Raw genomic sequence first — 72,089 nt, 5'->3', positions numbered from 1 at the left:
TAAATGTGAGTCAGGAAACCATCAGAATCCTCAGGTAAACACAGGCAGCACTTTTTCTACCTTAGGTGCAACCATTTCCAGACGTGTCTCCAGAGGCAAGGGGAAGAAAAGGAAAATGAAGTATGGGGACTTCATCAAGGAAAGAGCATTTTCACAGCAAAGAAATCACACAAAGTAATTAAAAGGCCACCTACAGAATGGAAGAAGATATTTGGAAATGTCTTATCAGATTAAAGGCTCGAATTCAAATCTACAATGAACTTATCAAGCTCAACACACACCAAAGATATTGGATAACTGAGGCAAATTACAAAATTACTAGTATTTTCAGTAAAATGAAACTGTTTCATGAAGAAATGAAAAATGAACAAAACAGAACAGGATAAAGAGACTGAAACCATTATCAAAAACTCTCCCTGTGGCAACCCTAGTGTCTCATGGGTTTAGCAGGAACGTCAGCCCAAGACTGATCCTGGAGACCTGGAATCAAGTCCCATGTCAGGCTCCCCACATGCAGCCTGCTACTTCCTCTGCCTGTGTCTCTGCTTCTCTCAGTGTGTCTCTCATAAATAAATGAATGAAATCTTTAAGACATATTCTGCGTTAAAGAAAACAATGAAAGTTAAAAAAAATTAAGTAATGAAAAGGCCAAATCAGATGGCTATATTTACAAATACTCAAAATATCTTAAAAATTAAGGCCAAAACATTTCAACGTCTTCCAAAACCTAAGGAGAATGGAACATGATCAAATTTATTTAAGGAGGACAGGATGAGTCTGACAGCAAACACACACCATGGACCCAAGAAGGGTCTCATGGAGAATATCTCAGATACACATAAATGCAAAAATCCTGGCATCCTGAATCCAACAGGACACGCACAGATCACACAGGATGACCTAGAGGAAATCATCCCTGGGATGATTTTATTTTATTTTTTATAATAAATATATTTTATTGGTGTTCAATTTGCCAACATACAGAATAACACCCAGTGATCATCCCGTCAAGTGCCCTTCTCAGTGCCCGTCACCCATTCACCCCCACCTCCCGCCCTACACCCCTTCCACCACCCTAGTTCCTTTCCCAAACTTAGGAGTCTTTATTTTCTGTCTCCCTTTCTGACATTTCCACACATTTCCTCTCCCTTCCCTTACATTCCCTTTCACTATTATTTATATTCCCCAAATGAATGAGAACATATACTGTTTGTCATTCTCTGATTGACCTATTTCACTCAGCATAATACCCTCCAGTTCCATCCACATTGAAGCAAATGGTGGGTATTTGTCATTTCTAATGGCTGGGTAATATTCCATTGTATACTAAACCACATCTTCCTTATCCATTCATCTTTCGATGGTTACCGAGGCTCCTTCCACAATTTGGCTATTGTGGACATTGCTGCTAGAAACATCTGGGTGCAGGTGTCCTGGCGTATCATTGCATCATCTGAATCTTTGTGATAAATCTCCAGCAGTGCAATTGCTGGGTCATAGGGTAGGTCTATTTTTAACTCTTTGATGAACCTCCACACAGTTTTCCAAAGTGGCTGCACCATTTCACATTGCCACCAACAGTGCAAGAGGGTTCCCTTTTCTCCACATCCTCTCCAACATTTGTGGTTTCCTGTCTTGTTAATTTTCCCCATTCTCCCAGGTGTGAAGTGGTATCTCATTGTGGTTTTGATTTGTATTTCCCTGATGGCAAGTGATGCAGAGCATTTTGTCATGTGCTTGCTGGCCATGTCGATGTCTTCCTCTGTGAGACTTCTCTTAATGGCTTTTGCCCATTTCATGATTGGATTGTTTGTTTCTTTGGTGTTGGAAACTAGCCCTTTATCTGATACGTCATTTCCAAATATCTTCTCCCATTCTGTAGGTTGTCTTTTAGTTTTGTTGACTGTATACTTTGCTGTGCAAAAGCTTCTTATCTTGATGAAGTCCCAATAGTTCATTTTTGCTTTTGTTTCTTTTGCCTTCGTGGATGTATCTTGCAAGAAGTTACTGTGGCTGAGTTCAAAAAGGGTGTTGCCTGATTTCTCCTTTAGGATTTTGATGGAATCTTGTCTCACATTTAGATCTTTCATCCATTTTGAGTTTATCTTTGTGTATGGTGAAAGAGAGTGGTCTAGTTTCATTCTTCTGCATGTGGATGTCCAATTTTCCCAGCACCATTTATTGAAGAGACTTTCTTTCTTCCAATGGACAGTCTTTCATCCTTTACCAAATATTAATTGACCATAAGCTTCAGGGTCTACTTCTGCGTTCTCTATTCTGCTCCATTGATCTATGTGTCTGTTTTTGTGCCAGTACCACACTGTCTTGATGACCACAGCTTTGTAGTACAACCAGAAATCTGGCATTGTGATGCCCCCAAATATGGTTTTCTTTTTTAAAATCCCCCTATCTCTTCAGGGTCTTTTCTGATTCCACACATAAAAGACAAGTTGATGGCAAAGAGGGAAACTGAGGAAAAAAGACAAACAATTAAAAGACCATGAGGATAGTTTAAGGGAAAAAAACGACAGCCCAAGGAAGAAAATCCTATGTTTAATCGGGGATCCCAAGGGCTCCAAAAGGGACAGAGGGACAGAATATGTATTTGAACAAATCATGGCTGAAAACTCTCCTAATCTGGGAAGGAAAACAGGCATTCACATCCAGGAAATAGAGAGATCCCCCCTAAAATCAACAAAAAACAGTTCGACACCTCGACATTTAATAGTTAAGCTTGCAAATTCCAAAGATAAAGAGAAAATCTTTAAAGCAGCAAGACACAAGAAATCCCTGACTTCTATCAGGAGGAGTATTAGGGTAACAGAAGACCTCTCCACAGAGACCTGGCAGGCCAGAAAGGGTTGACAGGATATATTCAGGGTCCTAAATTAGAAATCATGCAACCAAGAATACTTTATCCAGCAAGGCTCTCATTCAGAAAGGAAGGAGAGATAAAGAGCTTCCAAGACAGGCAGGAACTGAAAGAATATGTGACCTCCAAACCAGCTCTACAAGAAATTTTAAGGGGGACTCTTAAAATTCTGCATTAAGATGAAGTCAAGAGAAACAATTCATAAAAACAAGGACTGAATAGATATCATGATTTACTAAAGTCATATCTTTCAATAGTAACTCTGAACATGAAAAGGCTTAATGACCCCATCAAAAGGCGCAGGGTTCCAGACTGGATAAAAAAGCAGGACCCATCTATTTGCTGTCTACAAGAGACTCATTTGAGACAGAAGGACACCTATAGCCTGAAATTAAAAGTTTGGAGAACCATTTACCACTCAAATGGTCCTCAAAAGAAAGCAGGGGTAGCCATCCTTATATGAGATAAACTAAAATTTACGCGGAAGACTATAGTGAAAGATGCAAAAGCACACTATATCATACTTAAAGGATCTATCAAACAAGAGGACTTAACAATCCTCAATATATATGCCCCGAATGTGGGAGCTGACAAATATATCAATCAATTCATGCACAAAGTTAAGATATACTTAGATAATAATACACTTATATATATTTTTTAAAGATTTTATTCATTTATTCTTGACAGTCATAGAGAGAGAGAGAGAGGCAGATACAAAGGCAGAGGGAGAAGCAGGCTCCATTCATGGAGCCCAATGTGGGATTTGATCCCGGGTCTCCAAGATCGCACCCTGGGCCAAAGGCAGGCGCCAAACCACTGTGCCACCTAGGGATCCCATAGATAATAATACACTTATACTTGGTGACTTCAATCTAGCGCTTTCTACACTCAGTAGGTCTTCTAAACACAATATCTCCAAAGAAAAGAGCTTTAAATAATACACTGGACCAGATGGATTTCACAGATATCTACAGAACTTTACATCCAAACTAAACTCAATACACATTTTTCTCAAGTGCACATGGAACTTCCTCCAGAATAGACCACATACTGGGTCACAAATTGAGTCTGAACTGATACCAAAAGATGGGGATCGTCCCCTGAATATTCTAAGACCATAATGCCTTGAAATTAGAACAAAATCACAACAAGAAGTTTGGAAGGACTTCAAACATGTGGAGGTTAAGGACCATCATGCTAAAAGATGAAAGAGTCAACCAGGAAATTAAGGAAGAGTTAAAAAGATTCATGGAAACTAATGAGAATGAAGATACAACCGTTCAAAATCTTTGGGATGCAGCAAAAGCAGTCCTGAGGGGGAAATACATCGCAATACAAGCAACATTCAAAAACTGGAAAGAACTCAAATACAAAAGCTAAACTTACACCTAAAGGTGCTAGCAAAAAAACAGCAAATATATCCTACACCCAGAAGAAGAGAGTTAATAAAGATTTGAGCAGAACTCCACGAGATCGAGACCAGAAGAATGGTGGAACAGATCAAGAAAACCAAGAGTTTGTTCTTTGAAAGAATTAATAAGATAGATAAACCATTAGCGAGACTTATTTAAAAGAATAGAAAGAAGACTTAAATTAATAAAATCATGAATGAGAAAGGAGAGATCACTACCAACACCAAGGAAATACAAACTATTTTAAAAACATATTATGAACAGCTATATGCCAATAAATTAAGCAATCTAGAAGAAATGGATGCATTCCCAGAAAAACACAAAATACCAAAACTGGAACAGGAAGAAATAGAAAACCTGAAGAGGCCAAAAACCAGGAAGGAAATTGAGGCAGTCATCAAAAACCTCCCAAGACACAAAAGTCCAGGGCCAGATGGCTTCCCTGGGGAATTCTGTCGAACGTTTAAAGAAGAAACCATACCTATCCTACTAAAGTTGTTTGGAAAGATAGAAAGAGATGGAGTACTTCCAAATTCGTTCTATGAGGCCAGCATCACCTTAATTCCAAATCCAGAGAAAGACCCCACCAAAAAGGAGAATTACAGACCAATATCCCTGATGAACATGGATGCAAAAATTCTCAACAAGGTACTAGGCAATAGGATCCAACAGTACATTAGAAAATTATTTATCATGACCAAGTAGGATTCATTCCTGGGACACAAAGCTGGTTCAACACTCGTAAAACAATCAATGTGATTCATCATATCAGCAAGAGAAAAACCAAGAACCATATGATCCTCTCATTAGATGCAGAGAAAGCATTTGACAAAATACAGCACCCATTCCTGATCAAAACTCTTCAGAGTGTAGGGATTGAGGGAACTTTCCTCAACGTCTTCAAAGCCATCTATGAAAAGCCCACAGCAAATATCATTCTCAATGGGGAAGCACTGGGAGCCTTTCCCCGAAGATCAGGAACAAGACAGGGATGTCCACTCTCACCACTGCTATTCAACATAGTACTGTAAGTCCTAGCCTCAGCAATCAGACAACAAAAAGACATTAATGGCATTCAAATTGGCAAAGAAGGTATCAAACTCTCCCTCGTCGCCGATGACATGATACTCTACATAGAAAACCCAAAGCCTCCACTCCAAGATGGCTAGAAGTCATACAGCAATTTGATAGTGTGGCAGGATACAAAATCAATGCCCAGAAATCAGTGGCATTTCTGTACACTAACAATGAGACTGAAGAAAGAGAAATTAAGTATTCAATCCCATTAAATTGCACCCAAAAGCATAAGACACCTAGGAATAAACCTAACCAAAGAGGTAAAGGACTATAACCTAAAAACTATAGAACACTTTTGAAAGAAATTGAGGAAGACACAAAGAGATGGAAAAATATTCCATGCTCATGGATTGGCAGATTAATATTATAAAAGTGTCAATCTTACTCAGGGCAATTTACACGTTTAATGCAATCCCTATCAAAATACCATGGACTTTCTTCAGAGCGTTGGAACAAATTATTTTAAGATTCAACCAGGCCCACACCTCACCTTCAGCCTGTCCAGACACCCATCATCTCATGACATCCGTGTTTGAGGACTTCCTGTACTGATGGAAAAGGCCTGTTAATACTAGGTGCTATTGGATACTCAGAAAGCATGAACAAGTGTCTACTGGCATTAATCTGGAGCTACTATTCCTCTATAGGGAATAGGTCAGAGCTCGACGATTCATGTTTACTCTGTGCTGTTCCCCTTAATGTCACCACCTGACACCAATAACGGATGTCTGTTTCTAATTCAATATTTTGAATGTAATGTCTAGTTCTAGATATTATGAATCTCTCGACTTCCCCTGGAGATTTCCTACGACCCAACAATTGCACTAATGAGATATACTACAAAGATACACATACAGTGACAGACCACGACACCCACACCCCAATGTTTATAGCAGCAAGGTCCATAGTAGCCAAAGTGTGGAAGGAGACTCGGTGTCCATCGAACGATGAATGGATACTGAAGATGTGGCCTATATATACAATGGAATATTACTCAGCCATTAGAAATGAAGAACATGGGATCCCTGGGTGGCGCAGCGGTTTGGTGCCTGCCTTTGGCCCAGGGCGCGATCCTGGAGACCCGGGATCGAATCCCACGTCGGGCTCCCGGTGCATGGAGCCTGCTTCTCTCTCTGCCTCTCTCTCTCGCTCTCTCTCTGTGACTATCATAAATTAATAAAAAAAAATTAAAAAAAAAAAGAAATGAAGAACACCCACCATTTGCTTCGACGTGAATGGAACTGGAGGGTATTATGCTGAGTGAAGTAAGTCAGTCGCAGAAGAACGAATATATGGTCTCATTCATTTAGGGAATATAAAAAGTAGTGAAAAAGAGTAAAGGGGAAAGGAGATAAAATGAGTGGGAAATACCAGAGAGGTCGACAGAATATGAGAGACTCCTAACTCTGGGAAAGGAACTCTGGGAAGGGGTAGCGAGTGGAAAGGGAGGTCGCCGGAGGTAGGGGTGACTGGGTGACGGGCTATGAAGCATCACTTGACCTGATGAGCACTGAGTGTTATACCATATGTTGGCAAAGCGCACTGCAATGAAAAATAATGAAGAAATAAAATTTGAAAAAAAAAAAAAAAACTTCAGATAATGGGGAATAATCCTAACCAAAGAGGAAAGGACCTATAGTCTAAAAATTCTAAAATACATATGAAAGACATTAAAGAAGAAAGAAATATATGGAAAACAGTCTATTCCTTGTATTGGAAATATAAATATTCATATAATGTCTACGGGGATCCCTGGGTGGAGCAGCGGTTTGGCGCCTGCCTTTGGCCCAGGGCGCGATCCTGGAGACCCGGGATCGAATCCCACATCGGGCTCCCGGTGCATGGAGCCTGCTTCTCCTCTGCCTGTGTCTCTCCCTCTCTCATTCTCTCTCTCTCTCTGTGACTATCATAAATAAATAAAAAAATTATAATGTCTACGCCACCAACAGCAATCTATGCATCCAATATGAACCCTATCAAAACACCACCAACATTTTTCTAGGGAATGTAACAAGCCTAAATTTTAAACTAAACAGAAAAGATTCTGACTAGGCAAAAGAATGTTGAAACAAAAAACAAATCAGGGCAACCTGGGTGGCTCAGCGTTGTAGCACTGCCTTTTTGTTCAGGCCTGATCCTGGAGACCTGGGAATGAGTCCCATATCAGGCTCCCTGCATGGTGCCTGCTGCTCCCTCTGCCTGTGTCTCTGTCATTCTCTCTGTCTCTCTGTGTCTCTCATGAGTAAATAAATAAACCTTAAAAAAAAGCAAAAGCCATCACAATTCCGGATTTCAAAGTTGTGATCATCCAAACAGTATAATAGTGGCAGTAAAACAGGGACATGGTCAGTGGAATAGAATAAAGAACCCATAAATGGACACACAGCTCTATGGTCAACTTATCTTCAACAAAGTACAAAAAACTATCAACTGGAAAAAGGACAATCTCTACAACAAGTGGTGTTGGGAACATTGGACAGCTGCAAGTAGAAGAATGAACCTGGGCCATTCTTACATTCCACACAAAGATAAACTCAGAGTAGATGAAAGACCTAAATGTGAGGCAAGAAACCATCAAAATCAAGGAGATTTTGTGACCTCGGCCACAAACAGGTTCTTGGTACTCGCATCTCCAAAGGGATGGGAAACAAAAGTAAAAATGAACTCTATGGACTACACCAAGGAAGCAGCTGTCTTACAGCTGTGGAAACACTCAACATAATTTAAAGGCAACCTAACAAATTGGAAATATTGGGATCCCTGTGTAGCTTGAGCATCTGTCTTTGGCTCAGGGAGTCCTAGAGCTCTAGGATTGAGACCAGCATCAGGCTCCCTGTGGGGAGCCCACTTCTCCCTCTGCCTGTCTCTGCATCTCTCTCTCTCTCTCTCTGTCTCTCATGAATGAACAAATAACATCTTCCAAAAGAATGAAAACAATGGGAGAAGAGATTTGCAAATCTATCTCCAGATTATGGCAGGTTTCCAAAATCGAAAAACAAATTACCAAACTAAACAACCACAAAGTGAAAACTACAATCAGAAATGGGTGGAAGACATGAAGAGACACCCTGTCCTGATTTGAGTTGTCGACTCTCACTTTATATTAGGTAGGTCATCCACATGCAATATGAAATTTATTGTCTCCTCTAGGTCTGCCTTATATCAACTGCATGATTAGAACAGGCAATGCATCCTGAAGACAAGAGGAAAGTACTTTCTTCCCCAGACTGGAGGACCTCCCCGAAAACATAGCAAGAAAACTACTTTAAAAAAAAAAAGAAAACTTGGTAACCTGGAAAGAAAATAATGAGTTTTCCTATGACAATATCTTAATAGAGTCAATGAGTAAAAACCTTACATAAAAACTGGAAGAAATAACTCATGAGCTCAGAAAAAAAATCAGGATATAAAATCAGCAAATAAAATAAAGATATATTCCTACAAAATAACAACAAATTACATATACAAAATAAAATAATCCGATTTACACTGGCACGAAAAATAAATATTTAGGATTAAATTTTACTAATAAATTGAAATTTCTCCAGAAAATGACCTATATTGATGCGTGTCTTTGGAAATACACACAGAAACTCAAAAAGAACTGTGCCTAGAACTTCATATAGTCAGAAGGCCATCTACACAAATTGCTATAGAATTGTGGTGCCACACTTGTTCTGATTTTAAATACACGAATGTAAGTCTGGAGCTGGTTATATAGTCAGAGGACATGCAAATAGGGACCTCCCGCCACTGATTAAAGCCGCCCAGTCCTGACCCTGTAGCTGGGAGAGCAGTCCCAGCCTCAGGATCCCAAGGTGACTCTATTCATGAGTCAGGACACAACAGAGACAAACCATCATGGAGTGTGTGCTCGGCTGGGTTTTCCTTATCGCTATTTTAAAAGGTAATTCATAGAGAACCAGAGACCTTGAGTCTGTGAGTGGAGAGGAGAGAGAAACTGGGGATGTGGGACAGTTTCCTGACCAGGATGTCTTGTGTCTGCAAGTGTCCAGGGTGAAGTGCAGCTGGTGGAGTCTGGGGGAGATTTGGTGAAGCCTGGATGGTCTCTGAGACTCTCCTCTGTGGCCTCTGGATTCACCTTCAGTAGCAGTGAAATGAGCTGGGTCCGCCAGGCTCCAGGGAAGGGACTGCAGTGGGTCTCATGGATTAGGTATGATGGAAGTAGCACAAGGTATGCAGACACTGTGAAGGGCCGATTCACCATCTCCAGAGACAACGCCAAGAACACGCTGTATCTGCAGATGAACAGCCTGAGAGCCGAGGACATGGCCATATATTACTGTGCAGACACAGTCAGGGGAAATCATTGTGAGCCCAGACACAAACCTCCCTGTAGGTGGGGATCAGGACCACCAGGGGGTGCGCACTCCTCACCACTTCTATCTTGAAGTCCCAGGAGCAGGTGCAGAGGCTGGTTCTGGGCAGGTTTCCTGTCAGGGTCAGGGCTTCCTCTCTAAGGAGCAGTTTCCCCCAGGGAGCCCCTCTCAACACTTGATTATGTGTTTACCTATTCAGTCTCTTTCTAAGAGACTTAGAATTCAATGATATCACTTGCACTTACTTATACTTACCTTTTCCTGACCCAAAATTTTAACCAATTACAAATAACTCCATTGACATCATCTGAACCTTTTCATGAGTCCTAGTGGCACTCACTATGGATCACAGGACCCCAAGCTAACATACTGTCTTGCACATCTTGGTATATAGAAATCCCCAGTCAACACACGAGAAAAGAGACATAATACAAAAATGTTAATAACAGCCTGGGAGTGAGAGAGATTCCCAGCTGACATGGTAGGGAAGTGGACTCAGAGGTCATTCACACACACACACACAATAATGAGAGTATAACCTTTCATCACCTTCACCTTCATGTCTGATGAGAGCCAGGCCGGCCTCTCATCATGTCACAAATGCCTGTATGGTGCCAGGGAATGACACTGGCTCTTGGTGTGTGTTGTGGGCAAGTGGTGGGTATGGCGTCCTGCTCCAGGAAGGGCTTGTGTGGAGTTAGTGTCCCAACTGCATCAAAAGAGGGAACTCCTGGGTTATTGTTTGATTTCTTTTCCTTTGGGTGGAGGAGAAGAATGAGGAAGGAATTTCAGGAGCTCCCAGTTAATAAAGACTGGATATGGTGTGAGGAATTTCACTAAACCAGAGTAAAACCGGAAGGACAAAAGAGAAACATGGACATTCTCAGTAGACAAGTGTCTGAATCATATGTAAAGGAGATGAATAATATATGGAAGCGGCACAAAACTTTAAATAATAATACAAATAGTCCAAGATCCTATCCAGGTCTCAGATGGATGCTGTCCTCTTCCCAAGGAACCATCTGGTTCTGAAGGTCATGTGTACTTGGTGTGCTCAGCGACCAGAAGCTTCTACTGGACCATGAGGATCCTCAGGGTGAGGAGCTGGATTGAAGGACCTTCGACCTGCAGGGCAAAACTCATGGATGCTTCAGGTGCTTATGTCAGCTAACTGGTTGTGACCTTTACCATCCCTGTGGTGAAACCTAATGTCCATGATATGGGGGAGGAGATGGAGCCTTAGGGGACCATTTAGGTTTGGAAATGCAGCCTCATGATGGGATCAGGGCCCTTATACACCAGGATTGGGAAAGCTCCCTGCACCCTGGCCCGTTTTGAGGTGCCTGGGAAAGGACGGGGTAGGATGTGGGCGCTCTCCAGACACCACAGCTTCCTGTCCCTGGACCTCAGATGACTGAGACGCCAGATCTGTGAGAATGAGTGTCTGTTGTTTGATCTGCCCAGTTTATGTATAATTTTCCAACAGGGGGCAGAGGCTGAAGTCATTTTTTTCTTTATTTAAATTGAATTTACCAACATTCACTATACCCTCAGTGTTCATCACATCACGTAACCTCCTTAACTCCGATCACCCCGTGACCCCATTCCCCACCTCCTTCCTTCCAGTGACCCTCAGTTTTTTTCCCCAGACTTAAGTGTCTCTCATGATTTGTCTTCCTCTCTAGTCTTACCCCACTTTTTCACTCTTTCCCTTATGGTCTCTTTCAATATCACTGAGACCATATCATTGCCTTTCTGTAATGGATTTATTTCTCTCAATATAATGACTCCAGTTCCATCCATTTGACGGAAATATTATTTCATGATATTCATTGTGTCTGAAGGCTATGTAATATCCCATTGTATATATAAAGCACACCTTATTTTTGTATATTGTTTATTGGAGTGGGATTCGCCAACATATAGCATAACACCCAGTGTTCATCCCATCAAGTGTCCCCCTCAGTGCCCGTCACTCAGTCACCACCAACCCCCGCCCACCTCCCCATCCACTACCCCTTGTTCTTTTCCCAGAGTTAGGAGTCTCTCAACTTCTGTCACCCTCTCTTATATTTCCACTCATTTCCTTTCCATTCCCCTATAATCCCTTTCACTGTTTTTATATTCCCCAAGAATGAGATCATAAAATGTTTTTCCTTCTCCGATTGACATATTTCACTCAGCATAATATCCTCCAGTTCCATCCATGTCGAAGCAATTGGTGGGTCTTCATTTTTTCTAATGGCTGATTAATATCCCTTTGTATACATAGACCACAGCTTCTTTATCCATTCATCTGTCAATAGACACTGAGGCTCCTTCCACAGTTGGCTGTTGTGGACTTTGCTGCTGTGAACATTGAGGTGCAAGTGTCCCTTCATTTCATTAAATCTGTGTCTTTGGGGTAAATAGCCTGTAGTGCAATGGCTGGTTCCTGAGGTGGCTCTATTCTCATGTTTTAGGACATTCCATCCTGTTTTCGGTAGTGGCTCTACAAGCCTAATTCCCACCAGGAATGAAAGAGGGTTCTGCTTTCTCAATATTCTCCCTTACATTTATTGTTTCTGGCCTTGTTACTTTATCCATTCTGAGTTGTATAAGTGGGATCTTAGTGTGGTTTTCATTTGTATTTCCCTGATGACAACTCATGTGGATCATTTTCTCCTCTGCCAGTTGGCCATTTGTCAGTCTTCTTTGGAGAAAAGCCTGTTCATGTATTCTCCCCATTTCTTGACTGGATTGATTGTTTTGTTGGGAGCTGAATTTGTTAAGGAAATATCTTGTCCTATTCTGCAGGCTGCCTTTTGTTTTGTTGCCTGTTGCATTGTTGTACAGATTCTATCTTGATGAAGTCCTAACAGTTTATTTTTCCCTTTGTTTCTTATGCCTTTTGAGAGATGCCTTCTTAGCAGTCACTGAAACTGAGGACAAAAAGATGCTACCTGAATTCGCCTCTAGGATTTGGATGAACAGCTCTCAGATTTCAATATTTCATTATTTTGAGATTATCTTTGTGCTTTGTGTAGCAGAATGGTCCACTTTCATTTTTATGCAGGTGGCTGTCCAATATTTTTCAGATCCATTTTTGGATGTGTATTTCTTTCATTAGATATTTTTTTCTTGCTTTTTGAGGAGTAGTTGCCCATAGAGCTGAGGGTCCCTTTCTGCGTTCTCTGCTCTGTTTCATTGATCTATGTGTTGTTTTTGCCAGTACCAGGCTATCTTGATGATAAAGGCTTTATAATAGAACTTCTCTACAAACATTGTTATGCCCTCCTGCTGTAGTTTTGTTTCTGTTTTTTTTTTTTTTCCAAAATGATTCTACCTGTTTGGCAACTTAGGAAAGAAATTGAGGAAGACACAAAGAGATGGAAAACATTCTGTGCTTATAGATTACAACAACGAATATTGTCAGGGCACCTGTGTTGCTCAGAGGTTTAGTTTCTGCAATTGGCTAGGGTGGTGATCCTGGGGTCCTGGGGTGGAGTCCTGCATCAGGCTTTTGGAAGGGAGCCTGCTTCTCCCTCTGCCTATGTCTCTTCCTCTGTCTCTGTGACTCTCCTGAATAAATGAATAAATCTTTAAAACAAAAACAAAAATATTGGTGATCCCTTCTTGACTCAACGGTTTGGCGCCTCTCTTTGGCCCAGGGTGTGATCCTGGAGTCCTGGGATCAAGTCCCATTTGAGGCTCCCTGCATGGTCTTGCTTCTCCCTCAGCCTGTGTCTGCCTCTCTCTCTCTCTCTATCATAAATGCATAAATAAAATCTTAAAAAAAACAAAAATAAATACTGTGACAATCTCTATGTTGCCCAGAACCTTCTATATATTCAAAGCAATCCTTGAGAAAGCATCCTGGACATTTTTCACAGAGTATGGACATATAATCCTAAGATTTTTATGTCACACCCAGAGACATTAGGGACACATGGATGCACTGGCATGGCCCTGCTGTTTTTGTTGTGAGCAGTATCACGTAACCGCCCTCATCCAGTGAAGGGTGCATTTCTCACCTGGAACTAGGACTAATCTTTTGCAAACCATAGGTATCTGTCAAAAAGTCACAGTGGACACACTGAACAGAAAGAGAACAATGATACAAGAGAGTCAGAGATACTCAGACACTTTGGAACTTCAGTTTAAGGATGTTCTGTTATAACATTTCCAGAAGATGAGGATGTGATGACCCAGTGAGATTTGTGTCTCACCATCACCTTACAGGGTTGTGTTGTACTGATGGCTGTTAGGTGTGTCCCTTGTCACTGGATGAACATTTGGGGCCAGTATCCTCATTTCAACCATCTGTGACTCTCTCTCTGGACATGAGATCAGTTTCCCTTTAAGATTTCCTCAATGGAACCCCTCAAGGGACCTACACGACTTATTTACCTCTTATCATTTTATTTAAATTCAGTCATTTTGTCATGGAATTTGCAACAACCTGGTAACATGACCTGGTTATGTCAATGTCTAATAGCTCTACCATCCTATTCCATAGTCTACATGTGAACTTACATGACAGTGAAGCTATTTCAGGGAAGGTAAGTCCACTCATAGACAGAAAGGCAGGGGAGTAGCTCTGAATGCTCAGAAGCAGGGCATTGGTTGGCTGTGATGATTTTATCAACATTTATACAAATAGAAGCTGTCCCCAAACATGAACACTCAGAAAATAGATGTGAGATGATGGTGGAAGGGATGGAGCACACAGTTCCTCTTGCTGTGTGCAGCCCTCGACCTGAGCTGGGCTTACCTGGATGTCTAAATGCACAGTGCAATTGGTAATGGATTGTTATCATTTGCTGTTGGTATTGTTTCCTCTGTAGATGCTGACACCCCACCTTGTTGAGGCCTGTATTAGGGTTTTGTGACTCTTCCTGACTGCATCAGAGAGCCGTTATGAACATGGCCTCCTATCTCTAGCCTGAGATTGAATGTTTCCACCCCAGAGTCTTCAGGGAGCCCTCATAGGAGAGCCATCGAGCCCTATCTGTCCTCAGTTGACATCTGAATCATGTGTTCACCGTACCTGTCTCTGAGCTGGTTTATCTCAGGCACATGAATGGGTCTCTAAATGACAATATGAAAAGCTCCTGTAATGTGGACCTGGGCAGGTCCTCTGAGGGGGTGACATGAGAGTAAGTTTACTTCCTGACTGCTCGTCTCAGAATAGAGGTCCCATGACCACACAGTGTTCAGTTTATGGAAACAAAGCACAACGCCTGCACTCAGACCCAATGTTCACACGTCTTCAGGTTCCTGTCCTTCTTACCCATCCATCACATGGTGCCACTTTTTCTTCTTGGCACTTAGGGGGTCCTTACTTCCAGGAAATTTCCCCATTTTTCCATTTGAGCACCGTCATGTGAGGTTTGTCCACCTCAGGAGTAGAATTCTACAAGTTCATATGTTCCTCTCTTGTCCTTAAAATCCTTAACAGTAGCTTCTGCAAGCAACCTCCCTCCTGCTGTCATCCTTATGGTTGTATCTCCCCAATGTCAACATGCACAGCTCCAACACTCCAAAACCTGCTCAGTATTCTATTAGAAGTATTGCTGTTGTTGTTTTTTCAACTCTGATCAATTTTATGGATGTTCGAAATGATTCAATAACTATCCAGCTGCTCCAGGGATGTGACAAGGCCTGAGTCCCCCTAATCTTCTGACATGTTAACTTCTCTCTCCCATATTTTCTTATACTAAAGATGGTGTGGCGAATTTTTTCTGATTTATATGTTGGAGGTGAACTTTGGACACTGGTGTTTTGTTTCAGAGTGTCGTAAACATATTTTCGCCCCTACTCTGATTCTGGATCCTAAGGACTCATTTTCGTTTGTACAAGCCTACTGAGTATTGTACTAATATTATATTATGTTTCAAGAAGTAATTATAGACATATGTGGTCCATGCACATAAGGTCATCCAACAAGTGAGATAAGGAGCAATGCACCACCTAGCAGTGAGACTGGGGCTTCAAGGAGGGCACAGATGCTCCCAAAGGACCAGAATTGCAGGAATATTATTGGTAGGACCCCATGTCTCTGTGCAGGTGACACAGGTGCCATTTGGGTGGTGGGCCCTGCTTGCGGTCTTCCCGATGCATATGATCCATTCAAAGATGGAAAGGGGGGGTACCCGGGTGCTCAGCAGTTTCGTGCCACCTTCAGCCCAGGGCCTGATCCTGGCGATCAGGGATCGAGTCCCACATCAGGTCTATGCATGGAGTCTGCTTCTCCCTCTGCCTGTGTCTCTGCATCTCTCTCTCTGTATGTGTGTGTGTGTGTCTCATGGATAAATAAATAAAACATTAGAAATCAAAGAAGGAATGGGCTAGATTTGGAAACAGAACAGAAGGCCTGCATGCAGCCAGCAGGGTCAGGGGGACTGATCTAAGAAAACCAACACTACGGTTGATCAGAGACACAAATTAGAATTGGATTGAAACTGAAATTTCCTGCTGCATTTGTTATCAAAAATACCTGATAAATCCGTAGAAGTTCATGGTATATATTTTACTTCCCTTAGATGGAATATAGTATTTGAATAAAAAGGAATTCATGAAAAACTTACACTTGTAAGGCAGCACTATACTGTTAGTTTAGGAAGGATGAGAAAAATAGAAGTATAGGCTATACAATGGAAAATGTTCATTCTGACACGAGTTTATTATATCCAAAACTCTGCTTGAATGAGCTCATTCTGCATCAGGTAAGCTCTTCAAAGCGATTACAGAAGATCACAGAGTTAACTGCAGTGGAACACAGTGACTGAGTTGTTAGAGACTTACAAATAGAACTGCATTACTTGAAACCCTCTGAAATTCAGCTAAATTCTAAATTTAGAATTGCAGGAATATTATAGGCAAGACTCCGTGTCTTTGTGAAGTGGACACAGGCATCTTTTGGTTGGTGGGTTCTGCTGGCAGTCTTCCTGATGCATGTGATCCATTCAAAGTTGCAATGTGTTAGATTTGGAGACAGAAGACAAGTCCTGTACATAGCCCATAGGGTCAGGGGGAATTTCAAAATTACGGTTGTTTAAAGGCATAGATTGAAACTGAATTTTCCTGTCACATTTGTTATCAAAAATACCTGATCAATCTGTAGAAGGGTTCAAGGGTAGATATTTTTCTTCTCTTAGATGGAATATACTATTTGAATGTAAAAGGAATTCATCAAAAACTTACAGTGGAAAGGCAGCATTACACTGTTCATTTAGGAGAGATAACAAAAATAGAAATATAGGCTTTACAATGGAAAATGTTCATCCTGACACCAGTTTATTATATCCCAAACTCTGCATGGATGCAGCTCATTCTGCATCAGATAAGCTTATCAAAGCCATTACAGAAAATCACAGATTTGACTGGAGTGACACAGTGACTTGAGTTGATAGAGACAAATCAAACTTCATTACCTGAATCACTCTGAAATTCAGCTAAATTCTAAATTTAGCAAAGCCATGTCATCCTTGATACAGGAGGGGTCCACTTTTCTAAGGAACCCTGCCAGTCTGTCTATCAGGTGTTTCAAGAGGGCCAGTAACTCCTGTGGAGGGGAGCACAGGCCAAGATTCTGACTCACTGAAATGTGCACAAGGACATATGAGAAACCCTCTACAATTTAAGGGGTAGGATAAAATCACTCTATGGGGACACATGACACCTATAAACCAAGATTTACATGCAAAAAGCATTACAAAGTACCACGTGGACACAAAGTCTGAAGTCTGGAATATTACTTAATAAAAACATAGTTTCTCAAAGCAGTCAATATGAACACACAAAGGCAGTCACAGCAGTTTGACAAGTAGGGCAAGAGGAGAACAGGTAGGACTCGAGGTCAAGGAGTTATCAGGTAACATTCAAAAACATGGTGTGGGGATCCCTGGGTGGCATAGCGGTTTAGCGCCTGCCTTTGGCCCAGGGCGCGATCCTGGAGACCCAGGATCGAGTCCCACATCGGGCTCCCGGTGCATGGAGCCTGCTTCTCCCTCTGCCTGTGTCTCTGCCTCTCTCTCTCTCTCTGTATGACTATCATAAATAAATAAAAATTAAAAAAAAACATGGTGTGGTGAAAAAATGCCACTAAACAATTATGAATACTAAGGGAAAAAAGGTGGAGGAGGTGCTTTCATTGATCCTTCAGGTGTAGATATCAGCTCATTGTGTGTGACCTCTACCATCCCCATGTTGAAACCTAAGGCCCAAGAGATGGGAGGATGAGGTGGGGCCTTGGGGAGCACTTAGGTCAGCAGATGCATCCCCATGATGGGATCAGGAACCTTATTCACCATTACTAGGAAATCTCCCTGCCTCCTGACCCATGTGAGGTGACAGGGAAAGGACAGGCTAGGATGTGGGTGCTCTCCAGACACCAAATCTGTGTGCATCTGGACCTCAGACGTCGCAGACTCCAGAACTATGGGAAATGAAGGTCTTTCTTTTGATTTGCCAAATCCACTTATGTTACAGCAGCCAGCACAAGGCCAAAGTTTTATTATTATTTTTAGTAGTAGTAGTACTATTATTTAATTAAATTCAATTTTCCAAAATTTACTATACACCCAGTGCCTATCACAGATCGTACCTCCTTAATGCCCATCACCCAGTTACCCCATCCCCACAACAACTTCCCTTCCAGTGATCCTCAGTTTAATTACCAGAGTTAAGTGACTCTCATGGTTTACCTTCCTCTCTAGTATTACCCAAGTCAGTTCCACTCCTTCCCTTTTGGTCTCTTTCCATATTTCTTATATTCCACATATGACTGAGACCATATCATTGCCTATCAGTGATTGGTTTATTTTCTTCAATATAATACCTCAAATTCCAACCATGTTGATGTGAATATTCCTTCATGTTATACATAATTTCTAGCGGCTTAATTATACTTTAATTTATATACCAACCACATCTTCTATATCCTTTTTCCTGTAGAGGAACACCATGGTTCCTCCCAGTTTAATTATTGTGGACATTGCTGCTGGGAACATTGGGGTGCAGGTGACCGTTCGTTTAATAACATCTGTGTCTCTGAAGCTAATACCCAGAATAACAATGGCTGGGTCATAGCGTGGCTCTCTTCTCAGTTTTTGAATAAATTTGATTCTGTTATCTGAGGAGCCTGCACCAGCTTTCATTCCTACCAACAGTGCAAGAGTTCTCCCTTTCTCCACATCCTCAATACTTATTATTTCCAGCCGTGTTAGTATATCCATTCTGAGTTGTAGAAGTGGTATCTCCATGTGATTTTCATTTGTATTTCCCTGATGACAATTCATGTGGATCATTTTGCTTTTTTTAAATAATAAATTTATTTTTTATTGGTTTTCAATTTGGCAACATACTGAATAACACCCAGTGCTCATCCCGTATAGTGCCCCCCTCAGTGCCCGTTACCCATTCACCCCCGCTCCCCACCATCATCCCCTTCCACCACCCCTAGTTCATTTCCCAGAGTTAGGAGTCTTCTATGTTCTGTCTCCCTTTCTGATATTTCCCACACATTTCTTCTCCCTTCCCTTATATTCCCATTCATGAATATTTATATTCCCCAAATGAATGAGACCATATAATGTTTGTCCTTCTCTTGTTGACATATTTCACTCAACATAATACCATCCATTTCCATCCACATTGAAGCAAATGGTAGGTATTTATCATTTCTAATGGCTGAGTAATATTCCATTGTATACATATACCACATTTTCTTTTTTTTAATTTATTTTTTATTGGTGTTCAATTTATTAACATACAGAATAACCCCCAGTTCCCGTCACCCATTCACTCCCAACCCCCACCCCCCTCCCCTTCTACCACCCCTAGTTCGTTTCCCAGAGTTAGCAGTCTTTACGTTCTGTCTCCCTTTCTGATATTTCTCACACATTTCTTCTCCCTTCCCTTATATTCCCTTTCACTATTATTTATATTCCCCAAATGAATGAGAACATATAATGTTTGTCCTTCTCCGACTGACTTACTTCACTCAGCATAATACCCTCCAGTTCCATCCACGTTAAAGCAAATGGTGGGTATTTGTCATTTCTAATAACTGAGTAATATTCCATTGTATACATAAACCACATCTTCTTTATGCATTCATCTTTCGTTGGACACCGAGGCTCCTTCCACAGTTTGGCTATCATGGCCATTGCTGCTAGAAACATCGGGGTGCAGGTGTCCCGGCGTTTCATTGCATTTGTATCTTTGGGGGTAAATCCCCAGCAGTGCAATTGCTGGGTCGTAGGGCAGGTCTATTTTTAACTGTTTGAGGAACCTCCACACAGTTTTCCAGAGTGGCTGCACCAGTTCACATTCCCACCAACAGTGTAAGAGGGTTCCCTTTTCTCCGCATCCTCTCCAACATTTGTGGTTTCCTGCCTTGTTAATTTGCCCCATTCTCACTGGTGTGAGGTGGTATCTCATTGTAGTTTTGATTTGTATTTCCCTGATGGCAAGTCATGCAGAGCATTTTCTCATATGCATGTTGGCCATGTCTATGTCTTCCTCTGTGAGATTTCTCTTCATGGCTTTTGCCCATTTCATGATTGGATTGTTTGTTTCTTTGGTGTTGAGTTTAATAAGTTCTTTACAGATCTTGGAAACTAGCCCTTTATCTGATATGTCATTTGCAAATATCTTCTCCCATTCTGTAGGTTGTCTTTGAGTTTTGTTGACTGTATCCTTTGCTGTGCAAAAGCTTCTTATCTTGATGAAGTCCCAATAGTTCATTTTTGCTCTTGTTTCTTTTGCCTTCGTGGATGTATCTTGCAAGAAGTTACTATGGCCGAGTTCAAAAAGGGTGTTGCCTGTGTTCTTCTCTAGGATTTTGATGGAATCTTGTCTCACATTTAGATCTTTCATCCATTTTGAGTTTATCTTTGTGTATGGTGAAAGAGAGTGGTCTAGTTTCATTCTTCTTCATGTGGATGTCCAATTTTCCCAGCACCATTTATTGAAGAGACTGTCTTTCTTCCAATGGATAGTCTTTCCTCCTTTATCGAATATTAGTTGCCCATAAAGTTCAGGGTCCACTTCTGGATTCTCTATTCTGTTCCACTGATCTATGTGTCTGTTTTTGTGCCAGTACCACACTGTCTTGATGACCACAGCTTTGTAGTACAACCTGAAATCTGGCATTGTGATGCCCCCAGATATGGTTTTCTTTTTTAAAATTCCCCTGGCTATTCGGGGTCTTTTCTGATTCCACACAAATCTTAAAATAATTTGTTCTAACTCTCTGAAGAAAGTCCATGGTATTTTGATAGGGTTTGCATTAAACGTGTATATTGGCCTGGGTAACATTGACATTTTCACATTATTAATTCTGCCAATCCATGAGCATGGAATATATTTCCATCTCTTTGTGTCTTCCTCAATTTCTTTCAGAAGTGTTCTATAGTTTTGAGGGTATAGATCCTTTACACAATTTCCTTATCCATTCATCTTTCAATGGACACCGAGTTTCCTCCACAATTTGGCTAATGTGGACATTGCTGCTAGAAACATCGGGGTGCAGGTGTCTGGGCGTTTCTTTGCATCTGTATCTTTGGGGTAAATCCCCAACAGTGCAATTGGTGGGTCATAGGGCAAGTCTATGTTTAACTCTTTGAGGAACCTCCACACAGTTTTCCAGAGTGGCTGCACCAGTTCACATTCCCACCAACAGTGTAAGAGGGTTCCCTTTTCTCCACATCCTCTCCAACATTTGTGGTTTCCTGCTTTGTTAATTTTCCCCATTCTCACTGGTGTGAGGTGGTATGTCATTGTGGTTTTGATTTGTATTTCCCTCATGGCAAGTGATGTAGAGGATTTTCTCATGTGCATGTTGGCCATGCCTATGTCTTCCTCTGTGAGTTTTTTCTTCATGTCTTTTGCCCATTTCATGATTGGGTTATTTGTTTCTTTGGTGTTGAGTTTAATAAGTTCCTTATAGATCAATGAAACTAGCCCTTTATCTGATACGTCATTTGCTAATATCTTCTCCCATTCTGTAAGTTGTCTTTTAGTCCTGTTGACTGTACCCATTGCTGTGCAAAAGCCTCTTATCTTGATGACGTCCCAATAGTTCATTGTTGCTTTTGTTTCTTTTGCCTTCACGGATGTATCTTGCAAGAATTTTTCAGACAAATTGACAAAAGAGTTTGAGGGTAACAGAAAATCTCAAGAAGTTTCTTCAATGAGCACAAAGCCTGACCAGGGGCTTGATCCCAGGCAGTTGCATCATCATCTCATCCGAAATCAAGAATCGATGGCTAACAGAATGTTTCCCCATGGGCATCATCCATGGGCCAATTTTTTAAAGAATGCATTTATTTATTCATGAGCGACACACAGAGACAGAGACATAGGTAGAGGGAGGAGAAGCAGACTCCATGCAGCATGCCTGATGCTTGACTTGTCCCCAGTACTCAGATATCATGCCCTGACCCAACGACAGACACTCAACCACTGAGGCACCCAGATGTACCCCTTCAATTTTTTAAACAAAGATTTTTTCTTCCATGAGAGACATACAGAGAGAGACAGAGACACAGGCAGAGGGAGGAGCAAGCTCCATGCAGGGAGCCCGATATGGGATTTGATCCTGGGACTCCAGGGTCACGCCCTGGACCTAAGGCCAGTGCCAAACTGCTGAGCCACCCAGGGATCCCTATCAAGTGATTTTAAACCAGAATCAGGGATCCCTGGGTGGCGCAGCGGTTTGGCGCCTGCCTTTGGCCCAGGGCGCGATCCTGGAGACCCGGGATCGAATCCCACGTCAGGCTCCCGGTGCATGGAGCCTGCTTCTCCCTCTGCCTGTGTCTCTGCCTCTCTCTCTCTCTCTGTGACTATCATAAATAAATAAAATTTAAAAAAAATAAACCAGAATCAATACCCATTCTTCTGAAGCTATTTAAATAATATAAATTGAAGGAAAACTTCCAGACTCAGTCTCTGATGTCAGCATTACATTCTCCCCCAAATTAAAGACCCAGTTATTAAGGAGAATTACAAAAGATTCTATTGATGAATATGGATGCAAAAGTCTCACCAAGTTCCTAACACTAAGATCCAACACTAAAAAAATACTAACCAGAAGGGAAAAGGATCTATAGTCTCAAACTTCTAGAACACTTATGAAAGAAATTGAAGAAGACACACATAGATTGAAAACATTCTATTCTCATGGATTGGAGTTATAAGTATTGATAAAATATCTATGCTACCAAGAGCAATTGACACATTCAATGAAAACCCTATCAAAATACCATGAACTTTGTTCTTGGAAATAGAACAAACAATCCTAAAACTTGTAAGGAACCAAGAACGATCTTGATGAAACAAGACAATGTTGAAAACAACCCAAAGCAGAAGGTATCACAATTGTGGAGTTCAAAGTTTTGATCATCAAGATGGTATAATATTGGCAGTAAAAGAGGCAGATAGGTCAAAGGAATACAGTAGAGAATGCAGAAATGGAAACACAACTCTACGGTCATATTGTCTTTGACAAAGCACAAAAAAGAGTATCCACTGGAAAAGGACAATCTTTTCAACAGGTGGGGTTGTGAATATTGGGCAGTCACAAGTAAAAAAATGAACCTGTGCCACATTCTTACAAGTGACACAGAGATAAAAATCCGAGTAGATGAAAGTCGTAATTGTGAAGCAGGAACCCATCAAAATCCTAGATATTTGTGACCTCAGGTACAACAGTTTCTTGCTACTCAAGTCTTTAGAGGGAAGGAAAACAAAACCAAAAATAAACTATATGGATTCCATCAAGGAAAGGGCAGTTGTACAGCTATGGAAACACTCAACATAATTTAAAGACAACCGATAGGATGGGAGAAGATATTTGTAAATTGATCATCAGATTAAGGCTGGTTTCCAAAATATAGAGCACAATTATCAACCTAAACAAACACAAAATGAAAAATCCAATCAGAAATGTGCAGAAAGGGATCCCTGGGTGGCGCAGCGGTTGGGCGCCTGCCTTTGGCCCAGGGCGCGATCCTGGAGACCCGGGATCGAGTCCCACATCGGGCTACCGGTGCATGGAGCCTGCTTCTCCCTCTGCCTGTGTCTTGCCTCTCTCTCTCTCTCTGTGACTATCATAAATAAATAAATAATTAAAAAAAAGAAATGTGCAGAAGACATGAACAGACACCCTGTCCTGATATGAGATCCCACCTCACATCATATATTATGTAGCTCATGCACATGCACAATGAAATTCATTGTCTCCTGAAGGTCTGCCTTTTACGAACTCCGTGATTAGACCAGACAATGAATCCAACAGAAAAGAGGGAAAAAACTTTCTGTCCCACTGGAGGATCTACCAGAGAAACTGGCAGAAAAAATAAATGAATGTGAGGCAGGGCAAGATGACAGGAGTAGGGGTCCTCAACTCACCTGGCTCCGTCAAATACCTAGATAAGTTACAAACCATCCTGAACACCTACTAATTTGACCTGAGATTTAAAGAGAGATTGGCCAGAACACTACAGAGAGAAGGGTTTTCACTTCTAACAATGTAGGAAGAGAGAAATAATAAAACAAAAAAAAATCAACTAGGGGAGGAGCACCGAATAAGCCCATGTAAGGCCCACAGCTAAAGCCTCCAGAACAGGAAAGTCCAGCCCTGGAGAAGCTGGAACATTATAAATCCGCCCTGTGTCTTCCCATACAGAAAAGTGATTACTAGGAAAATTGGGCAAAATCACAGGAGGGGCATTGAAGCATCCAGTTCCCAGTGTCACTAGTAGAGGAAATGAGTCCAGGGGCAAGTGCACCAAATGTGGGATCTCAGTAAAGGGCTGAAACACGCACCAAGCAGGGCATGTAGGAGAAACCAGTCTGTCCAGGGGCTGGGGGTGGGATCTCAAGAGGGAGCTGTCTGTGTCCCGCTGGCTTCGGGAAACTTGATCCATGGGAGCACGATTCCAGCAGCCAGGGCCCTGGATCCCAGAGCACAGAGTGGATACATACCAGGAACCTGGACTTCCCCTGGAAGAGATGGAGATGGGGAGGGCACAGGACAGGGAGGACTCTCATGCCACTGGGGGCCCTGCAAGCTGTGCAGACCTGCACCCACAGGCCTAGGCTGTGAGCATCTAGGCCAGTGCAGACTGGGAGACTGTGGTAGTTACTGAGTGGAGCTGATTCCAGGGTTCGAGAACTGGCTGCCACTGTGTTGCTGTTCCTCATTGTTTCACCTTGTGCCTGGGAGAGAAGGGCTGCCAGGGAACAAAGGACTCACACGGTAAACAGCTCCCACTATGCCCAGCACCCAGGAAGGGTGAAAGGAGGGAAAATGAGTGGGAAACATCAGTGAGGTTGACAAACATGAGAGACTCCTAACTCTGGGAAAGAACAAGGGCTAGTGGAAGGGGAAGTGAGCGGATGGTTTCAGTGATTTGGCGATGGGCACTGACGGGATGAACACTGGGTGTTTGTTATAGGTTGGATTCAAACTTCAATAACAATATATAATAAGGGCAGCCCTGATGTTTCAGAAGTTTATAGCTGCCTTCAGCTCAGGGTGTGATCCTGGACCCCGGGATCAAGTTCCACATTGGGTTCCCTGCACGGACTCTGCTTCTCCCTCTGCCTGTGTCTGTGCTTCTCTCTCTCTTTGTCTGTCATGAATAAATAAATTATATATATATATATACGTACATATATTATGTACATATATATAATTCAGATAAATAACATCTTATTGTAGAAGAAATGGGTCAATGAAGAAAAAGAATTTAAGCAAAATTTTGATCAATGAAAATTAAATCATGACTTGTTAATGCTTTGGATACACCAACAGCCATCCACAGATGGAATGACTGACGACTACAGGTCTTCCTCAAAAACAGGAAAAGTCTAAAACAAGCAAGATAACCCTGCACCAAAGAGGCAAAATAAAAAGATCAAAGAGAGCCTAAACCTAACTGGATAAGAGAAAAAATGAATATTAGAGTATAACTTAAGTATATAGAAATAAAAAAAGGCAAACAAACTTAGGAGCTAATAAAATGTAAATATTAGTAAGTGTAAGAAATCATGAGACAGATTTGATAATTTAAAAGTGAAAGTACCAGGGATCCCTGGGTGGCGCAGCGGTTTGGTAAGGTGAAAGTACCCAAACTAAAAAATCATGAATGAATGAGGAGAGATCACAACAAACACCTAAGAATTACAAGCAAGTATAAGAAGAAATTTTGAGCCGTTATAAGCCAAGTTATTGGGTGATCTGGAGAAATGGATGCAATCCTAGGAACACAAAAACAACCAAAACAGAAACAACAATGAATTGAACAAACTTCACAGAACAATTACCTGGAAATAAAAATGAATCATAATTAAAAGCCTCCCAAAAGCAAGATTATATGGACAGATGATTCCCCAGGGAAATTCAACAAGAACAATTAGTATCTATTCTTCGAAAACGATTCCAAATAATAGAAATTGAAGGAAAACTTCCAGACTCATTTTCTGATGTCAGCATTACCTTGATCCCTAAACCTAACATCCCAGTAAGAAGGAGAATTACAGAAAAATTCCATTGGTGAATCTGGATGCAAATTTCTCAGCAAGATCCTAACCAGGAGGATCCAATAGTATATTAATAGGATTATTCACAACAATGAAAAAAATGGGCTTAATTCTTGGGCTGCAAATGTGGTTCAGTATGTGTTAATTGAACAGTGTGATAATCCCATTAATAAAAGAAAGGATAAGAGCCATTTTATGCTCTCAACTGATGCCCAAAAATAATTTGACAAAATATATTATTCTTTCTTGATAAAAATCTTTTCCTGTGTACGGATAGGGGGATAAACCCAAATTCATAAAAGCCATCTACAGAGGCTACACAAAGAATGTCATCCTCAACATGGAAAACCTGAGACCATTTCTCCTAAGGTCAGGAACATGACAGGATTCTGCACTGTCACCACTGTTATTCAACATAAAACTAGACATCCAAGCCTGAGTAGTCAGAAAAAAAATCAAAAGTCATGCAAATCACCAAAGGAAAAAAACAAACTTTCACTCTTCACAGATGACAAGATACTTTAAGGAGAAACTGCAAAGGCTCTATTGAAAAATTGCTGGAACTGATACAGGAATTCAGCAATACCTGAGCATATAAAATTAATGCAAGTAAGTCAGTGGCATTGCTATATACCACAAATGAAAGAGAAGAAAGACAAATCAAGGACAATGAATCTCATTTATCATTGCATCAGAAAATTCATATAATGGGAATAATCCTAACCAAAGAGGGAAAGGACCTAAATCTAAAAATTCTAAAATACATAAGAAAGATATTAAAGAAGACACAAATATATAGGAGAAACATTCTATTCCTATGGAGAACATTCTATTCCTATGGAGAGGGAGAGTGAATATTGATATAATGTCTATGCCACCAACAGCAGTCTATGCATTCAATACAAACCCTATCAAAACACCACAAACATTTTTCTAGGAAATGGAACAAACAATCCTAAAACATGTAAGGAAACAAAACAGATTCTGACTAGGCAAAGGAACATGGAAAAAAACCCAAAGCAGAAGGCATCACAGTTGGGGATTTCAAAGTTGTGGTCATCAAGACAGTATAATCGTGGCAGTAGAACACGCACATAGGTCAATGGAATAGAATAGAGAACCCAGAAATGGACACACAGCTCTGTGGTCAACTTATTCTCGACAAAGTACAAAAGACTATCGACTGGAAAAAGGACAATCTCTTGAACAAGTGGTGTTGGGAGCATTGGACAGCTGCAAGTAGAAGAATGAACCTGGCCACATTCTTACACTCCACACAAAGATAAACTCAGAGTAGATGAAAGACCTAAATGTGAGTCAGGAAACCATCAAAATCCAAGAGATTTTGTGACCTTGGGCACAAAAGGTCCTTGGTACTCAAGTCTCCAAAGGGAAAGAAAACAAAAGCAGAAATGAACTTCATGGACAACACCAAGGAAGGAGCTGTCCACAGCTATGGACGCACTGAACATAATTAAAAGGCACGTAAAAAATGGGAAAATATAGAGACGCCTGTGTAGCTTGAGCATCTGTCTTTGGCTCAGTGATCCCAGGGTTCTGGGATTGAGACAGCATCAGACTCCCTGTGGGGAGCGTACTTCTCCCTCTGCCTGTGTTTCTGCATCTCTCTCTCTCTATCTCTCATGAATAATAAATAAGATATTTGCAAATCTATCTTCAGATTAAGGCTGGTTTCCAAAATAGAGAAAGAAATCATCAAACTTAACTACTACAAAGTGAAAACTACAATCAGAAATGGGCAGAAGACATGAAGAGACACCCTGTCCTGAGTTGAGTTGACGACTCTCATCTTATAGGTAGGTCATCCACATGCAAAATGAACTTTATTGTCTCCTCTAGGTCAGCCTTATATCAACTGCATGATTAGAACAGACAATGGATCCAAAAGAAAAGAGGGAAATATTTTCTGCCCCATACTGTAGGACCTACCAGAAAACCTGGCAAGAAAATTACATAAAAGAAATGAAAAATTGGTAAACTGAAAGAAAATAATTTGTTTGCCTATGTCAATGTCTTAAAAGAGTCAATGAGTAAAAACCTCACATAAAAACTGGAAGAAATAACTCATGAGTTCAGGAAAAAATAAGGATGTAAAATAAGCAACTAAAATAAAAGTATGTTTCTACAACCTGACAACAAATTACCTATATAAAATTAACAAAATGATTCATTTTTCACTGGTATCAAAAATAAATATTCAGGATTAAAATTGACTAAGGATATAAAATACTCTGTGGAAAATGACCTACATTAATGAAAGTCTTTTTTTACATAAATTTTTATTTATTTATGATAGTCACACAGAGAGAGAGAGAGAAGCAGAGACACAGGCAGAGGGAGAAGCGGGCTCCATGCACTGGGAGCCCAACGTGGGATTTGATCCCGAGTCTTCAGGATCGTGCCCAGGCCAAAGGCAGGCGCCAAACCGCTGCACCACCCAGGGATCCCCTAATGAAAGTCTTTTGAAAATGCAGCCAGAAATGCAAAGATAACTCTGTTTACACGTTAGACCTTCATATAGTCATAGTGCTATATACACAAATTGCTAGAGAATTGTGGTGCAACACTTGTGTTGACTTTTAAAGACTCGAATGTAAGTCTGGAGCTGGTTATATACTCAGAGGACATGCAAATAGGGCCTTCTCTCCACTGATTAAAGCAGCCCAGCCTCAAACCTGCAGCTGGGAGAGGAGTCCCAGCCGCAGGATCCCCAGGTGACAGCATTCAGTGATCAGGAGAGAATAGAGGCAACTCACCTATGGAGTCTGTGCTCAGCTGGGTTTTCCTTGTCACTATTTTAAAAGGTAATTCATGGAGAACAAGAGACCTTGAGTCTGTGAGTGGAGGTGAGTGAGAGAAACAGGGGATGTGGGACAGTGTCCTCACCAGGATGTCTTGTGTCTGCAGGTGTCCAGGGTGAGGGGCAGCTGGCGGAGTCTGGGGGAGACCTGGTGAAGCCTGAGAGGTCCCTGAGACTCGCCCGTGTGGCCTCTGGATTCACCTTCATTTCCTATACCATGAGCTGGGTCCACAAGGCTCCTGGGAAGGGGCTGCCGTGAGTCGCATGAATTTATTCTAGTGGAAGTAGCATGAGCTATGCAGACGCTGTGAAGGGCTGATTCACCATCTCCAGAGACAATGCCAAGAACATGCTGTATCTGCAGATGAACAGCCTGAGAGCTGAGGACATGGCCGTGTATTACTGTGTGAATGATACAGTTAGGGGACCTCAGAGTGAGCCCAGACACAAACCTCCCTGTAGAAGGGGATCGGGACCACCAGGGGGTGCACAGTCCTCACCACTTCTCTCTTGAAGGCCCAGGAGCAGGTGCAGAGGGAGGTTCTGAGAAGGCTTCCTGTCAGGGTCTGGGATTCCTCTCCATTGATCAGGTTCCCCAGGGAGCCTCTCTGGACAAAGGAATTTGTGCTGAACTATGCAAGGTCTTATTTAGAAACTTAGTTTATATAGGAAAACAACTTCTTTATATGCTCCAAAGACAGAGTTGCATATATCTATTTAATATTTTTCCTGAATATGAATAATATACACATAACTCCATGTACCTCATCTTTAGTTGGATCAGCAATGCAAGAGAGTTGGTCGGGGGAATGGGGTGACAGGGTGACAGGAACTGAGGGGGGCACTTTAAGGGTTGAGCACTGGGTGTTACGCTATACTTGGCAAATTGAACTCCAATAAAAATATACATTAAAAAACAGACCATGCACACCCCAAAAATCTGACTTCTAGGTAAATGAGAACAATGATTAAAGAGAAGCAGCAAAATTTATGAAGTGATAATGAACTTGGATCGAGGACTTACCCAGACTCTCAAGTGCAAGCTATCCTTTTACCAAGGTCACCAGCTGGTTCAGATGGCCAAGTGTACACTGTGTGCTCAGAGACCAGAAGTTTCTACTGGATCCATGAGGTTCATTAGGGCGAGAAGCTGTATTGGTGGACCTTCCACCTGCAGGGAATAACTCATGGATCCTTCAGGTGCTGAAGGATCATCTCACTGGGTGTGACCTCTACCATCCCTGTGGTGAAACCTAAAGTCCATGTGATGGGAGGAGGAGGTGGGGTCTTCAGGGAGCACTTAGGTCATGAGGCTTAGTCCCATTGAGGAATCAGGTCCCTTATACACCAGGACTGGGAAAGCTCCCTGACCCTTGCCCCATATGAGGTGACAGGGAATGGAAGCCTAGGACATGGGCATTCTCCAGGCATCATATCTTCCTGCAGCTGGACCTCAGATCCCCAGACTCAAGAACTGTGGGAATGAGTGTCTGTTGTTTAATCCACTCCGTCCATGTAAGTTGTTCCAGCAGGGGGCACAGGAACATTAGTGACACATTAGTGACACATGAACCCAAACACCAATGCTTTGGTGTTTCCAGGAGTGATGAATGTGATGACCCTGAGGGATTTGAGTGCCATCATCTCCTTATGGAGTTGTGTCATACTGACTACTGTGAGTCGTGTGCCTCAGCTACATTTAGCATTTGACTTTTTACTTCATATGCAATCCCTTTTGTAAAAGGTCCCTGCACCATCCAGGTAACAGGACCTGGTGATGACAATATCTAACAGCTCTGCCATCCTATCCCATAGTTTACACATTAATGCAGCTGAGAGTGCAGTTGTGTCAGGAAGTTAAGTCCACCCATCATAACTCAGCCAGTGTGGCAGGCCCAAATGAACTTAACATGAGGAGTGGCCCAGCTTTGTCCAAAATCAGCATGATTTGTGCATTTATCTCCTTTTCCCAAACTTGCACATCCAGGACTTTAATCATGAGAAGATGAAGGAGAGGGTGGAGCACAGAGGTTCCATAACACATTGGAGGCCCAGGACCTAGGTGGATGTTTGATGAATATGTAAGCAGACTTTGGGGCAGAAGGTTGTTCTATCTGCAACACAACCCTCCCTCCTGACTGTGTCCGGGACCCTGGCTAGCCCTTTGAAGACATTCTCCACATGGGAGCAAGAGGAGCCAGGGCTTATTGAATGAGATCCCATTCATCCCTTATTGAATGAAGTCCCAAAGGTCACTGCAGACCCTGTTCCCAGGAAATCCCCAGGAGCTAGGACTCACCTTCCCCTTTCCCAGTTTCATAAAAAGTCAAGTCACAAGTGCACGGCCTCAGCTGGGAAATAGATGGTGCCCAGCCCTCATGTATTTGCCTTTTGGTCCTCCTCACCTAGGACTTACCAATTTTCTTCATTTCTTACATTTTCTTAAATCATTTCTGTGGATTCATGACGACATGGACTCAACCTTCTGAACTGAGGTCCCTGCTGTCCTGAGAGCCAGGTACCATGGAAACTAGAGCAACATTTACAATCATAATAACACCTATGGTCAAGCCAAAAGGATCATTTACTCACCTGGGGCACATATGGTTCTTGGGAGGAACAGTCTCAACTTAGGTGGAAAGGGTAGGGTTATTGTCCCCTTCTCACACAACAGGAGACACGGAGCCCCAACTACGCAGGCACTTCCATGGTTACTAGCTCCAAGATGAGCTCCCACCACCTTCCAGTCCCTAATTCCACATGGGAAGTACGAGGATAAGGGGGCATCTGGACATGTGCTTATGGGATCCATCTAACCATCCTGGTTCTTCACCTTGATTTCTCCATCCTCTGATTATGAACAGTTGACTCTATATCAACAACTACATGAATTTATATTTAAATTTCAATTCATGTATTGTACTCATTTTATTAGAATATCCCTTAGTCAAAATCATTATCTGCCTGTCTTACATACGTGATAATATCACCCTCAGATCACATCTGCACTTGCCTGTCTGCAAGGTTTAGAATTTCTCCCAGAAGGAGCAGAAACTATCTTCCCCCAAGTGAGTCCAAGCCCCAAATGTCTCTTCTTTCTTGGATCATGAGGTTTCCCCAGGATCTCTGAGTGTTTCTACACCATCCTGGTGGCATGATCTGGTGTTGACAGTATCTCTCAGCTCTTCCATCTTATCCAGAGTTTACACGTGAACTCCCTGGTAGAGCAACTGTTTCAGGAAGTGAAATCCAGTCATGGAAAGTGAGTCCCCTGACCGCAAGAAATAAAACTCTGGTGGGAACAACCCCTTCTCTGTATCAGGAGGGAAAAAATGATCCTCAGAATCAGAGTAGGGAATGTAGGACCCAGAAGGCTCTGCAAACAACCCTTGTCGTTCTTCACTCATTAAGTGATCCAAACACAAATCCTGGTCTTCAATATCTATAAATGCAATGTTGTATTGTCTAGGAGACAGAAGGGCTGCCTCAGCAATCATTGTCTGGGTGTCGTATTTTACATAGCTCATGCACGTGGAAAATGAAATGAATCTCTCCTTACATATGTCTTATATCTACTGATTTATTAGATGATAAAAAGAAACCAGAAAAACAGAAGAGAAATATTTCTAATGCAACAGGTTGAAGACATACTGAGGGAAATTAGGCAATTAAAAAATTAATCAGGAGAAGGAAGAAAAATTGTTTCCATATGACATGATCTGCTAAAGTGGCAATGTCTACAAATTCCACAAACTCTAGGAATTAATTAATGATGTCAGGGAATGTTCAGGATATAAAATAAACAAATAAAGCTATGATTCCAAAGACTAAGAAAAATTATCTATATAAAATCCTATATAAAATTCATAAAATATGACTTTTGCTAACATCAAAAAATATTTAGGATTAAATTTCAATAGAAGATAAGATACCATATTAAAAATGATGTATTTTGACGAAAGGCTTTTTTTTAAAGAAAAGAGAAATGAAAAGATTACTATGCTCCCAGATGAGAACATCATATTTCCACAGTGACATCTGCAAAAAGTGATCTGCAAAGGTAATGCAATCCTTGCTATTAACTTGTTAAAATCGAGTTGTGGTCAGAAGCTCAATATATACTCATAAGACATGCAAATAGGACCCTCCCTCCGCTGATTAAACCAGCCCAGCCCTGACCCTATAGCTGGGAGAGGAGCCCCAAGCCCCAGGATCCTCAGGTGACCTCATTGAGGGATCAGGACTGAACACAAACAACTCACCATGGAGTCTGTGCTCTGCTGGGTTTTCCTTGTCGCTATTTTAAAAGGTAATTCATGAAGAACAAGAGACCTTGAATATGAGAGTGGAGGTGAGTGACAGAAACAGAGGACGTGGGACAGCATCCTGACCAGGATGTCTTGTATCTGCAGGTGTCCAGAGTGAGGTGCAGCTGGTGGAGTCTGGGGGAGACCTGGTGAAGCCTGTGGGATCCCTGAGACTCTCCTGTGTGGCCTCTGGATTCACCTTCAGTAGCTATGACATGAACTGGGTCCGCCAGGCTCCAGGGAAGGGGCTGCAGTGGGTCGCATACATTAGCAGTGGTGGAAGTAGCACATACTATGCAGATGCTGTGAAGGGCCGGTTCACCATCTCCAGAGACAACGCCAAGAACACGCTGTATCTTCAGATGAACAGCCTGAGAGCCGAGGACACGGCCATGTATTACTGTGCGGGTGACACAGTGAGGGAACATCAGTGTGAGCCCAGACACAAAACCTCCCTGGAGAAGTGGATCAGGACCACCAGGGGGTACACACTTCTCACCACTTCCCCCTTGAAGGCCCAGGAACAGGTGATGAAAGTTCTGGGCAGGTTTCCTGTCATGGTCTGGGGCTTCCTCCTCATGGAGCAGGTTCCCTACGGTGTCTCTCTAGACCCATGATTCAGTGTCTCCTTATAAACTTTCTAATTTTTAACGTTTGTTTTTATACACAGTATTGTTTACATGTGCTAAAGACAAATCTCCTTACACTTCTCTCTACTGTCCTTACACATCATTTAATGACTCATATCTCAGTGCACCTCAACTTGTCTTTTAGGAGTTCCACCTTTATACACTGTTCATTAGAGAACTTCCCTGCTCAGCGTGCAAGGTTGGTAGAAGCAGCATGAACCAAATGATGGACAGGAAACTATAGACGGATCAGGAGTAGAAAGCAAGAATGGGAACTTTTGGAGGTATCACTATAATGAACCAACCTACCAGCTTTCATGCTAGTGATAATGTGGAAAAGCAGTGGTAACTCCCCAAGGGTGTTGCTAGGATGTGGAATCCAGAGGTCATGCACATATGCACGCACACAAATGCACACACACATGCACACACACAGACACACACACACATGAGACTATAAATCATTATCATATTTACCGAGTCTGTTTAGAGCAGGGAAGGCCTCATAGCAAGTCATAAATGCTTGGATGGAATAAGGAAAGACACTGACTCAGGGTGTGTGTTGTGGGTCAGTGGTGGGGATGGGGTTCTGCTCCAGGAGGAGATTGTGTGGAGTCAGTGTCCCCCCTGCATCAAAGGTGGGACAACCTATGGGTTCTGGTGTTATGACCCATATTTATGGTGCAGGAGAATAGGGAGGAATGGATGTCCAGGATCTAGCAGGTACATTCAAAATATGGTGTAAGAAATCATTCCACTAAACAAGTATGAAAACCGGTAGAACAATAGAGAGAATTGTTTGTTCTAAGTATGAAAAAGTCCGAATTAGAGGGAAGTTAGATGAATGTTTCTTCCAAGCCTCACACAGTATAAAGTGATTATAGAAACAGTTCAAGGATAACCCAGAGTCTCAGGTCGAAATTGTCCTCTCCCCAAGGTCACTAGCAGGTTCTGAAGGTCACATGTGTGCTATGTGCATACAGATACCAGAAGCTTCTACTGGATCCATGAGGCTCCTCAGGGTGAGGAGCTGGATTGGAGGACCTTCCACTTGCAGGGAATAACTCATGGATCCTTCGGGTGCTGACGTCAGCTCACTGTGTGTGACCTCTACCATCCCCATGTTTGAACCTAATGCCCATGTGATGGGAGGTGGAGGTGGGGCCTTAGGGGAACACTTAGGTCAAGAAGTACAGCCTTATGATGGGATCAGTGGGAGTTCTCTGTGCTTCTTGGATTTTTACATCTGTGTCCTTCCTGAGATTAGGGAACTTTCCAGTTATTAAACAAATAAATTTTTCCTGCCTTTTCATCTAATGGGACTCCTATCATACGAATATTATTATGACATCATGATTAACTAAGTTCCCTATGTCTGTCATTGTTGTCTTTACCTTTATTTCCTCTTCTTTTCAGTCATTATTTTCAATAATTTTATCTTGTCTAAATTGACTCACTCCTGTGATTTATCCAACCGCATTTTTATAGCCTTCACTGGGAATTAAATATTGGTTATAGATTCTTAATGTGGCCTGATGCGATTTTGCTTCATTCATCTAGAATAATGGCAATATCTATTGTCTTCTCTCCATTTTTTCAAGCCCACCTAGTATTCTTTAAATCACTGTTTCAATTCCACTTTAGAGATGCTTGGATGGCTCAGTGGTTGGGCATCTGACTTTGACTCAGGGTGTCATCCAGTAGTGGGATTGAGGCTGCTTCAGGGTTTCTACATGGAGGATGCTTCTCCTTCTGCCTGTGTCTCTGTGTCTCTATCTCTTAATCTTTCATGAATAAATAAATAAAATATTGACAAAATAAATAAATTCCACAATAGAGCATTTATTTATTTCTCTAATGAATAAATTCCTGAACATAGAGATGGGAATGCTGTATGTTTTTCTGTGGTAAATTTGTCTATCATTTCATTTTTCCCTGTTTTTATTTCTGGCAAATTGAGTTTTTTGGAGAGATAGCAGAGGAATCACAATTAGCGACGTGCACAATATAGTGAAGAAAAGTTTGAAGAGACAAAAGAAGAAAGTTTGAAGAGACAAAAAGAAGGCCAGCTATCATAAGGTTTTAGGAGGAAATAAGGACATGTTATTTAAAAAAAGAATAAGGACAAGTGTTTCAAATTGTGCTTGTTTCTCATTGTCTGATAGCAGTGCTTAATGAGCAATTGCTGAGACACGGAGGAATTTCCATCTTTCTGTTTTTTGTATTTTTTTATTGGAGTTTAATTTGCCAACATATAGCATAACACCCATGCTCTATCCCACCAAGTGTCCCCCTCAGTGCCCAACACTCAGATACCCATCCCCTCGCCCACCTCTCCTTCCACTACCCCTTGTTCATTTCCTTGAGTTAGCAGTCTGTCATGTACTGTCTCCCTCTCTGATTTTTCCCATGCATTTTCATTTCTTTCTCCTACAATCTCTTTCATTATTTTTTATGTTCAATTTCTGAATGAAACCATAGGATGTTTGTCCTTCTCCGATTGACTTATTTCTGTCAGCATAATATCCTCCAGTTCCATCCACATCAAAGCAAATGGTGGGTATTTCTCATTTCTAATGGCCCAGGAATATTCCATTGTATAGATAAACCACATCTTCTTTATCCATTCATCTGTTGATGGACACTGAGGCTCCTTCCACAGTCTGGTTATTGTGGACATTGCTGCTATGAACATCAGGGTGCAGGTGTCCCTGGCGTTTCACTGCATCTGTATCTTTGGGGTAAATCCCCAGCAGTGCAATTGCTGGTTCATAGGGAAGATCTACTTTTAACTCTTTGAGAACCTCCACACAGTTTTCCAGAGTGGCTACACTATTTCACATTCCCGCCAACAGTGCAGCGGGGGGTCCCCTTTCTCCACAACCTCTCTGACAATTGGTGTTTCCTGTCTTGTTATTTTTCCCCATTCTCACTGGTGTGAGGTGATATCTCATTGTGGTTTTGATTTTTATTTCCCTGATGGCAAGTGATGCTGAGCATTTCCTCATGTGCTCATTGGCCGTAACTACGTCTTCTTCTGTGAGATTTCTGTTTATGTCTTTTGCCCATTTCATGACTGTTCATGTCCATTCTTTGCTTTTAAGTTTAGTAAGTTCTTGATGGATCTTGGATGCTAGCCCTTGATTGGAGAGGTCATTTGCAAATATCTTCTCCCATTCTGTAGGTTGTCTTTCAGTTTTGTTGACTGTTTCTTTTGCTGTGAAGAAGATTGTCATCTTGAAGAAGTCACAATAATTCATTTTAGCTTTTGTTTCTCTTGACTTCATGGATATATCTTGCAAGAATTTGCTGACTCCAAGTTTGAAAAGGGTGTTGCCTGTGTTCTCCTCTAGGATTATGATGGAATCTTGTCTCACATTTAGATATTTCATCCATTTTGAGTTTATCTTTGTGCATGATGTAAGAGAATGGTCTAGTTTCATTCTTCTGCATGTGGCTGTCCATTCTTCCCAGCACCATTTATTAAAGAGACTGTCTTTTTTCCAGTATATAGTCTTTCCAGCTTTATCGAATATTAGTTGACCATGGAGTTGAGGGTTCACTTCTGGATTCTCTATTTTGTTCCATTGATCTCTGTGTCTGTTTTTGTGCCAGTACCACACTGTCTTGATGACCACAGCTTTGTGGTAAAACCTGAAATCTGGCATTGTGATGCCCCCAGCTATGGTTTTAATTTTTAGTATTTCCCTTGCTATTCGGGGTCTTTTCTGATTCCACACAAATCTTAAGATGATTTGTTTCCACTCTCTAAAGAAAGTCCATGGTATTTTGATAAGAATTGCATTAAATGTGTAAAATTGCTGGGTAACATTGACATTTTCATGATATTAATTCTTCCAATCAATGAGTAAGTTATATATTTCCATCTCTTTGTGTCTTCCTCAATTTCTTTCAGAAGTCTTCTGTACTTCTTAGGTTATAGATCCTTTACCTCTTTGTTTAGGTTTATTCCTAGGTATCCTATGCTTTTGGTTACAATTGTAAATGGGTTTGACTCCTTAATTTCTCTTTCTTCAGTCTCATGTTAGTGTATAGAAATGCCACTGATTTATGGGCATTGATTATGTATCCTGCAACACTGCCAAATTGCTGTATGAGTTCTAGCAATATTTGGATGGAGTCTTTAGGGTTTTCTACATACAGTATCATGTCATCTATTATGAGGGAGATTTTGACGTATTCTTTGCCAATATGAATGCCTTTTGTTTCTTTTTGTTGACTAATTGCTGAGGCAAGGAATTCAAGTACTATGTTGAATAGCCGTGGTGTCAGAGGACATCCCTGACTTGTTCCCAATCTTAGGAGAAAAGCTCCCAGTGTTTCCCCATTAAGAATTATATTTGCTGTGGGCCTTTCATAGATGGCTTTTAAGATGCTGAGGAATGTTCCCTTTATCCTTATAGTCTGAATATTTTTGACTAGGAATGGATGCTGTATTTTGTCAAATGCTTTCGTGCACCTTTTTAGAGGATCACAGGGTTCTTGTTTTTTTCTCTTGTTGATATGATGTGTCCCATTGATTGCTTTACAAGTGTTGAACCAGCCTTGCATCCGAGGGAAAAATCCCACTTGGTCACGGTGAATAATCTTCTTAATGTGCTGTTGGATCCTATTGGCTAGTACATTGGTGACAATTTTTGCATCTGTGTTTATCAGAGATATTGGTATACAATTCTCCTTTTTGGTAGGGTCTTTGTCTGGTTTTGGAATTAAGGTGATGCTTGCCCCATAGAACGAGTTTGGAAGTTTTCCATCTCTTTCTGTCATTTCGAAAAGCTTTAATAGAATAGTTATGTTTTCTTCTTTAAATGTTTGTTAGACTTCCCTGAGAAGCCATCTGGCACTGGACTTTTATGTTTTGGGAGATTTGTGATGACTGCTTCATTTTCTTCCTGGTTATTGGACCATTCAGGTATTCTATTTCTTCCTGTTCCAGTTTTGGTAGATTTTTTTTTCCAGAAATGCGTCCATTTCTTCTAGATTCCCTAATTTATTTGTTTATATCTGCTCATAATAAGTTTTTAAGACCGTTTTTATTTCCTTGATATTGGTGGTTATCTCTCCTTTTCACTGACGATTTTATTAATTTGAGTCTTATCTCTCTTCTTTGTAATAAGGCTGGCTAACAGTTTATTTATCTTAAAAATTCTTTCAAAGAACTAACTCCTGGTTTTCCTGATCTGTTTCACAGTACTTCTGGTCTCTATTTCATTGAATCTCACACCTAATTCATAGGCTTTCAGGATTATTTGATAATTATCTAGGTAAGTTGATAGGGACAGGTGACTTGTGGACCTTAATCTTCTGCCATCTTGCCCCACCTTCCAATGACAGATATTCTAAGCACAACATCTCCAAAGAAACAAGAGCTTTTAATTATACACTGGACCAGATGGATATCAGAGACATGTACAGAATTTTACATCTGAACACAACTGAATACACTTTCTTCTCAAGTGCACATGGAACTTTCTCCAGAATGGATCACATGCTTGGTCACATATCAAGCCTTAACCTATAATGAAGTTTGGGATTGTCCCCTATATATTTTTAGACCATAATGCTTTGAAACTAAAACTAAATCACAAGAAGAAATTTACAAGAAGTCAGTGTGGCCAAGTTCAAAAAGGATGTTGCCTGTATTCTCCTCAAGGATTTTGATGGAATCTTGTCTTTTGCAAGATACATCCACGAAGGCAAAAGAAACAAAAGCAAAAATGAACTATTGGGACGTCATCAAGATAATAGGCTTTTGCACAGCAAAGGTTACAGTCAACAAAACTAAAAGACAACCTACAGAATGGGAGAATATATTTGCAAATGACATATCTGATAAAGGGCTAGTTTCCAAGATCTATAAAGAAATTCTTAAACTCAATAGCAAACAATCCAATCATGAAATGGGCAAAAGACATGAACAGAAATCTCACAGAGGAAGACATAGACATGGCCAACACGCACATGAGGAAATGCTATCACTTGCCATCAGGGAAATACAAATCAAAAGTACAATGAGATACCACCTCACACCAGTGAGAATGGGGAAAATTAACAAGACAGGAAACACCAATTGTCAGAGTGGATGTGGAGAAAGGGGAACTCTCGTGCACTGTTGCTGGGAATGTGAACTGGTACAGCCACTCTGGAAAACTGTGTGGAGGTTCCTCAAAGAGTTAAAAATAGACCTGCCCTATGACCCAGCAATTGCACTGCTGGGGATTTACCCCAAAGATACAGATGCAGTGAAATGCCGGGACACCTGCACCCCAATGTTTCTAGCAGCAATGTCCACCATAGCCAGACTGTGGAAGGAGCCTTAGTGTCCATCGACAGATGCATGGATAAAGAAGATGTGGTTTATGTTATACAATGGAATATTACTCAGCCCTTAGAAATGACAAATACCCACCATTTTCTTCGACATGGATGCAACTGGAGGGTATTATGCTGAGTGAAATAAGTCAATCAGGAGAAGGACAAACATTATATGTTCTCATTCAGTTGGGGAATATAAAAAATAGTGAAAGGGAATAAAGTGGAAGGGAGAAAAAATGAGTGGGAAATATCCGAAAGGGAGACAGAATATGAAAGACTCCTAACTCTGGGAAATGAAGTAGGGGTGGTGGAAGGGGATGTGGGCAGATGGTGAGGGGTGACTGGGTAACAGGCTCTGAGGTGGGCACTTGACGGGATGAGCACTGGGTGTTATTTTATATGTTGGCAAATTGAACACCAGTAAAAATTAAATTTATAAAATAAAAATTTTAAAAATTTTAAAAATTTAAAAAATCAAGAAGAAATTTGGAAGAGGAGACAAATATTCTCAACAAGGTACTAGCCAATAAGTTCCATGAGTATATTAAGATGATTATTCACCAGGACCATCTGGATTTTTCCCAGGGATGCAAGTCTGGTTCAACACACATAAAGCAATCAATGTGATAGATCCTATCAACAAGAGAAAAAACAAGGACTATACCATCCTCCCAGTAGATGCGGGGAAAGAATTAGACAAATACAGCATCCTTTCCTTATCAAAGCTCTTTAGAGTGTAGGGATAGAGGAAATATTATTCAGTATGTTAAAAGCCATCTACAAAAAGCCCACAGCAAATTTCATTCTCAATGGGGAAACACTAGGAGCCTGTCCCCTAAGATCAGGAACATGACAGGGATGGCTGCTCTCAACACTACTTTCCACTAGTACTAGAATTCCTAGCCTCAGATATCAGACAAAAAAGTAAATAAATGGCATTCAAATTAACAACAAATTTTGGAGAGGATATGGAGAAAGGGAAACACTCTTGCAGTATTGATGGGAATGTGAAATGTTGCAGCCACTCTGGAAAACTGTGTGGAGGTTCCTCAAAGAGTTAAAAATAGATCTGCCATATGACCCAGCAATTGCACTGCTGGGGATTTACCCCAAAGATACAGATGCAGTGAATCACCGGGACACCTGCACCCTGATGTTTATAGCAGCAATGTCCACAATAGCCAAACTGTGAAAGGAGACTCAGTGTCCATTAAAAGATATACCGATAATGATGATGTATTCTCAATATACAATGGAATATTACTCATCCATCAGGACTGAAGAATACCCACGATTTGCTTCGACATGGATGGAATGGGAGGGTATTATGCTGAGTGAAGTAAGTCAATTGGAGAAGGATAAACATTATATGGTCTTATTTATTTGGGGAATATAAAAATAGTGAAAGGGAATAAAGGGGAAAGAGAGAAAATGAGTGAAAATATCAGTGCGGGTGACAAAGTATGAGAGACACCAAACTCTGGGAAATGAACAAGGTTTAGTGGAAGTGGAGGTGGGGAGGGTGTTGGGTGACTGGATGACAGGCACTGAGGGGGGCACTTGACATGATGAGCACTGGGTGTTATGCTATATGCTGGCATATCGAACTCCAATAAAAAATATATAAACAAAAAAGAGAACTACATAAAAGAAATGAAAAAATTCTAATCTGAAACAAAATAGTTTGCTTGCTAAGACGGTGTCTTAATAGATTCAATGAGTAAAAACCTCACGTAAAAAATGGAAGAAATAACTTGTGAGCTCAGAAAAAAAATCAGTATATAAAATCAGCAACAAAATAAAATAAAGATATCTTTCTACAAACTAACATCAAATTACCTATACAAAATTAACAAAATAATCCTCTTTACACTAGTATCAAAATACATATTTAGGATTAGAATTTACAAAGGATGGAGCTTTCTGAGATAAAATACTCTACGGAACATGAGCTAAATTGATGAATGTCTTTTGAAACTACACCCAGAAATGCAGATATAACTCTGCTAACACATTAGAACTTCATATAGTCATAGTGCCATCTACACAAATTGCTAGAGAATTGTGGTGCAACAATTGTGTTGACTTCTAGACTCGAATGTAAGTCTGGAGCTGGTTATATAGTCATAAGACATGCAAATAGGACCCTCCTTCCACTGATTAAACCAGCACAGCCCTGATCCTGCACCTGGGAGAGGAGCCCCAGCCTCAGGATCCCCAGGTGACCCCCTTCAGGGATCAGGAGAGAACAGAGACAACTCACCATGGAGTCTGTGCTCTAGCTGGGTTTTCCTTGTCACTATTTTAAGAGGTAATTCATGGAGAACCAGAGAACTTGAGTATGTGAGTGGAGGTGAGTGAGAGAAACAGGGGATGTGGGAGTTTCTTGACCAGTATGTCTTGTGTCTTCAGGTGTCCAGGGTGAGGTGCAGCTGGTGGAGTCTGGGGGAGACCTGGTGAAACCTGGGAGATCCCTGAGACTCTCCTGTGTGGCCTCTGGATTCACCTTCAGTAGCTACGACATGAGCTGGGTCCACCAGGTTCGAGGGAAGAGGCTGCAGTGGGTCGCATACTTTAGCAGTGATGGAAATAGCACAAGCTCCGCAGACGCTGTGAAGGGCCGATTCACCATCTCCAGAGACAACTGCCAAGAACACGCTCTATCTGCAGATGAACAGCCTGAGAGCTGAGGACACGGCAGTGTATTACTGTGCGAAGGACACAGTGAGGTGACCTCAGTGACAGCCCAGACACAAACATCCCTGTAAAAGTGGATCAGGACCATCAGGGGGTGAGCACTCCTCACCACTTCAGTCTTGAAGGCCCAGGAGCAGGTGCAGAGGGAGGTATGGGCACGTTTCCTGTCAGGGTCTGGGCTTCCTCTCCAAGGAGCAGTTTCCCCCAGGGAGTCTCTCTGGGCAAAGGATTCTGTACTTACATATTCAGTCTCTAACTTACAAACTTTGTTGTCATAGAAAGAGAAATAGAGTAATGTCCAGAAATGGCTGTGTCTTTGCTTTGCTTATTCTTTAATCATTTTCTGATTTGAAAACTTTGTTGGTTTAGCCAACTACTATACTTATATGCACAAGGACAGATTTGCTTTAACTTTTTTACTTCTGTCCCTAAGTACCAGGATATTACATGGACCTCCATGAATCACAACTTCTCCTTGATAGAGTCCCAGGTCTATACATCTAACATGAGAGATCCAACCAGCACAGTGTGCATGGTTTTTAAAAGCAGCAGAGAGAACATGCTGCTCATGACCCTACAAAGGGCTCAAAAATGAAAAGGCGAGAGGATCGATTGCAGGTGTGACTTCAGTCTTGAACCACACTGACAGATTCAATATCAGCGTCAACATGGGAAAGACAGGGTGGCCAAGAAGTATGTTGTGGGGATGTGTAGTCTGAAGAGCCCCCCCTACACACACACAGGCAAGAGAGTGCAAACCTTTATCACCTCCATCATCCTGTGTGTTAAGAGTCAGGCAGGCCCCTTGCAAGCTATAAATGCTTGGATTTGGGAAGGACACTGTCTCAGGTGGTGTGTTGTGAGTCAGTGGTGAGGAAGAGGTCCTGCTCCAGGAGGAGCTTGTGTGGAGTCAGAGTCCCCCTGCACTAAAGGAGGAAATTCAATGGTTCCTGTGGGATTTCCCATGGGGGGGCAGGAGGAGAGGAGGGAGGACTGGTGATCAGAGGAGTTAGCAGATGACACCCAAAGATACAATGTGATGAGAAACTATTATGAAAAATGAGGGAACAAAAGTGGAGGAGGACCTTCCACCTTCAGGAAATAACTCATGGATCCTTTAGGTGCTGATATCAGCTCACTGTGTGTGACCTCTACCATCCCCACGTTGGAACCTAACGTCCATGTGATGGGAGGGGGAAGTGGCGCCTTAGGAGAGCACTTAGGTCAGGAGGTGCAGCCTCATGGTGGGATCAGGGCCCTTATACACCCAGACTGGGGAAGATCCCAGCCCCCAGCCCATGTGAAGTGACAGGAAAGTACAGGCTAGGACCTGGGTGCTCCCCAGACACTACATGTCCCTGCACCTGGACCTTACTTCCCAGACTCCAGAACCGTTAGAATGAGTGTGTTGTTGAATCCACCCAGACTGGGAATGGTGGTGACATCACCCAGACACACTAAAACAGGGTCTCTCCTCCTTTTTGTCCTTTCCAACCTTGTCACAAGAGAACAGTCAGGTTATGACAAAACAGAGCAGGAAACCCACACCTGGACTCACTGTCCTCAGCCACCGTCCATGCCCCTGTATTTAGTAGCTGTGCATCACCATGGTGTCCACACATTCTTCCTACAACCCTGGAGTTCTTGGGATTCCTTCCCTGTTTTACCACCTGAGCAGCATTAGCCCAGGCACATCCCCATGGAAGCAGATACCTAAAACTTCAGATTTTTATATCTGCAGCTCATAATACTCTACAGAATATTCTGGATCAGCCTCACTTCCTTTCTAATCACCACAGCTATATCTCCACATGCCAACATCCATGACTCTTACATCCAAAATTTGGTCGATTTTCTACATGTGGACTTGCAGTTTTTGATCTGTCAGACCTTTGAGTGATTTCATGGGTGATCAGGATGATTCGATAACTAGGACACAAGGTCCCAGATCTAGGTGCTCACTGTTCCCCCATGCAGACTCAGTCTCCATGTGGCAGGGCCCTGAATCCCACGACACGTGAGTCAGGATATTTAAGAGGATGGAAACATCCCCAAATCCTTCACTTGGTTGAGAAGCCAAGCACTGGGTTTAGGCAGTGACTTTTGCGTCCCCGCCTGGACACCCTGTGCTCTTCACCACTGCTGCTGACCATCATTTCCTCTGAGTGCTCATGTTGGAGGATCCCTAGGGAAGGCATGTCCTGTCCCCATCCTGTGATGTCTTTCTCACAGGAGATCTGTCCCAGGTCCCCCTGCAGGAGTCTGGATCTGGGCTGGGAAACCCAGGCAGACCCTTACACTCGCCTGCTCCTTCTCTGGGTTCTCACTGCACATGTCAGTGTGGGTGACACATGGGTCCATTACCCTTCAGGGGAATGCACTGGAGTCAATTCCAACGTCTGGTGGGAGGATGCTAAGTACCACAACCTGTCTCTGAAGAGCAGGAGGATGTATAGAAATTCCAGCAACTGGAAAAATAAATGATTATGTTTCACACCAGAAGCATATCTATTCAACGTGATGAACAATCAGCCTGATGAGATACAACAGAGCATCTGCCATGAAATCACAAGTTCACATTTGAGCATGAGAACAGAATTGCTACAGTTTATGAAAACAACACTATGAAAATCAATTGCAAGAGTCTATATTCATATAACATATAAACCCTGAGTTACTAGAGACCAATTAGGGAACAGGTCAACACTGAGGAGACCAGGAAAAAAAAAACAAGACTTTTCAATATATTGTCAATGTAGAAGCTCTTTTTTTTTTCCCAGTCAGCTCTGCCTTTATTCTGTGTTTCTTTTTTTTAATTTATTTTTTATTGGTGTTCAATTTACTAACATACAGAATAACCCCCAGTGCCCAACACCCATTCACTCCCACCCCCCGCACTTCTCCCCTTCTACTACCCCTAGTTCATTTCCCAGAGTTAGCAGTCTTTATGTTCTGTCTCCCTTTCTGATATTTCCCACACATTTCTTCTCCCTTCCCTTATATTCCCTTTCACTATTATTTATATTCCCCAAATGAATGAGAACATATAATGTTTGTCCTTCTCCGACTGACTTACTTCACTCAGCATAATACCCTCCAGTTCCATCCACGTTGAAGCAAATGGTGGGTATTTGTCATTTCTAATAGCTGAGTAATATTCCATTGTATACATAAACCACATCTTCTTTATACATTCATCTTTCGTTGGACACCGAGGCTCCTTCCACAGTTTGGCTATCGTGGCCATTGCTGCTATAAACATCGGGGTGCAGGTGTCCCGGCGTTTCATTGCATTTGTATCTTTGGGGTAAATCCCCAACAGTGCAATTGCTGGGTCGTAGGGCAGGTCTATTTTTAACTGTTTGAGGAACCTCCACACAGTTTTCCAGAGTGGCTGCACCAATTCACATTCCCAGCACCAGTGTAAGAGGGTTCCCTTTTCTCCGCATCCTCTCCAACATTTGTTGTTTCCTGCCTTGTTAATTTTCCCCATTCTCACTGGTGTGAGGTGGTATCTCATTGTAGTTTTGATTTGTATTTCCCTGATGGCAAGTGATGCAGAGCATTTTCTCATATGCATGTTGGCCATGTCTATGTCTTCCTCTGTGAGATTTCTGTTCATGTCTTTTGCCCATTTCATGATTGGATTGTTTGTTTCTTTGGTGTTGAGTTTAAGAAGTTCTTCATGGATCTTGGAAACTAGCCCTTTATCTGATATGTCATTTGCAATTATCTTCTCCCATTCTGTAGGTTGTCTTTGAGTTTTGTTGACTGTATCCTTTGCTGTGCAAAAGCTTCTTATCTTGATGAAGTCCCAATAGTTTATTTTTGCTTTTGTTTCTTTTGCCTTCGTGGATGTATCTTGCAAGAAGTTACTATGGCCGAGTTCAAAAAGGGTGTTGCCTGTGTTCTCCTCTAGGATTTTGATGGAATCTTGTCTCACATTTAGATCTTTCATCCATTTTGAGTTTATCTTTGTGTATGGTGAAAGAAAGTGGTCTATTTTCATTCTTCTGCATGTGGATGTCCAATTTTCCCAGCACCATTTATTGAAGAGACTGTCTTTCTTCCAATGGATAGTCTTTCCTCCTTTATCGAATATTAGTTGACCATAAAGTTCAGGGTCCACTTCTGGGTTCTCTATTCTGTTCCAATGTAGAAACTCTTAAGGCAAATTATTAATTATAAAATTGGAATGTTATAGGTAAAAAGTCAACATGCATAACACCAATATTAAGAATACACTTTGTGAAAATCAACTATATTTTTAAACCATATATTTATCAAAGTAATGAAATACAAGATACAGACCAAGGAAAACATTGCACAAATTATTGTAAGAATCCTCAAAACTCAATAGAAAAAAATCATCTATAAAACAGGCAGAGCCTTGTGTGGACATGTTATACAAGAGGGTACAGACATATGAAGTAAGCACAGGAGAGGATACTCCCTACCAGGATCTATCAGGGAATTTCACGTCAACCACAATGTGATGCCCTATACACTCATCACGGGGACACAGGTATTAAAGAAGCACTGATCAGAACATTCTAGGGAGCATGCAGGACATCTGGGCATGAACCCTGCAAGTAGGAATGAAAAATGAACCAGAAGCCCAGGAAAATATTTTTTTCTTTTCTTTTTTTTTTTTTAAATAATAAATTTATTTTTTATTGGTGTTCAATTTTCCAACATACAGAATAACAGCCAGTGCTCATCCTGTCAACTGTCCCCCTCAGTTCCCATCACACATTCACCCACACCCCCGAACCCTCCCCTTCCACCACCCCTAGTTTGTTTCACAGAGTTAGCAGTCTTTATATTCTGTCTCCCTCTCTGATATTTCCCACACATTTCTTCTTCCTTCCCTTATATTCCCTTTCACTATTATTTATACTCCCTAAACAAATGAGAACATGTAATGTTTGTCCTTCTCCGATTGACTTATTTCACTCAGCATAATACCTCCAGTTCCATCCACGTTGAAGCAAATGGTGGGTATTTGAGTTTCTAATGGCTGAGCAATATTCCATCGTATACATAAACCACATCTTCTTTATCCACTCATCTTTCGATGGACACTGAGGCCCCTTCCACAGTTTGGCTATTGTGGACATTGCAGCTAGAAACATCGGGGTGCAGATGTCCCGGCATTTCATTGCATCTGTGTCTTTGGGGTAAATCCCCAACAGTGCAATTGCTGAGTCCTAAGCAGATCTATTTTTAACTCTTTGGGGAACCACCACACAGTTTTCCAGAGTGGCTGCATCATTTCACATTCCCAGCACCAGTGTAAGAGGGTTCCCTTTTCTCCACATCGTCTTCAACATTTGTGGTTTCCTGCCTTGTTAATTTTCCCCATCCTCACTGGTATGAGGTGGTATCTCATTGTGGTTTTGATTTGTATTTCCCTGATGGCAAGTCATGCAGAGCATTTTCTCATATGCATGTTGGCCATGTCTATGTCTTCCTCTGTGAGATTTCTTTTCATGTCTTTTGCCCATTTCATGATTGGATTGTTTGTTTCTTTGATGTTGAGTTTAATAAGTTCTTTATAGATCTTGGAAACTAGCCCTTTATCTGACATGTCATTTGCAAATATCTTCTCCCATTCTGTAGGTTGTCTTTTAGTTTTGTTGACTGTATCCTTTGTTGTGCACCTGTATACAATGGAATATTACTCAGCCCTTAGAAACGACAAATACCCTACCATTTGCTTCGACATGGATGGAACTGGACGGTATTATCCTGACTGAAATAAGTCAATCAGAAAAAGACAAACATTATATAGTCTCACTCATTTGGGAATATAAATAATAGTGAAAGGGAATAGAGAGGATGGGAGAAGAAATGGGTAGTAAATATCAGAAAGGGAGACAGAACATGGAAAACTCCTAACTCTGGGAAACAAACTAGGGATCTTGGAAGGGGAGGATGGAGGGGGGTGGTGAATGGGTGACGGGAGCCATGATGTCCTTCCACAGGTAAATGACAAAAAAAAATTCAAGTCTCCACAGTAACAACTCATAATTTATATTTTAAAGATTTTATTTAATTACTTATGAGACACACAGACAGAGAGAGGCAGAGACACAGGCAGAGAGAAAAGAAGGTTTCATGCTGGGAGCCGATGTGGGACTGGATCTCTGGACTCCAGAATTACTACCAGAGCAGAAGGCAGAGCCCCCCAGGCATCTATAACAATAGAGAATTTAAAAGGCAATTAACAAAACCTTATTACATTGACACCAGTTTTAAAAATATACTATGTAGGATTACATATTCTGAAGGAGGCAAAATACGATCCACTAAAGTACCTACATTGATGAGAGATTTTTAAAAACTCATAAGGAAATGAAAAGGTAATTTTTTCATAGATTTGAACACTTCATAATGTCACAAGACATTAGACAGTGGCCTAGAGATATAAAGCAATCCTTGTTAATAACTTGTAAAGAACCAACTGGAGGTCTGGTGCTGATGATATATTCAAGGACATGCAAATAGGGCCCTTTCTGCACTGATTAAACCAGCCCAGCCCTGACCCTGCAGCTGGGAGAGGAGCCCCAGCCCCAGGATCCCCAGGTGACACCATTCAGTGCTCACGACACAACACAGAAAAACCACTATGGAGTCTGTGCTCAGCTGGGTTTTCCTTGTCGCTATTTTAAAAGGTAATTCATGGAGAAAAAGAGACCTTGAGTATGGGAGTGGAGGTTGCTGAGAGAAACAGAGGATGTGGGACAGTTTCCTGACCAGGATGTCTTGTGTCTTCAGGTGTCCAGAGTGAGATGCAGCTGGTGGAGGCTGGGGGAGACCTGGTGAAGCCTGGGGGGTCCCTGAGACTCTCCTGTGTGGCCTCTGGATTCACCTTCAGTAGCTATTGGATGAGCTGGGTCGCCAGGCTCCAGGGAAAGGGTTGCAGTGGGTTGCATACATTAACAGTGGTGGAAGTAGCACATACTATGCAGACGCTGTGAAGGGCCGATTCACCATCTCCAGAGACAACGCCAAGAACACGCTGTATCTGCAGATGAACAGTCTGAGAGCCGAGGACACGGCCGTATATTACTGTGTGAGGGACACAGTGAGGGGACCTCAGTGTGAGTCCAGACACAAACCTCCCTGTAGAAGGGGATCAGGACCACCAGGGGGTGTGCACTCTTCACCACTTCTGTCTTGAAGACCCAGGAGCAGGTGTAGATGGAGGTTCTGGCAAGTTACCTGTCAGGGTCTGGGCTTCCTCTCCATGGAGCTGTTTCCCCCTGGGAGCCTCTCTGGGCACAGGATTCTATTCTTACTATTCAGTCTGTGATTTAGAAACATTTCTTTTGGTGGGATGGGTAAGATGGCGGATGAGTAGGGTCCCCAATTCACCTGTCCCCACCAAATTACCTAGATAACCTTCAAATCATCCTGAGAATCTACGAAGTCAGCCTGAGATTTAAAGAGAGATCAGCTGGAATGCTACATGAAAAGACATCACGCTACTATAAAGGTAGGATGATGGGGGAAAAAAAGAATTAAAGAAACAAAGGGCATCCAAGGGGGAGAAGCCCTGCGAGGAACCAGGATAAGGCTGGGGCGAGTGCCTCCCAGGACAGGAAAGCCCCGTCCCAGAGAAACAGGAGCTTCACCAATCTTCCCGGGAAGAAAGGTCACTCGCAGGGAGTTAGAGCAGGACCCCAGGAAGGCGGGTATGCCCTCAGGCTCCCGGGGACACTAATAGAGCAACTGCACACTGGGGAGAGTGCACCTAAGCACCCTAAAGGGCTGCAGCAGTGCACACATTGACCCAGGAGCAGCTACGGAGGGGCTCGGGCAGTGGCTCTGCACAGATGGGGACTGCGCGGCCCTGGGAGCTAACTTGGAGGGGCTTGGTCGGCGGCTCCATGGCGGGGGGTGCCCAGGCCAGGAGAACGAATCAAACAGTGCAGGCCCGGGAGCACAGGGTGCAGGGGACACAGCCCAGGATCCGACCTACCCATGGGACAGGAGGAGGCCAGGAGGGCTCAGGACAGCAAGGACGCTCCTGCTCCAAGCTGAGCAGATCAGCAGGCCCTGCCTCTGGAGCCTCCAGACCCCTGCAGACAGAGAGCTTTGTAGTTACTGTGGGTAGCTGAATCCAGGGCTCCAGAGCTGGCGGCCACCACTGTGGTCTTTCCTCCTGGAGCCTCAGGAGGTAAACGACACTCACTGAGACCCTGCACCAGGCAGGGAGCAGAGCAGCTCCCTCAAGTGCTAACACCCGAAATTCAGCACAACAGGCCCCTCCCCCAAAAGACCAGCTAGATGGACAAGTTCCAGGGGAAGTCAACGGACTTAAATTATACAGAATCAGAAGATACTCCCCATGAATTTTTTTTTTTTTTTGCTTTTTGCTGGGGGCATCACAATGCCAGATTTCAGATTGTACTACAAAGCTGTGGTCATTAAGACAGTGTGATACTGGCCAAAAACAGACACATAGATCAATGTAACAGAATAGAGAACCCAGAAATGGACCCTGAACTTTATTTTCAACTAATATTCGATAAAGGAGGAAAGACTATCCATTGGAAGAAAGACAGTCTCTTCAATAAATCGTGCTGGGAAAATTGGACATCCACATGCAGAAGAATAAAACTAGACCATTCTCTTACACCATACAAAAAGATAAACTCAAAATGGATGAAAGATCTTTTTTTTTTTTTTTTTTTTTTTTAAATATTTTTTTAAAGATTTATTTATTTATTCATTCATGATAGACATAGAGAGAGAGAGGCAGAGACACAGGCAGAGGGAGAAGCAGGCTCCATGCAGGGAGCCCGACGTGGGACTCGATCCCGGGACTCCAGGATTGCACCCTGGGCCAAAGGCAGGCGCCAAACCGCTGAGCCACCCAGGGATCCCCTGGATGAAAGATCTTAACATGAGACAAGATTCCATCAAAATTCTAGAGGAGAACACAGGCAAAATCCTTTTTGAACTCGGCCACAGTAACCTCTTGCAAGGTACATCCATGAAGGCAAAAGAAACAAGAGCAAAAATGAACTATTGGGACTTCATCAAGATAAGAAGCTTTTGCACAGCAAAGGATACAGTCAACAAAACTAAAAGACAACCTACAGAATGGGAGAAGATATTTGCAAATGACGTATCAGATAAAGGGCTAGTTTCCAAGATCCTTAGAGAACTTATTAAACTCAACACCAGGAAACAAAGAATCCTATCGTGAAATGGGCAAAAGACATGAAGAGAAATATCACGGAGGAAGACATAGACATGGCCAACAAGCACATGAGAAAATGCTCTGCATCACTTGCCATTAGGGAAATACAAATCAAAACCACAATGAGTTACCACCTCACACCAGGGAGAATGGGGAAAATTAACAAGACAGGAAACCACAAATGTTGGAGAGGATGCAGAGAACAGGGAACCCTCTTATACTGTTGGTGGGAATGTGAACTGATTCAGCCACTCTGGAAAACTGTGTGGAGGTTCCTCAAAGAGTTAAAAATAGACCTGCCCTATGACCCATCAATTGCACTGTTGGGGATTTACCCCAAAGATACAGATGCAATGAAACACCAGGACACCTGCACCCCAATGTTTATAGCAGCAATGTCCACAATAGCCAAACTGTGGAAGTAGCCTCGGTGTCCGTCAAATCATGAATGGATAAAGAAAATGTGGTTTATGTGTACAATGGAATATTACACAGCCATTAGAAATGAGAAATACCCACCATTCGCTTCAACGTGGACAGAACTGGAGGGTATTATGCTGAGTGAAGTAAGTCAATCAGAGAAGGACAAACATATGTTCTCATTCATTTGGGGAATATAAATAATAGTGAAAGGGAATATAAGGGAAGGGAGAAGAAATTAGTGGAACATATCAGAAAGGGAGACGGAACATAAACTCTTAACTCTGGGAAATGAACTAGGGATAGTGGAAGAGGAGGAGGGCGGGGGGTGGAGGTGAATGGGTGACGGACACTGAGGGGGGCACTTGACAGGATGAGCACTGGGTGTTATTCTGTATGTTGGTAAATTGAACACCTAGAAAAAATAAATATATTATAAATAAATAAATAATAAATAAATAAATAATAAAATAAAATAAAATAATAAAATACTAATAAAAAAGAATGGAATCTAAGACTGGAGCTGACTATATGGTCAGAGGACATGCAAATAAGGCCCTTTGTACACTGATTAAACCAGCCCAGCCCCGACCCTAAGCTTGGAGAAGAGCTCTAGCAACAGGATCCCCAGGTGGCCCCATTCAATGCTCACGACACAACACAGAAAAACCACTATGGAGTCTGTGCTCCGTTGGGTTTTCCTTGTCGCTATTTTAAAAGGTATTTCATGTTGAAGAAGGGACTTTGAGTATGTGAGTGGAGGTGAGTGAGCGAAAGAGGTGATGTCGGACAACTTCCTGACCAGGATGTCTTGTGTCTGCAGGTGTCCAGGGTGAGGTGCAGCTGGTGGAGTCTAGGGGAGACCTGGTGAAGCCTGGGGGGTCCCTGAGACTCTCCTGTGTGGCCTATGGATTCACCTTCAGTAGCTACAGCATGCAATGTGTCCGTCAGGCTCCAGGGAAGGGGGTGCAGTGGGTCGCATACATTAACAGTGGTGGAAGTAGCACAAGCTCCGCAGATGCTGTGAAGGGTCGATTCATCATCTCCAGAGACAACGTCAAGAACACGCTATATCTGCAGATGAACAGCCTGAGAGCCGAGGACACCGCCGTGTATTACTGTGCGGGTGATACAGTGAGTCGACCTAAGTGTGAGCCCAAACACAATATCTACCTGTATAAGGGGATCAGGACCACCAGGGTGTGCACACTCCTCCCCACTTCTGTCTTGAAGACCCAGGAGCAGGTGCAGATGGAGCTTCTCGGCAGGTTTCATGGAGCAGTTTCCCCCAGGGAGTCTCTCTGAACACTTGATTGTGTGTTTACCTATTCAGTCTCTTTCTTAGAGACTTAGAATTCAACTATAGCACCTGCACTTACTTGTACTTAACTTTTCCTGATCCAAAATATTAATCGATTATAAATAACTACATTCATGTCATCTGAACATTTTCATGAGTCCTATTGTCACCCCCTTTGGATCACAGGACCCCATGATAACTGTTCTCTTGCACATCACGGTATTCAGTAATCTCCATTCAACACTAGAGAAAAGAGACATTCAACAAAAATGTTAAAAACAGCCTGGGATTGAGAAAAATTCCCAGCATGACATGGTAGGGAGGTGGAATCTGAGGTCACTCACAGACACACACAATCATAAGAGAATAAGCTTTAAATACCTTCACCTTCATGTCTGATGAGAGCCATGTAGGCCTCTCATTCGTGTCATAAATGCCTGGATGGTGCCAGGGAGGACACTAGCTTCGGGTGTGTGTTGTGGGTCAGTGGTGGAGACAGGATCCTGCTCCATGTGATTTGGGAGGGGGTGGGGCCTCAGGGAACCACTTAGGTCAGGAGGTGCAGCCTCATGATACATCCAGGGCCCTTATACACCAGGATTGGGAAAGCTCCCTGCATCCTTGCCCCATGTGAGGTGATGGGGAAAGGACGGGCTAGGACGTGGTTGCTCTTCAGACACCACCTCTGCCTGCACCTAGACATCAGACGTCCCAGATTCCAGATCTATGAGAATGAGTGTCTGTGGTTTGATCCATCTAGTCCATGTATGATGTTCCAGGAGTTGGGACAGACTAAAGTAATTTTTTCTTTGTTTAAATTGTATTCACCAATATTTACTACACATTTCAGTGCTCATCACATCACGTGCCCTCCTTAACTCAAATCCCGCAGTTCCCCCATCTCCCACCCTCTCCCTTCCAGCAACCCTCAGTATTTTTTCCCCCAGAATTGTCTCTCTTGATTTGTCTTCTTCTGTAGTATTACCCCACTAAGTTTCACTCCTTCCTTTATGGTCTCTTTCAATATTTCCTATATTCCACCTATGAATGAGACCATATCATTGCCTTTCTGTGATTAATTTCTCTCAACATAATACCTCCAGTTCCACCCATGTTGAAGGAAATGTTATTTCATCTTATTCATCATTTCTGACAGCAGTGTAATATCCCTTTGTATATATAAACCATATTTTGGGCATATTTTTATTGGAGTTCAATTTGCCAACATATATTATAACAGCAAGTACTCATTCCACCAATTGCCCCCCTCATCTCCTGTCATCCAGGCACTCTAATTCATGGACCTTTTCCCCTTCCACTCTCGTTTTTTCTCCCAATATATAGCAGTTTCTCATGTACCGTCACTGTCTCTGATAATTCCTCACTCATTCTATCTCCTTTCCCCTTTATTCCCTTGCAGTATCTCTTATGTTCTTTGTATGAGTGAAACCATACAATGTTTGTCCTTCTCTGAATCACTTACTTCAGTCAGTATAATACCCTCCACATCCATCTACGTTGAAGCAAATGATGAGTATTTGTCATTTTTAATGGCCGAGTAATGTCCCAGTGTATATATAGACCATATCTCCTTTATCCATTCATCTGTCAATGGACATTGAAGCTCCTTCTGAAGTTTCTTTATCCCCTTTTCTGTAGAAGGGCTTCATGATTCCTCCCACAGTTTGACTATTGTGGACATTGCTGCTGTGAACTTTAGGGGGCAGGGGTCCCTTAATTTCATTAAATTTGTGTATTTGTGGTAAACATCCTGTAGTGTAGTGGCTGCATAATAGGGTGGCTCTATTCTCACTTTCTCAGGACATTCCATTCTGTTTTCTGGAGTGGCTGAACAAGCCTGCATTCCCACCAAAAATGAAAGAGAAAGCTCCACTTTCTCAATATCCTCGCTTATATTTATTGTTTTTAGCCTTGTTACTTTATCCATTCTGAGTTGTATAAGTGGGATCTTAGTGTGTTTTTCATTTGTACTTCCCTGATGACAAGTCATATGGATCACTTTTCTCATCTGCCTGTTGGCCATGTGTAGGTCTTCTTTGGAGAAACGGCTGTTTGCGCATTCTCTCCATTTCCTGACTGGATTTTTGTTTTTTTGGGTGCTGACATCGTTAAGGAAATATCTTGTCCTATTCTGTACGTCGCCTTTCATTTTGTCACCTGTTGCATTGTTGTACAGATTCCTCCTTTATGAACTCCTAATAGTTTACTTTCCCAATGTTTCCCTGTTCTTTCCTACACCTTTTGAGAGGTGCCTTGATAGCAGTCGCTGCAGCTGAGGACAAAAAGTTGCTACCTGAATTCTCCTCTAGGATTTTGATGGATTAGTGTCTCAGGTTTTGGTACTTCATCCATTTTGAGATGAGGAGGGTGGGGGGTGAGAGTGAATGTGTGATGGGCACTGAAGGGGCACTTGACGCAATGAGCACTGTGTTATTCTGTATGTTGGCAAATTGAACACCTATAAAAAAGAAACAAAAGCAAAAATGAACTATTGGGACTTCATCAAGATAAGAAGCTTTTGCACAGCAAAGGATACAGTCAACAACTAAAAGACAACCTACAGAATGGGAGAAGATATTTGCAAATGACATATCAGATAAAGGGCTAGTTTCCAAGATATATAAAGAACTTCTTAAACTCAACACCAAAGAAACAAACAATCCAATCATGAAATGGGCAAAAGACATGAAGATAAATCTCACAGAGGAAGACATAGACATGGCCAACATGCATATGAGAAAATGCTCTGCATCACTTGCCATTAGGGAAATACAAATCAAAACCACAATGAGATCCCACCTCACACTGGTGAGAATGGGGCAAATTAACAAGGCAGGAAACAACAAATGTTGGAGGGGATGCGGAGAAAAGGGAACCCTCTTACACTGTTGGTGGGAATGTGAACTGGTGCAGCCACTCTGGAAAACTGTGTGGAGGTTCCTCAAAGAGTTAAAAATAGACCTGCCCTATGACCCAGCAATTGCACTGTTGGGGATTTACCCCAAAGATACAGATGCAGTGAAACACCGGGACACCTGCACCCCGATGTTTATAGCAGCAATGGCCATGATAGCCAAACTGTGGAAGGAGCTCGGTGTCCAACAAAAGATGAATGGATAAAGAAGATGTGGTTTATGTATACAATGGAATATTACTCAGCTATTAGAAATGACAAATACCCACCATTTTCTTCAACGTGGATGGAACTGGAGGGTATTGTGCTGAGTGAAGTAAGTCAGTCGGAGAAGGACAAACATTATATGTTCTCATTCATTTGGGGAATATAAATAATAACAAAAGGGAATATAAGGGAAGGGAGAAGAAATGTGTGGACAATATCAGAAAGAGAGACAGAACGTAAAGACTGCTAACTCTGGGAAACGAACTAGGGGTGGTAGAAGGGGAGGAGGGCGGGGGTGGGTTGAATGGGTGACGGGCACTGGGGGTTATTCTGTATGTTAGTAAATTGAACACCAATAAAAAATAAATTAAAAAAATAAATTTATTATTTAAAAAAATCATTGACTTTCTTCAGATAGTTGAGACAGACAATCCTAAGAAATGTATGGCACAGGCAAAGAGTCTAGTGACACATTAATCCAACACTTATATTCTTGCATTTTCAGACTGCATTTGTTGTGTCAAGAACCTGTTAAGCTCCCTCAGCCAGTCAAAGGTGGATTTCTCACATATTCCTTCCTGGAGTTAGGACTAAGCTGTTGTCAATCATAGAGATCTGTGGAAAAGACACACTGGAAACACAGAAGGAGAATCTTGGGGCAAGATAAACAGAGTTGCTCAGACACTTTGGGCATTCAGTTTAAGGATGTTCTTTTATATCATTTCATAAGGTGGTGATGTGTTGAGCCTGTGAAGTTTGTGTCTTACCATCACCTTACAGAGTTGTGTTGTCCTGACTGCTGTGGATACCTTGTCACTTGATGAACATTTGGTGCCCCCTGTTCCCATTTCAAACCCACCAGCACATATGAATCTACCTCTGGTCATGAGGGAAGTTTCCCCTTAGGGTGTTCCTCACTGGAAACCCTCAACTGGACTTACATTACATATTTGCCCTTTTTCTTTTATTTACACTGCAATCCTTTTTGTAATGGGATCAGCACAACCCAGGTAAAGTGAACTGGTGAAGACAATGTCGCAGGTCTGCCATCCTATCCCATAGTCTATATGTGAACCTACATGGAGGTGAAGCTAAATCAGGGTAATTAAGTCCACTCACAGTTAAGAAAGACAAGGGAGCAGCACTGAATGCTCAGAAGCAGTGGAACGGTCAGCTTTGTCCAAGTTCAACAATATTTGTACGCAGACCTTCGCTCCACAGACTTACACACAGGATTCTCTGATGCTTAGTGATGTTGAACACTGATGGATGTTTGTATTCTTTTAAAGTCTTTATTTGTTTATTTGAGATACAGACAGATTGCACACATAGAGGAAGGAACAGTGAGAGTAGCAAATTATTTTCTTTTTGTAAACCCAGTGTGGGGATGGGTCCTAGGACCCTGAGATCATGACCAGAGCTGAGGTCAAAGATTAACCAATTGACTAAGAACATAATTTTGTTTCTTTTCTATAGAAAAATGATTATGGACAACCTTCACCTAATTTTTAAAAATATTTTTATATTTATTTAGACAGAAAGATATAGCAGGGGATGAGCAGATGGAGAATGAGAGAGAAAATCTCAAGGTGATTCCCCATGACCACATAGCCTGACTTGGGGCTCAATCCCAGGATCCTGAGGTTATGACCTGGGCCAAAACCAAGAGTCAGATGATTAACCACCTGAGTCACCCAGGGCCCAATCCATGCCCAAGTTCTTAATTAGGGGATCTATGTATTGTCATTGTTCTGTGTTACATATTTACTCTTGAGGTTAAGGGTCCCTTCTCTATTTTTGATACTAATCCCTTCTCAATATATAACTGAACACACTGACCTGCATTTCATAGGCTGCATTCTTGCTCTAATATTTGTTATACACAATTTCTATTTCATGTAGCCCCTGTCATCTGTTTTTCTTTTTACCTATGATTTTGCTTTTATATCAAAAAAAAATCAGAGCCAAGTAAATGCCATGATGTTTTCTCCTTAGTTTTCATCTAGAGTTCCAAGGTCGAGACTTCTGAATTCTTCAATTCATTTCGTGATTTTCCGTGTCCATGCATCTCTATGATGTAAGATAAGAACCAAGCGTCATTTTTTTGCACGAGGCTGTCCAACAGCATTTGTTATAGAGACTATCCTTTCCCCAGTGTGTATTCTTAGATATCCTGTGGAGAATTTACTGACTGTAGGTGCACACATTTACATCTGGGCTTCTTAATGTGCTGTATCTGTGTACATGTCTGACGATATATGGCCACACAGTATTGTCCTGAATATGCTTCTCCAAATATTTATAAAGAGGTAAGTGTGATGCCTGAGGATTGGTCTTCTTTTCATTATTGTATGGTCACTTTCATGGGATTTGTTTTTCCATAAGATGATGCGTATTTTTCTACTTAAAAAACAATGGGCACTGAGGGGGGCACTTGACAGGATGAGCAGTGGGTGTTATTCTGTATGTTGGCAAATTGAACACCAATCAAAAATAAATTTAGTATTAAAAAAACAACTGGAATTTTGATTAAGTTAATTAACATTAAATTATCAGAATTGAAACAGAAATAGTGTCTATAAAATACAAATAATCAAGGAGATTTAAATAAATATATGAAAAGACAAATGAAATTTAAAACTCATAGGTAGTCTAGAAAATATATGAGCCTGAAATAAATGCAATTAAATTTCAAAGTGATGACATTATGGACACCAAAGAAATCAAATAGTCCATGAAAAAAATACAAAGATGATAATACAGCACATATTGAATAATCAAAGCAAATTTTAAAATTTCTCAAATTGCCAATCCACTAAAAGTTTTCATGAAGAAATACAAAATGTGCAAATCTGTACTAGTAAGACAAATAAAGTCCAAGATCAGATGGATTTATCTATGAAATCTACCCAATATTTTAAGAAGAATTAAGACCAAAACATCTGAATCTCTTCCAAAATAATGAGAGTGGAACATGGCCAGATTCACTTAAGGAGGCCAGGATGACTCTGACAACAAAGCAAGACAAGGACCCCACAGGAAGGGACTCAAGGTAATATCTCAGATGCACATAAATGCAAAATCCTGGCATCCTGAATGCAACAGCTCATGGAGAGGATCACACAGGAGGACCCAGAGGAAATCAGCCCTGGGGTGCAAGTATCCTTCAATAAGCCCAGATTATAAATGGGATCCCCTGAATTAACAGAGTGAAGGATTAGATGTACATGATCCTTTCATATGATGCCTAAAACCATTTGTAGAAAGCCATCACACTTTATCCTCAAAACATCTTAAAAATTGAGGCAGAAGAAATTGAGTCAATGAAATAGTGGCAATTTCCAAAACACACACACCAATACCATATTCGACAGTGAAAAACTGAAGCCTCCCTGTCAAGTCAGGAGCCACACAAGGATGCTCATTCCCCCCATGAGTATTCAACACGGTATCATGAAGGAGAGTAAACTTGACACTGTATATATGTCAGCTGGTCCCCTGGGTTATTGTGAATAACAACCACTTGAAAACCCCCAGAGTTCAGACATGCTGAACCATATACATCCCCTTGTTGGCAGGAAATAAATCTTCTTCCAAATGTTCCCTTCTCTGTCCCAGGAGGGAAGAACCATCCTCAGCACCAGAACAGGGAACATAGGGCTCAGAATGCTGTACAAACAGGTCTTGTCCATTTCTCAATAATTCACTGACCCAAAAAAACTCATGGCCTTAAATCTCCACAAATAAAAGGTCTTGTTGTATAAGAGGCACACGGGCTGCCTACTTTGGTCATTGTCTTGGTGTCATATTCTTGGTAGCTAAAGCACAAGCAAAATGAAATACTTTACTCCCAAGATCTGTCTAGTGTCTACAGGGTTGTCAGACCAAAGAACCCAGTAAAATAGAAGAAAAATATTTTGACCACAACAATGGGAAGACCTACCTAGGAAATATAGGTAATGAAAAAATAAAAGATTTGTTAATCAGTAGATAATGAAACAATATTTTTCAGGATGTCATGATCTGTTGCAAAAAAAAAAACCCTTTTAATCTCCACAAACAAATATTTAAAATTAATGAATTATTTCAGAGAATTTTCAGGATGTAAAATAAACATAAAAATAATGCTTTATTTTAACAGAGTAACACAAATGATATAAAGGGAAATGAACAAAATAATTTCATTGACATTAGCAATAAAAATAAATTACATGAGGTTAAGTATCAGGACATAGTTAAAATACTGCATACTACAAATTCTCAACAATAATGAGAGATTTTTTAAAGATTTTATTTTTTTATTTTATTTTATTTTATTTTATTTTATTTATTTTTTATAATACATTTATTTTTTATTGGAGTTCAATTTGCCAACATACAGAATAACACCCATCAAGTGCTGCCCTCAGTGCCCCTCACCCATTCACCACTACCCCCGCCCACCTGCCCTTCCACCACCCCTAGTTCTTTTCCCAAAGTTAGGAGTCTTTCTTGTTCTCTCTCCCTTTCTGAAATTTCCTACCCATTTCTTCTCCCTTCCCTTTTATTCCCTTTCACTATTATTTATATTCCCCAAATGAATGAGAACATATAACGTTTGTTCTTCTCCGATTGACTTATTTCACTCAGCATAATACCCTCCAGTTCCTTCCACATTGAAGAAAATGGTGGGTATTTGTCATTTCTAATGGCGGAGTAACATTCCATTGTATACATAAACAACATCTTCTTTATCCATTCATCTTTCAATGGACACTGAGTCTCCTTCCACAGTTTGGCTATTGTGGACATTGCTGCTAGAAACATCGGGGTGCAGGTGTCCCGACGTTTCTTTGCATCTGTATCTTTGGGGTAAATCCCCAACAGTTCAATTCCTGGGTTGTAGGACAGTTTTATTTTTAACATTCTATTATCATGCATTGGAAGATTAAATATTGATATAATGTCTATCCCACCAACAGCAATTACACATTCAGTACAAACGCTATCAAAATATCACCGAAATCTTTCTAGGAAATTGAACAAACAATCTTAAAACATGTAAGGAAATAAAAAAGATTCTGAGTAGGCAAAGAAATGTGGAAAAAAAACCAAAGCAGAAGGCATCACAGTTGGGGATTTCAAAGTTATGGTCATCAAGACAGTATAATAGTGGCAGGAAAACACGCACATAGGTCAATGGAATAGAATAGAGAACCCAGAAATGGACACACAGCTCTGAGGTCAACTTATCTTCGTCAAAGTACAAAAGACTATCAACTGCAAAAAGGACAATCTCTTGAACAAGTTGTATTGGGAACATTGGACAGCTGCAAGTAGAAGAATGAACCTGGGCCAAATTCTTAGACTCCACACAAAGATAAACTCAGAGTAGATGAAAGACCTAAATGTGAGGCAGGAAACCAACAAAATCCATGAGATTTTGTGACCTCAGTTGTAACAGTTCTTGGTACTCGACTCACCAAAGGGCAGGAAAACAAAATCAAAAATGAATTCTATGAACTACATTAAGGAAGGGGTTATCGTACAGCTATGGAGACACTCAACATAATTAAAAGGAAACCAAATGAATGGGAAAAGATATGGATGCCTGTGTAGCTGGAACATCTGTCTTTGGTCCACATCATAATCCCAGGGGTCTGGGATTGAGACCAGCATTTGACTCCTTGTGGGGAGCCCACTACTCCTTCTGCCTATGTCTCTGCGTCTCTGTCTCATGAATAGATAAATAAAATTGTCATAAAAAGAATGGGAGAAGATATTGAAATCTATCTTCAGGTTAAGGCTGGTTTCCAAAATCAGCAAATAAATTATGAAGGTAAACAAACAGAAGGGGAAAAGTTAAGTCAGAAATGGGCAGAAGACATGAAGAGACACCCTGTCCTGAGGTGAGTTGCCGACTCTCAGTTTATATGAGGTAGGTCATCCACATGCAAAATGAAATTTATTGTCTCCTCTAGGTCTGCCTTATATCAACTGCATGATTAGATCAGACAATGGATCCAAAAGACAAAAGGGAAATATTTTCTGCCCCAGACTGGAGGACCTACCAGAAAACTTGGGAAGAAAACTACATAGAGAAAAAGAAAAATTGGTAAACTGGAAAGAAAGTAATTTGTTTGCCTATGACAATGTCTTCAGAGGGTCAATGAGTAAAAACCTCACATAAAATCCGGAAGAAGGGATCCCTGGGTGGCGCAGCGGTTTAGCGCCTGCCTTTGGCCCAGGGCGCGATCCTGGAGACCCGGGATCGAATCCCACGTCGGGCTCCCGGTGCATGGAGCCTGTTTCTCCCTCCACCTATGTCTCTGCCTCTCTCTCTCTCTCTCTGTGATGATCATAAATAAATAAAAATTAAAAAAAATCCGGAAGAAATAACTTAGAGCTTAGGAAAAATCAGGATATAAAATAAGCAAATAAAATAAAGATATGTTTCTACAAACTAACAACAAATTACCTACACAAAATTAACAAAATACTCCACCGTAATTGGTTTCAAAAATAAATATTTAGGATTAAAATTTACTAAGGAGAAAAAATATTCTATGGAAAATTACGTATATTGATGAGTCTTTTGAAAATGCACACAGAAATGCAAATAACTTCACTGACACGTTAGAAATTTGTATAGTCATAGTGTCAGCTACACAAATTTCTATAGAATTCTGAAGCAACACTTTTGGTGAATTTAAAGACTCGAATGGAAGTCTGGAGCTGGTTATATAGTCAGAGGACATGCAAATAGGTTCCTCCCTCCACTGATTAAACCAGGCCCGTCCTGACCCTGCAGCTGGGAGAGGAGCCCCAGCCCCAGGATCCCAAGGTGTCATGATTCAGTGATCAGGACACAACACAGACAAACCACCATGAGTGTGTACTCTGCTGGGTCTTCCTTGTCGCTATTTTAAAAGGTAATTCATAGAGACCAGAGACCTTGAGTCTGTGAGTGGAGGTGAGTGAGAGAAACTGGGGATGTGGGACAGCTGTTTGACCAGGATGTCTTGTGTCTGCAGGTGTCCAGGGAGAGGTGCAGCTGGTGGAGTCTGGGGGAGAACTGGTGAAGCCTGGGGGGTCCCTGAGACTCTCCTGTGTGGCCTCTGGATTCACCTTCAGTAGCTACTACATGAGCTGGATCCGCCAGGCTCCTGGGAAGGGGCTGCAGTGGGTCGCAGATATTAGTGATAGTGGAGGTAGCACATACTACACTGACGCTGTGAAGGGCCGATTCACCATCTCCAGAGACAACGTCAAGAACTCGCTGTATTTGCAGATGAACAGCCTGAGAGCCGAGGACACGGCCGTGTATTACTGTGCGAAGGACACAATGAGGTGAACTCATTGTGAACCCACACACAATCCTCCCTGTAGAAAGGGATCAGGACCACCAGGGGGTGCACACTCCTCAGGACTTCTATCTTGAAATCCCAGGGGCAGGTGCAGAGGGTGGTTCTGGGCAGGTTTCCTGTCAGGGATGGGTTTTCCTCTCCAAGGAGCTATTTCCCCCTGGGAGCCCCTCTGAACACTTGATTATGTGTTTACCTATTCAGTCTCTTTCTTAGAGACCTAGAATTCAACTATAGCACTTGCACTTACTTGTGCTTAACTTTTCCTGACCCGAAATTTTAATCATTTACATTTAACGCCATTCACATCATCTGAACCTTTTAATGAGTCCTAGTAGCGATCACTGTGGATTACAGGACCCCAAGCTAACATGCTATCTTGCACATCGCGGTATAGAGGAAACCCCAATCAACACAAGAGAAAAGAGACATTCTACAATAGTGGTAATAACAGCGGGGAGTGAGAGAGATTCCCAGCATGACATGGTAGGGAAATGGACTCAGAGGTCATACACACACACACACACACACACACAGAATCACGAGAGTATAACCATTCATCACCTTCACCTTCATGTCTGATGAGAGCCAGGCAGACCTCTCATCACGTTATAAATGCCTGGATAGTGGAAGGGAAGGACACTGGCTCTGGGTGTGTGTTGTGGGTCAGTGGTGGGTATGGCGTCCTGCTCCAGGAGGGGCTTGTGTGGAGTTAGTGTCCCAACTGCATCAAAAGAGGGGACCCCTGGGTATTGTTTGATTTCTTTTCCTTTGGGTGGAGTAGAAGAATGAGGAAGGAATGTCAGGGAGCTAGCAGGCAATACAGACTGGACATGGTGTGAAGAATAATTTCACTAAACAAGCATCAAACTGGAGGGACAAAAGAGAAACATGGTTATTCTCAGTAGACAGATGTCTGAATCATAGGGAAAGGAGATGAATAATACATGGAAGCAGCACAAAACTTTAAATAATAATACAAATAGGCCAAGATCCTACCCGGATCTCAGATGGAAGCTGCCCTCTCCCCAAGGTCAAAATCTGGTTCTGAAGGTCATGTATACATCATGTGCTCAGAGACTGGAAGCTTCTACTGGATCAATGAGGAACCTCAGGGTGAGGAGCTGGATTGGAGGACCTTCCACCTGCACGGAATAACTCATGGATCCTTCTGGTTCTGACATCAGGTTACTGTGTGTGACCTCTACCATGCCCATGTTGGAACCTAATACCCATGATATGGGGAAGGAGGTGGAGCCTTAGGGGAACAGTTAGGTAAGGAGGTGCAGCCTCATGATATGATCAGGGCCCTTATAAACCAGGACTGGGAAATTTCCCTGCACCCTGGGCCCATGTGATGTGATGGGGAAAGGACAGGGGTAGGATGTGGGCAATCTCCAGAAACCACATCTGCATGCATCTGGACGTCAGACGTCCCAGATTCCAGATCTGTGAAGAGTGTCTGTTGTTTGATCCTCCCAGTCCATGTATGATGTTTCAGGAATGTGGACAGGTGAAAGTCCATTTTTTCTTTGTTTAAATTGAATTTACCAATATATACTATACACTCAGTGCTCATCATATCACGTCCCCTCCTTAACGCCCATCACCCAGTTCCCCCATCTCCCAACCCCTCTCTTCCAAAGACCCTCAGTATTTTTACCCCTGGAGTTAACTGTCTCTCATGATTTGTCTTCCTCTGTAATATTACCCCACTAAGTTTCACTCCTCCTGTTATGATCTCTTTCAATATTTCCTATATTCCACATATGGGTGAGACCATATCATTGCCTCTCTGTGATTAATTTATCTCAGTATAATAGCTCCAGTTCCATCCATGTTGAAGGAAATGTGATTTCATGTTACTCATCCTTCCTGACAGCTGTGTAATATCCCATTGTATATAGTAAACCACATATTTAGTATATTTTTATTGGAGTTCGATTTGCCAACATATAACAGCCAGTACTCATTCCGTCAATTGCCCCCCCTCAGCTCCTGTCATCCAGGTACCCCAACCCCCCAACCATCTTCCCTTCCACTACTCCTTGTTTTCTTCCCCCATAGGTAGGAGTTTCTCATGTACTGTTACTGTCTCTGATGATTCCCACTCATTCTATCTCCTTTCTCCTTTATTCCCTTGCACTATTTTTATGTACTTAGTATGTGTGAAACCATATAATGTTTGTCCTTCTCTAAATCGCTTACTTCACTCAGCATAACACCCTTCAGTTCCATCCACATTGAAGCAAATGGTGGGTATTTGTCGTTTCTAATGGCTGAGTAATGTCCCATTGTATATATAAACCACATCTTCGGGGATCCCTGGGTAGCACAGTGGTTTGGCACCTGCCTTTGGCCCAGGGCGTGATCCTGGAGACCCGGGATCGAATCCCACATCAGGCTCCCAGTGCATGGAGCCTGCTTCTCCCTCTGCCTGTGTCTCTGCCTCTCTCTCTCTCTCTGTGACTATCATAAATAAATAAAAATTAAAAAAAAAACACACATCTGGGCAGCCCCGGTGGCGCAGCGGCTTAGCGCCGCCTGCAGCCCGGGGTGTGATCCTGGAGACCCGGGATCGAGTCCCATGTCAGGCTCCCTGCGTACAGCCTGCTTCTCTCTCTGCCTGTGTCTCTGCCTCTCTTTCGCTCTCTCTGAATAAATAAATAAATAAATCTTTTTAAAAAAACACATCTTCTCTATGCATTCATCTGTCGATGGACACTGAAGCTCCTTCCACGTCTTCTTTATCACTCTTCTGTAGAAGGGCATCATGATTCTTCCCACAGTTTGGCTATTCTGGACATTGTTGCTGTGAACATTGGGGTGCAGGGATCCCTTAATTACATTAAATTTGCGTCTTTGGGGTAAATAACATGTAGTGGAATGCCTGTGTTCTAGGGTAGCTCTATTACTCACTTTTTCAGGACATTCCATTCTGTTTTCCGGAGTGGCTAAACAAGCCTGCATTCCCACCAAAAGAAGAGAAAGTTACACTTTCTCGATATCCTTGCTTATATTTATTGTTTCCAGCCTTGTTACTTTATCCATTCTGAGTTGTATAAGTGGGATCTTAGTGTGGTTTTCATTTGTATTTCCCTGATGTCAAGTCAAGTGTTCCTGCTGATTTCCCATTTTGGGACAGGTAGAGAAGATGGGGTGTTGGAGATCAGGGAGCGAGCAGGGAACACTCAAGAATACTGTGTGATGAGAAATTCCACTTAACAATTATGAGAGAACAAAAGTGGAGGAGGACCTTCTACCTGCAGGGAATAACTCATGAATCCTTTGGGTGCTGATATAGCTAACTGTGTGTCACCTCTACCATCCTCGTGTTGGAACCAAACATCTATGTGATGGAAGAAGGAGTTGGGGACTTAGGGGAGCAATTAGGTCAGGAGATGGAGCCTCATGATGCAATCAGGAACCTTATACATCAGGATATTGGAAGCTCCATGCCCTCTGGCTCCATGTGAGGTGACAGGGAAAGGACGGGCTAGGACATGGGCACTCTAGACACCACATCTGCTTGTACCTGGACCTTAGACTTCCCAGACTCCAGAGCTGTGAGAATGAGCATCTGTTGTTTAGTCCATTGAAACTGGGAATGTGGAGACATCACCCAGAAACACTTAAACAGGGTCTCACCTCTTATTTGTCCTATACTAGTCTGTTATCTAGTCATTTGCAAATATTTTCTCCCATTCTGTAGGTTGTCTTTGAGTTTTGTTGACTGTATCCTTTGCTGTGCAAAAGCTTCTTATCTTGATGAAGTCCCAAAAGTTCATTTTTGCTTTATTTCTCTTGCCTTCATGGATGAATCTTGCAAGAAGTTACTGTGGCCAAGTTCAAAAAGGGTGTTGCCTTTCTTCTCTAGGATTTTGATGGAATCTTGTCTCACATTTTTTAAAAAATTTATTTATGATAGTCACACAGAGAGAGAGAGAGAGAGGCAGAGACACAGGCAGAGGGAGAAGCAGGCTCCATGCACCGGGAGGCCAATGTGGGATTCGATCCTGGGTCTCCAGGATGGCACCCTGGGCCAAAGGCAGGCGCTAAACCACTGTGCCACCCAGCGATCTCTTGTCTCACATTTAGATCTTTCATCCATTTTGAGTTTATCTTGTGTTTTGTGTAAGAGAATGATCTACTTTCATTCTTCGGTACATGGCTGTCCAATTTTCCCAGCACCATTTATTGAAGAGACTCTTGTTTTTTCCAGTGGATAATATTTCCTGCTTTGTCGTATATTAGTTGACCATAGAGTTCAGTGTCCACTTCTGGTTCTCCATTTTATGCAACTGATTCACTGTGTCTGTTTTTGTGCCAGTACCAGAATGTCTTGATGATCACAGCTTTGTAGTAGAACTTGGAATCCAGCATTCTGATGCCCCCGGTTCTGATTTTCCTTTCAGTATTCCCATGGCTATTTGGAGTATTTTCTGATTCCACACAAACCTTAAGTTGATTTGTTCCAACCCTCTGAAGAAAGTCCGAGGTATTTTGATAGGAATTGCATTGAACGTGTAAATTGCCCTCGGTAGCATTGACATTTTCACAAAAGTAATTCTTCCAACCCATGAGCATGGAATATTTATCAAGGTTTTTGTGTCTTCCTCAATTTCTTTCAGAAGTGTTCCATAGTTTTTTAGGGTATAGAAACTTTACCTCTTTGGCTAGGGTTAATCCTGGTATCTTATGCTTTTCGGGTGCAATTTAAGATTTTTTTGATGCCTTAACTTTTCTTTCTTTAATCTCATGGCTAGTGTATACTAATGGAAGTGATTTCTGAGCATTGATTTTGTATTCTGCCTCACTGCCAAATTGCTGTATGAGTTCAATCAATCTTGGGGTGGAGTCTTTTGAATTTTCTAGATACAGTGTCATGTCATCTGTGAAACAGAAGGTTTTGACTTCTTTTTTTCTTTTTTGGTTTTGACTTCTTGTTTGCCAATATGAATGCCTTTTGTTTCTTTTTGTAATCCTTATTGCTGAGGCTAGACTTCTAGTACTATGGTGAATAGCAAGTGGTGAGAGTGGATATCCTGTCTTGTTCCTGATCTTAGGGGAAAGGCTTCCAGTGTTTCCCCATTGAGAATGATATTTGCTGTGAGCTTTTTGTAGATGGATTTTAAGATGCTGAGGAATGTTCCCTCTATCCCTACACTCTGAAGAGTTTTGATCAGGAATGGATGCTGTATTTTGTCAAATGCTTTCTTTGTTTCTATTGAGAAGATCCTATGGTTCCTGTTTTTTTCTCTTGTTGATGTGATCTATCATATTGATTGCTTTACGAGTGTTGAACCAGCCTTGCATCCCAGGTATAAATCCCACTTGGTCATGGTGAATTATTTTGTTAATATTCTGTTGTGTCCTCTTGGCCAGTGTCTTGTTGAGAATTTTTGCATCTGTGTTCATCAGGGTTATTGGTCTGTAATTCTCCATTTTGGTGGAGTCTTTGGTTTTGGATTTAAGGTGATTCTGGCCTCATAAAAAGAGTTTGGAAGTATTCTGTCCCTTTCTATCTTTCAGAACAGCTTTAGTAAATAGGTATGGATTCTTCTTTAAATGTTTGATAGACTTCGCTGGGAAGCCATCTGGAATTGGACTTTTGTGTCTTGGGAGGTTTTAGATGATAGCTTCAATTTCCTCCTTGGTTATTTGCCTGTTCGGGATTTCTTTTTCTTCTCGGTCCAGTTTTGCTTATTTGTGGTTTTCCAGAAAAGCATCCATTTCTTTTGGATTGCCTAATTTATTGGCATATGAGTGGTCCTAATATGTTTTTAAAATCGTTTGTATCTCCTTCCTATTGGTTGTGAGGTATTGGGACTTCATCAAGATTCAAAGCTATGCACAACAAAATAGTCAACAAAACTCAAAGATAACTCAAAGATAATGGGAGAAGATATTTGTAAATGACCTATCAGATAAAGGGCTAATATCCAAGATCTATTTAAAAAAGTTATCTATGTTACTTGCTGGTATGAGGTGAGTTGAGGACCCGTAATCTTCCATGATCTTGCCCCCAATATTTATTTATTTATTTATTTATTTATTTATTTATTTATTTATTTAATCAGACGAAGTGACAAAAGAGTTTGAGGGTAACAGATAGAAAATCTCAAGAAGATTCTTCAATGAGCACAAAGCCTGACCAGGGGTTGATCCCAGGAACTTGCATCATCATCTCAGCAGAAATCAAGAATTGATGGTTAACTGAAAGTTTCCCCATGGGCATCATCCTTGGGCCAATTTTTTAAAGAATGCATTTATTTATTGATGAGCGACACACAGAGACAGAGAAGCGGACTCCATGCAGCATGCCTGATGCTGGACTTGTCCTCAGTACTCAGATATCATGCCCTGAGCCAAAGGTAGACACTCAACAACTGAGGCACCCAGGTGGGATTGAGTCCCACATCGGACTCCCTGCGTGGAGCCTGATTTTGCCTCTGCCTGTGTCTCTGCTTCTCTGTGTGTGTGTGTGTGTGTGTATCTCTCATGAATATATAAATAGATTCTTTAAAAATAAATAAAATGCAAGTAGGACAGGGAGTGCTACAGGATGTTTAAGTCGCCCGTTCTTTCAGGAGCATTTAACAAGCTCTAGACAATGAGGAGCACATTTGCAGTACAAGCAATTCCATGGCTTTTACATATCTGAGGTGTGAAGAGATGGAGGTGGGAATGCACTGATTACCTCACTGGATGCAGTATATTGGAGACACACTGATCCAGGAATAAGACATTCAGATCTCAGAGCCAACATCAGGTTTATAGAGGCTCTTTCATTCAGAGATGGCTTCACAATGAGGAGGATGTCCTGTGGCTTCCAGACCTTCAGTGGAGACATTCTCTCTGCAGACAGTTCAGGGATCTAGAAGGGGACCTACGTCGTCAATGAGGATTTGGACTTGGGCCTCAGGTTTGTACATAGCACAGTCCTGTGATGATGATCTACTCCTTCTCTAGATGAGGCTTGTCTTGAGAATGAAATACTCCATCTCATGAATATGCAAATTGTCCGTGATGCATTAGGATAATAAGTATAGGAATATCTGTGCCCTGAATCACCAACACCTGCACACCCTTCCTCCAGAAGCCCCTGTGAGCACAGTGCTCACCATGGACCACAGCAGGAGAATCTTCTTCCTGCTGGCACTGGCCACAGGTAGGGGACACCCCACAAGTAAGGCTGAGGACGGGACCAGGCCCAGTCAAGGATGACTTCATCCCTTCCTGTTCCTCTCCACAGGTGTGCACTCTGAGGTCCAGCTGGTGCAGTCTGGCAGCTGAGGTGAAGAAGCCAGGGGCATCTGTGAAGGTCTCCTGCAAGACATCTGGATACACCTTCACTGACTACTATATGCACTGGGTACGACAGGCTCCAGGAGCAGGGCTTGATTGGATGGGAATGATTGATCCTGAAGATGGTGCCACAAGTTATGCACAGAAGTTCCAGGGCAGAGTCACCCTGACAGGCAGACACATCCACAAGCACAGCCTACATGGAGCTGAGCAGTCTGAGAGCTGAGGACATAGCTGTGTACTACTGTGCGAGACACAGTGTGAGAGCCCACATCCTGGAAGTGTCAGAAACCCTGGTGAGAGTGCAGCTGTGATGGGTAATTGAGGAGTGATAC

The 72,089-nt window shown here is 41.9% G+C and overlaps 1 gene segment (V, D, J or C); it reads left to right on the top strand.

Annotated features, from left to right (window-relative positions):
- The first annotated feature begins 33,212 nt into the window (after positions 1-33,212).
- On the top strand, positions 33,213-34,016 carry LOC112675293 (immunoglobulin heavy variable 3-48-like). The segment is given in 2 exon segments: positions 33,213-33,367; positions 33,471-34,016. Coding segments are annotated over 2 exon segments (558 nt in total).
- Positions 34,017-72,089: the final 38,073 nt, after the last annotated feature.

Source organism: Canis lupus, chromosome 8 (genome assembly GCF_003254725.2).
Source record: "Canis lupus dingo isolate Sandy chromosome 8, ASM325472v2, whole genome shotgun sequence".
NCBI lineage: Eukaryota > Metazoa > Chordata > Mammalia > Carnivora > Canidae > Canis > Canis lupus.
This window is presented reverse-complemented; position numbering and strand designations above follow the sequence as displayed.